Source organism: Budorcas taxicolor, chromosome 4, assembly GCF_023091745.1.
Source record: "Budorcas taxicolor isolate Tak-1 chromosome 4, Takin1.1, whole genome shotgun sequence".
Lineage (NCBI taxonomy): Eukaryota > Metazoa > Chordata > Mammalia > Artiodactyla > Bovidae > Budorcas > Budorcas taxicolor.
In genome coordinates this window covers 2,898,377-2,970,465 of record NC_068913.1, presented here as the reverse complement: position 1 = coordinate 2,970,465, position 72,089 = coordinate 2,898,377, and positions in this window count along the sequence as shown.

Here is a 72,089-nt window from a genome sequence, read left to right as displayed (position 1 = left end):
CCATTGTATATTCTTGCCTCCTTTGTCAAAAATAAGGTACCCTTAGGTGCATGGGTTTATTTCTGGACTTTCAATCTTGTTCCATTAATCTATATTTCTGTTTCTGTGCCAGAACTATACTGTTTTGATGACTGCAGCTTTGTAGTATAATATGAAGTCAGGAAGGTTGATTCCTCCACCTCCATTCTTCTTTCTCAAAACTACTTTCCTATTCGGGGTTTTCTGTGTTTCTACATGAATCATGAAAAATTTTTGTTCTAGTTCTGTGAAAAATGCCATTGGTAATTTGATAGGGATCACTTGGAATCTGTAGATTGCATTTGGTAGTACAGTCATTTTCACAATATTAATTTTTCCTATCCAAGTACATGAAATGTCTCTCCATCTGTTTATGTCATCTTTGATTTTTTCATCAGTGTCTTATAAGTTTCTGTGTACAGTTCTTTTGTCTCCCTAGGTAACTAAATTCCTAGATATTTTATTCTTTTTGTTTTTTGAAATGGTGAATGGGATTGATTCTATCATTTCTCTTTCTGATTTTTCATTGTTAGTATATAGAAATATGAGTGATTTCTGTTTATTGATTTTGTATCCTGTGACTCTTCTAAATTCACTGATTAGCTCTAGTAATTTTCTGATACTATCTTTAGGGTTTTCTATGTATGGTATTATGTTATCTATAACGAGTGAAAGATTCACTTCTTCTTTTCCTATCTGTATTCCTTTTATTTATTTTTCTTCTCTGATTGCTGTAGGTAGGGCTTCCAAAACTATGTTGAATAATAGTGGTGAAAGTGGACATCCTTGTCTTGTTTCTCATTTTCAGTTCAGAACAGATCAGTCACTCAGTCATGTCCGAATCTTTGCGACCCCATGAATCAAAGAACGCCAGGCCTCCCAGTCCATCACCAACACCTGGAGTTTACCCAAATTCATGTCCATCAAGTCAGTGATGCCATCCAGCCATCTGATCTTCTGTTGCCCCATTCTCCTCCTACCCCCAATCCCTCCCAGCATCAGGGTCTTTCCCAATGAGTCAGCTCTTTGCATGAGGTGGACAAAGTGTTGGAGTTTCAGCTTCAGCATCAGTCCTTCTAATGAACACCAGGACTGATCTCCTTTAGGATGGACTGGTTGGGTCTCCTTGCAGTTCAAGGGACTCTCAGAGTCTTCTCCAACATCACAGTTCAAAAGTACCAATTCTTCAGCACTTTCTTCACAATCCAACTCTAACATTCATACATGACAACTAGAAAGACCATAGCCTTGACTAGATGGACGTTTGTTGGCAAAGTAATGTCTCTGCTTTTGAATATGCTATCCAGGTTGGTCATAACTTTCCTTCCCAGGAGTAAGCATCTTTTAATTTCACGGCTGCAGTCACCATCTGCAGTGATTTTGGAGCCCCAAATAATAAGTCTGACACTGTTTTCACTGTTTCCCCATCTATTTCCCATGAAGTGATGGGATTAAATGCCATAATCTTAGTTTTCTGAATGTTGAGCTTTAAGCCAACTTTTTCACTCTCCTCTTTCATTGTTGTCAAGAGGCTTGCTATTCTTTAGTTCCTCTTCACTTTCTGCCATAAGGGTAGTATCATTTGCATATCTGAGGTTATTGATATTTCTCCCAGCAATCTTGATTCCAGCTTGTGCTTCTTCCAGCCCAGCATTTCTCATGATGTACTCTGCATGTAAGTTAAATAAGCAGGTTGACATATACAGCCTTGGCATACTCCTTTTCCTATTTGGAACCAGTCTGTTGTTCCATGTCCTGTTCTAACTGTTGCTTCCTGACCTGCATATAGGTTTCTCAAGAGAAAGGTCAGGTGGTCTGGTATTCCCATGTCTTTCAGAATTTTCCAGTTTATTGTGATCCACACAAAGGCTTTGGCTTTAGTCAATAAAGCAGAAATAGATGTTTTTCTGGAACTCTCTTGCTTTTTTGATGATCCAACAGATGTTGGCAATTGGATCGTTGGTTCCTCTGCCTTTTCTAAAACCAGTGAATATTTGGAAGTTCCCAACATATGTCTTCAACATATTGTTGAAGTCTGTCTTGGAGAATTTTAAGCATTACTTTACTACTAGCGTGTGAGAAAAGTGCAATTGTGCCGTAGTTTGAAAATTTTTGGCTTTGCCTTTCTTTGGAATTGGAATGAAAACTGACTTTTCCAGTCCTGTGGCGACTGCTCACTTTCCCAAATTTGCTGGCATATTGAGTGCAGCACTTTCACAGCATCATCTTCCAGGATTTGAAAGAGCTCAACTGGAATTCCATCACCTCCACTAGCTTTGTTCGTAGCAATACTTTCTAAGGCCCACTTGACTTCAGATTCCAGGATGTGTGGCTCTAGGTAACTGATCACACCATCGTGATCATCTTGGTCGTGAAGATCTTTTGTGTACAGTTCTTCTGTATATTATTGCCACCTCTTCTTTATATTTTCTGCTTCTGATAGGTCCAAAGCATTTCTGTCCTTTATCAAGCCCATTTTGAATGAAATGTTCCCTTGGTATCTCTTATTTTCTTGCAGAGATCTCTAGTCTTTCCCATTCTGTTGTTTTCCTCTATTTCTTTGCATTGATCACTGAGGAAGGCTTTTTTTTTTTTTTTTTAATCTCTCCTTGCTATTCTTTGGAACTCTGCATTCAAATGGGAATATTATTCCTTTTCTCCTTTGCTTTTTGCTTCTCTTCTTTTCAAAGCTATTTATAAGTCTTCCTCAGACAGCCATTTTGCTTTTTTGGATTTCTTTTCCATGGGGATGGTCTCGATCCCTGTCTCCTGTACAATGTCATGAACATTTCTGATCTTAGGGGAGATGATTTCAGTTTTTTACCATTGTGAATAATGTTTGCTGTAGGCTTATCATATATGTTTTTTACTATATGGTGGCAGGTTCCTTCTTCCATTTCTTTGAAGAGTTTTAATCATAAATGGGTGCTGAATTTGTCAAAGGCTTTCTGCATCTATTGATATTATCATATGGTTTTTATATTTCAATTTGTTAATATGGTGTACCACATTGATTGAAGAATCCTTGCGTCCCTGGAATAAACCCAACTAGATCATGGTATATGAGCTTTTTGATATGTTTCTGAATTTTGTTTGCTAAATTTTTGTTGAGGATTTTTGTGTATATTTTCATCGGTGATATTGGCCTGCAGCTTTCTTTTTCTGTGTTTTCTTTGTCTAGTTTTGGTATCAGGGTGATGGTGGACTCATAGAATGTGTTTGGAAGTGTCCTTCCTCCGTGATTTTTTTTGAAAAGTTTTTGAAGGATAGGCATTAGCTCTTTTCTAAACATTTGAAACAATTCTCCTATGAAGCCATCTGGTCCTAGGCTTTTGCTTTGGGGGAGATTTTTTTTTTTTTTTTTTTTTTTTTTTGAATCACAGCTTCAGTTTCAGTGCTTGTATTTGGGTTGTTCAAAATTTCTATTTCTTCCTGGTTCAGTCTTGGAAGATTGATTTTTAGAATCTGTCCATTTCTTCCAAGTTATCCATTTCATTGCAATATCACTGTTCATAATACTCTCGTATAATGCTTTGTATTTCTGCATTGTCTGTTGTAAGCTCTCCTTTTTCATTTGTAACTTTATCGGTTTGATTCTTCTCTCTTTTTCTTGATGAGTCTGGATAAAGGTTTTTCAACTTTGTTGACCTTCTGAAATAACTAACCTTTACCTTTATTAATCTTTAGTATTGTTTCTGTAGTTTCATTTACTTTTATTTCTCCTCGGATCCTTGTGATTTTTTTTTACTTCTGCTAAATTTGGTTCTGTTGTTGTTGTTTGTTATTATTGTTCTTTTTTTCTTCCACTTGCATTAGGTGTAAAGTTAGGTTATCTATTTGATCATTTTCTTGTTTCTTAAGGTAGAGTTGTATTGCTATAAACTTCCCTCTTAGAACTGCTTATGCTGCATCCCATAGGTTTTGAGTTGTCATGTTGCATTGTCATTTGTTTCTATAAATATTTTATTCCCCTTTTAATTTCTTCAGTAACCTGTTGATTATTTAGAAATGTGTTTCTTAATATCCATATGTGGTTTTTTTTTACAATTTTTTTCTTGTAATTAATGTTTACTCTCATAGCATTGTGGTTGGAACTGATGCTTGATATGATTTCAATTTTATTAAATTCACTGAGTTTTGATTTGTGACCCAAGATGTGGTCTATCCTGGAGAATGTTCCATGTGCAATTGAGAAAGTGTATTCCTCTGTATTTGGATAGCATATATACCCTGAAGATATCAATGAGTGCCATCTCATCATATGTATCATGTAAGACTTATGTTTCTTTATTAATTTTATGTTTTGATGACCTGTCCTTTGGTGTAAGTGGGGTGTTAAAGTCTCCTACTATTGTGTTACTCTCTATTTCCCCTTTGATGTCTGTTAGTGTTTATCTTATGTATTGAAGTCCCCCTATGTTGGATGCGTAGATATTTACAATTGTTATGACTTCCTCTTGGATTGATCCCTTGATCATCATGTAGTGTGTTTCCTTATCTCTTGTAATATTCTTTAAGATCCATTTTGTCTGATATGAAGATTGCTACTCCAGCTTTCTTTTGATTTTCATTTGCATGGAATATATTTTTCCATCCTCTAACTTTCAGTCTATATGTGTCTTGAGGTCTGAAGTAGGTTCCTTGTAGACAGCATATATATGGGTCTTGTCTTTGTATCCATTCAGCCAATCTGTGTCTTTTGGTTGGAGCATTTAATATGTTTACATTTAAAGTAATTATTGATATATGTTTTCCTATTGTGATTTTCTTAGTTGTTCAGACTTTGATTTTGTAGATCTTTTTTCTTCTCTTGTATTTCTTGACTATGTCTCTTCAACATTTGTTGTAGAGCTGATTTTGTGGTCCTGAATTCTCTTAAATTTTGCTTGTCTGAAAAGCTTTTGATTTCTCCATCAATTTTGAATGAGCTCCTTGCAGGGTAGAATCATCTTGTTTGTAGATTTTCCCCCTTCAGTCCTTTAGAAATATCCTGCCATTCAATTCTGGCCTGCAGAGCTTCTGGTGAAAGATCAGCTGTTAAACATATGGGGTTTCCCTTGTATGCTACTTGTTGCTTTTTCCTTGCTGCTTTTAATATTCTTTCTTTGTGTTTAATCTTTGCTAGTTTGATTAGTATGTGTCTTGGCATGTTTCTCCTTGGGTTTATCCTGTATGGGACTCTTGGTGCCTCTTGGACTTGATTGACTATTTCCTTTTTCATGTTGGGGAACTTTTCAACTATAATCACTCCAATAATTTTCTCATATGATTGCCTTTTCTTTTCTTCTTCTGGGACTCATATAATTCAAATATTGCTGCATTTGGTATTGTCTCAGAAGTATCTCCAGAGAAAGCAATGGCAAACCACTCCAGTACTCTTGCCTGGAAAATCCCATGGGCAGAGAAGTCTGGTAGGCTGCAGTCCATGGGGTCAAAAAGTCGGGCACAACTGAGTGACTTCACTTTCACTTTTCAATTTCATGCATTGGAGAAGGAAATGACAACCCACTCCAGTGTTCTTGCCTGGAGAATCCCAGGAATGGGGGAGCCTGGTGGGCTGCCATCTATGGGGGTCACATAGAGTCAGACATGACTGAAGAGACTTAGCAGGAGCAGCAACGGAGGTATCTCAGACTATCTTCAGTTCTTTTCATTCTTTTTACTTTATTCTGCTCTAGAGTATATTTCTACCATTTTATCTTACCGTTCACTGATTTGTTCTTCTGCTTCAGATATTCTGCTATTGATTCCTTCTAGAGTATTCTTAATTTCAGTAATTGTGTTGTTTGACTCTGTATGTTTATTCTTTAGTTCTTCTAGGTCTTTGATAATTGATTCTAGCATTTTCTCCATTTTGTTTTCAAGGTTTTTGGTCATCTTTGCTGTCATTATTCTGAATTATTTTTCAGGTATTTTGCCTGTTTCTTCCTCATTTATTTGGACTTCTGTGTTTTTAGATTGTTTCTTCATTTGTGCAGTATTTCTCTGCCTGTTTTTTTTTTCTTTTCTCTTTTTCTTTTTTTTATTTTTTATTTTTTTTTAATTTTAAAATCTTTAATTCTTACATGTGTTCCCAAACATGAACCCCCCTCCCACCTCCCTCCCCATAACATCTCTGTGGGTCATCCCCATGCACCAGCCCCAAGCATGCTGTATCCTGCATCAGACATAGACTGGCGATTCAATTCTTACATGATAGTATACATGATAGAATGCCATTCTCCCAAATCATCCCACCCTCTCCCTCTCCCTCACAGTCCAAAAGTCCGTTATACACAGCTGTCTCTTTTTTCCTGTCTTGCATACAGGGTTGTTATTGCCATCTTTCTAAATTCCATATATATGTGTTAGTATACTGTATTGGTGTTTTTCTTTCTGGCTTACTTCACTCTGTATAATCGGCTCCAGTTTCATCCATCTCATCAGAACTGAATCAAATGAATTCTTTTTAACGGCTGAGTAATACTCCATTGTGTATATGTACCACAGCTTTCTTATCCATTCATCTGCTGATGGACATCTAGGTTGTTTCCATGTCCTGGCTATTATAAACAGTGCTGCGATTAACATTGGGGTACACGTGTCTCTTTCATTTCTGGTTTCCTCGGTGTGTATGCCCAGCAGTGGGATTGCTGGATCATAAGGTAGTTCTATTTGCAATTGTTTAAGGAATCTCCACACTGTTCTCCATAGTGGCTGTACTAGTTTGCATTCCAACCAACAGTGTAGGAGGGTTCCCTTTTCTCCACACCCTCTCCAGCATTTATTGCTTGCAGATTTTTGGATCGCAGCCATTCTGACTGGTGTGAAGTGATACCTCATTGTGGTTTTGATTTGCATTTCTCTAATAATGAGCGATGTTGAGCATCTTTTCAGGTGTTTGTTAGCCATCCGTATGTCTTCTTTGGAGAAATGTCTATTTAGTTATTTGGCCCATTTTTTGATTGGGTGGTTTATTTTTCTGGAATTGAGCTGCATAAGTTGCTTGTATATTTTTGAGATTAGTTGTTTGTCAGTTGCTTCATTTGCTATTATTTTCTCCCATTCAGAAGGCTGTCTTTTCACCTTGCTTATATTTTCCTTTGTTGTGCAGAAGCTTTTAATTTTAATTAGATCCCATTTGTTTATTTTTGCTTTTATTTCCAGAAATCTGGGAGGTGGATCATAGAGGATCCTGCTGTGATTTATGTCTGAGAGTGTTTTGCCTATGTTCTCCTCTAGGAGTTTTATAGTTTCTGGTCTTACATTTAGATCTTTAATCCATTTTGAGTTTATTTTTGTGTGCGGTGTTAGAAAGTGATCTAGTTTCATTCTTTTACAAGTGGTTGACCAGTTTTCCCAGCACCACTTGTTAAAGAGATTGTCTTTACTCCATTGTATATTCTTGCCTCCTTTGTCAAAGATAAGGTGTCCATATGTGTGTGGATTTATCTCTGGGCTTTCTATTTTGTTCCATTGATCTATATGTCTGTCTTTGTGCCAGTACCATACTGTTTTGATGACTGTGGCTTTGTAGTAGAGCCTGAAGTCAGGCAAGTTGATTCCTCCAGTTCCATTCTTCTTTCCCAAGATTGCTTTGGCAAGTCGAGGTTTTTTGTATTTCCATACAAATCTTGAAATTATTTGTTATAGTTCTGTGAAAAATATGGCTGGTAGCTTGATAGGGATTGCATTGAATTTGTAAATTGCTTTGGGTGATATACTCATTTTCACTATATTGATTCTTCCGATCCATGAACATGGTATATTTCTCCATCTATTAGTGTCCTCTTTGATTTCTTTCATCAGTGTTTTATAGTTTTCCATATATAGGTCTTTAGTTTCTTTGGGTAGATATATTCCGAAGTATTTTTTTCTTTTCGTTGCAATGGTGAATGGAATTGTTTCCTTAATTTCTTTTTCTACTTTCTCATTATTTGTGTATAGGAATGCAAGGGATTTGTGTGTGTTGATTTTATATCCTGCAACTTTACTATATTCATTGATGAGCTCTAGTAATTTTCTGGTGGAGTCTTTAGGGTTTTCCATGTAGAGGATCATGTCATCTGCAAACAGTGAGAGTTTTACTTCTTCTTTTCCAATTTGGATTCCTTTTATTTCTTTTTCTGCTCTGATTGCTGTAGCCAAAACTTCCAGAACTATGTTGAATAGTAGCGGTGAAAGTGGACACCCTTGTCTTGTTCCTGACTTTAGGGGAAATGCTTTCAATTTTTCACCATTGAGGATAATGTTTGCTGTGGGTTTGTCATATATAGCTTTTATTATGTTGAGGTATGTTCCTTCTATTCCTGCTTTCTGGAGAGTTTTTATCATAAATGGATGTTGAATTTTGTCAAAGGCCTTCTCTGCATCTATTGAGATAATCATATGGTTTTTATTTTTCAATTTGTTAATGTGGTGAATTACATTGATTGATTTGCAGATACTGAAGAATCCTTGCATCCCTGGGATAAAGCCCACTTGGTCATGGTGTATGATGTTTTTAATGTGTTGTTGGATTCTGATTGCTAAAATTTTGTTGAGGATTTTTGCATCTATGTTCATCAGTGATATTGGCCTGTAGTTTTCTTTTTTTGTGACATCTTTGTCAGGTTTTGGTATTAGGATGATGGTGGCCTCATAGAATGAGTTTGGAAGTTTACCTTCCTCTGCAATTTTCTCGAAGAGTTTGAGTAGGATAGGTGTTAGCTCTTCTCGAAATTTTTGGTAGAATTCAGCTGTGAAGCCGTCTGGACCTGGGCTTTTGTTTGCTGGAAGATTTCTGATTACAGTTTCAATTTCTGTGCTTGTGATGGGTCTGTTAAGATTTTCTATTTCTTCCTGGTTCAGTTTTGGAAAATTGTACTTTTCTAAGAATATGTCCATTTCTTCCATGTTGTCCATTTTATTGGCATACAACTGCTGATAGTAGTCTCTTATGAGCCTTTGTATTTCTGTGTTGTCTGTTGTGATCTCTCCATTTTCATTTCTAATTTAATTGATTTGATTTTTCTCACTTTGCTTCTTGATGAGTCTGGCTAGTGGTTTGTCAATTTTATTTATCCTTTCAAAGAACCAGCTTTTGGCCTTGTTGATTTTTGCTATGGTCTCTTTTGTTTCTTTTGCATTTATTTCTGCCCTAATTTTTAAGATTTCTTTCCTTCTACTAACTCTGGGGTTCTCCAATTCTTCCTTTTCTAGTTGCTTTAGTTGTAGAGTTAGGTTATTTATTTGACTTTTTTCTTGTTTCTTGAGGTATGCCTGTATTGCTATGAACTTTCCTCTTAGCACTGCTTTTATAGTGTCCCACAGGTTTGGGGTTGTTGTGTTTTCATTTTCATTAGTTTCTATGCATATTTTGGTTTCTTTTTTGATTTCTTCTGTGATTTGTTGGTTATTCAGAAGTGTGTTGTTCAACCTCCATATGTTGGAATTTTTAGTAGTTTTTCTCCTGTAATTGAGATCTAATCTTAATGCATTATGGTCAGAAAAGATGCTTGGAATGATTTCCATTTTTTTGAATTTATCAAGTTTAGATTTATGGCCCAGGATGTGATCTATCCTGGAGAAGGTTCCATGAGCACTTGAAAAAAAGGTGAAATTCATTGTTTTGGGGTGAAATGTCCTATAGATATCAATTAGGTCTAATTGATCTAATGTATCATTTAAAGTTTGCATTTCTTTGTTAATTTTCTGTTTAGTTGATCTGTCCATAGGTGTGAGTGGGGTATTAAAGTCTCCCACTATTATTGTGTTATTGCTGATTTCCCCTTTCATACTTGTTAGCATTTGTCGTACATATTGTGGTGCTCCTATATTGGGTGCATATATATTTATAATTGTTATATCTTCTTCTTTGATTGATCCTTTGATCATTATGTAGTGGCCTTCTTTGTCTCTTTTCATAGTCTTTGTTTTAAAGTCTATTTTATCAGATATGAGTATTGCCACTCCTGCCTTCTTTTGGTCTCTATTTGCGTGGTATATCTTTTTCCAGCCCTTCACTTTCAGTCTGTATGTGTCTCTTGTTTTGAGGTGGGTCTCTTGTAAGCAGCATATAGAGGGGTCTTGTTTTTGTATCCATTCGGCCAGTCTTTGTCTTTTGGTTGGGGCGTTCAACCCATTTATGTTTAAGGTAATTATTGATACGTATGATCCAGTTACCATTTACTTTATTGTTTTGGGTTTGGGTTTATACACCCTTTTCGTGTTTCCTGTCTAGAGAATATCCTTTAGAATTTGTTGGAGAGCTGGTTTGGTGGTGCTGAATTCTCTCAGCTTTTGCTTCTCTGTAAAGCTTTTGATTTCTCCTTCGTATTTGAATGAGATCCTTGCTGGGTACAGTAATCTGGGCTGTAGGTTATTGTCTTTCATCACTTTAAGTATGTCTTGCCATTCCCTCCTGGCCTGAAGAGTTTCTATTGAAAGATCAGCTGTTATCCGTACGGGAATCCCCTTGTGTGTTATTTGTTGTTTTTCCCTTGCTGCTTTTAATATTTTTTCTTTTTGTTTGATCTGTGTTAATTTGATTAATATGTGTCTTGGGGTTGTTTCGCCTTGGGTTTATCCTATTAGGAACTCTCTGTGTTTCTTGGACTTGGGTGATTATTTCCTTCCCCATTTTAGGGAAGTTTTCAACTATTATCTCCTCAAGGATTTTCTCATGATCTTTCTTTCTGTCTTCTTCTTCTGGGACTCCTATAATTCGAATGTTGGAGCGTTTCATGTTGTCCTGGAGGTCTCTGAGATTGTCCTCGTTTCTTTTAATTCGTTTTTCTTGTTTCCTCTCTGATTCATTTATTTCTACCATTCTATCTTCTATTTCACTAATCCTATCTTCTGCCTCCGTTATTCTACTATTTGTTGCCTCCAGAGTGTTTCTGATCTCATTTATTGCGTTATTCATTATATTTTGACTCTTTTTTATTTCTTCTAGGTCCTTGTTAAACCTTTCTTGCATCTTCTCAATCCTTGTCTCCAGGCTATTAATCTGTGATTCCATTTTGATTTCAAGATTTTGGATCATTTTCACTATCAATATTCGGAATTCTTTCTCAGGTAGATTCCCTACCTCTTCCTCTTTTGTTTGGTTTGGTGGGCAACTCTCCTGTTCCTTTACCTGCTGAGTATTCCTCTGTCTCTTCATCTTGGTTATATTGCTGCGTTTGGTGTGGTCTTTTTATATTCTGGTAATTTGTGGAGTTCTCTTTATTATGGAGCTTCCTCACTGTGGGTGGGGTTCTATCAGTGGCTTGTCAAGGTTTCCTGATTAGGGAGGCTTGTGTTGGAGTTCTGGTGGGTGGAGCTGGGTTTCTTCTCTCTGGAATGCAGTGGAGTGACCAGTAATGGGTTATGAGACATCAAAAGTTTTGGAATAATTTTGAGCTGCCTGTATATGGAAGCTCAGGGGAGTGTTCCTGTGTTGCTGGAGAATTTAAGTGGTATGTCTTGTTTTGGAACTTGTTGGCCCTTGGGTGGAGCTTGGTTACAGTGTAGGTATGAAGGCATTTGATGAGCTCCTATTGCTTAATGTTCCCTGAATTCAAGAGTTCTCTAATGTTTTCGGACTTTGGATTTAAGCCTCCTGCTTCTGGTCTTCAGTTTTATTTTTACAGTATCCTCTAGACTTCTCCATCTATACAGCACCGATGATAAAACATCTAGGTTAAAGATGAAAAGTTTCTCCACATTGAGGGACACTCAGAGAGGTTCACTGAGTTACATGGAGAAGAGAAGATGGAGGGGGTAGTTAGAGGTAACTGGAATGAGATGTGGTGAGATCAAAAGAGGAGACAGCAAGCTAGCCAGTAGTCACTTCCTTATGTGTGCTCTATAGTCTGGACCGCTCAGAGGTATTTATGGAGTTATACGGGGAAGAGGAGAGGGAGGAAGTAGACAGAGGTGGCCAGGAGGATAAGACAGAGGAATGAGAAGGAGAGAGACAAATCCTGCCAGTAACCAGTTCCTTAGGTGTTCTGCACCGTCTGGAACACACAGAGATTCACAGAGTTGGATAGAGAAGAGATGGGGGAGAAAAGAGACAGAGGCCACCTGGTGGAGAAAAAGGAGAGTCCAAAGGAGGAGAGAGTGGTCACGCCAGTAATCTCGCTCTCAGGTAAACTTGGGTAGTGAAGTTTGGGTTTTTAAATGTACAAAATTGACAACAAAAACCTAAGAGCAAAGATTAAAAATCTAGAGTAGAGTTTGGATTTTAAAAAATACAATATTAAAGAAAAGAAGCAGAAGGAAAAAGGAGGAAAGAAAGAAAGAAAAAACAAGAATTATTAAAACAAACAAACAAACAAACAAAAACAAACAAACAAACAAAAAAAACCACCAACAACCATCCAAAGGCTATATATGGTGTTTGCCTTAAAAAAAAAAAAAAATCTTTTTTTTTAATAGTAATAATAGGTTATAGTAATAAAAATTAGAGGAGAAATAGAAGACTTAACAATTAAAAAAAAAGTTAGAAAAACAAAAAGAAAAGAAAAAAGAAAAAAAAAAAGGAATGATTTTAAAAATAGTAAAAATATATCTGGCCCTTCTCTGATGTTTTGGGCAGTGTGGGATCACTTCCAAGGTGGTTCCCTCTGTTTAAATTCTTCCATTTGCTGGTTTTTTAGGCTCACTAGTTCAGTCGCGCTGTGGGGAGCGGGGATGCTGCAAACAAATAGCACTGTCGTGTGCTCACAGTGTCTCAGCCCCACTTGACCTGTCCCTTCTCACGGCGCACAAACCGCTCCAGCTCTACGATGCTCAGCCGGAAACCGTCTGGGGCCGGCCCTAGGCTGCGTGCACTTCCCTGGTCCAAGCCGCTCAGGTTCGGCGCTCAGGCAGCCCTCAGAGGCACAGATTCGGCTGGGACTGAGCTTTGTGCCCTTCCCAGGTCCGAACAGCTCAGGAGTTTGGCGAGCGCGATCGCCGCGGCTTGTCACCTTTTCTGCCGCTGCTGCTCAGCTTTCTGGGTGGACCGCTGGTGTCCCCCGTGAGGCAGATTGTGACTGTCCAGCACCCCCAGAAGTCTTAGCAAAGAAGCCTGCTTGCAGTTAGGTAAGTAAAGTCTCTCCAGGTCTGCAATTGCCCCTTTCCAGTCCCTACGGCTCTGGCTGCCTGTCCCCGGCGGGGGATGGTCTGCAGCCGGCTTTTTCCGTTCCGTCCTTTGTTCTGTGGTCGGTCCTGTCGCTGTCTTATGTTCAAACTTTTCGTGCGGTAGCTATCCCACAGTCTGGCTTGCTAGCCCAAGTTAGATCGTTCTGGTTGCGCATGGGGTGTTCCTGCCCGATTCTTACAAAGCACTGCAGCCCACGCCTCCCGTGCGTCCCTGCCCTGCTCCCACTTCCCAATGGTGGATGCAGGCGTCTGTGCTGCTTTTCCGCTGGGGGAGTTACTGTTGGGCTTGTAATCTCTTGGTTTTAATTATTTCTTTATTTTTCCTTGCTGTTATGTTGCCCTCTGTGTTTCCAAGACTCGCCACAGACTCGCCAAGGAGAGTGTTTCCTGGTGTTTGGAAACCTCTCTTCTTAAAATTCCCTTCCTGGGACGGGCTTCCCTTCCCAGGACAGAGCTCCCTCCCCACCTCCTTTGTCTCCTTTTTCATCTTTTATATTTTTTCCTACCTGTTTTTGAAGACAATGGACTGCTTTTCTGGTTGCCTGATGTCCTCTGCCAGCCTACAGAAGTTGTTTTGTGGAGTTTGCTCAGCGTTGAAATGTTCTTTTGAGGAATTTGTGAGGGAGAAAGTGGTCTTCCCGTCCTATTCCTCCGCCATCTTTATGCTCTCCTTCCTCCTCTTTTCTTTTTCTTTTTTTTTTTAAATCTTACTGTGTTTGAAGACTCCTTTTCCCAGGCTTCAAGGTTGAATTCTTTCTTCCTTTTTTTTTTTTTCCCCCTGCCTTTCTAAAATTGATGCAGTGGTTTGCGTAAGCTTCCTATAGGCTGAGATTTATTCTAATTTTTGTTTGTTCTTTTTTCTCTAACAGGAAAGGCTGAGTGATGTGGTAATCCTATTGGTTGATGATTGGGTTTGTATTTTTTGTTTGTTTGTTGTTTGTATGAGGCGTCCTATACAGGGTGCTACTGGTGGTTGGATGATGCTGGGTTTTGTATTCAAGAGGTTTCCTTTGTGTGAGTTCTCACTATTTGATACTCCCCAGGATTAGTTTTCTGGTAGTCTAGGGTCTGGGGGTCAGTGCTCCCACTCCAAAGGCTCAGAGCTTAATCTCTGGTCAGGAATGAAGATTCTATGAATGGTTTGTTATGGCATTAAGTGAAATTAAAACACAAACCCCAAAATGAGAAAACAAAAATGAACTTCAGGCTAATGACAGTAATAAAATCAGGTAAATAATAATCAAAATAATGGAATATACACATAAACTTTGTATATCAATAAGCAAAATCAAAACAATCAAACAAAAATAAACTACAATAGATTGATCTGATGAACAAAGGAAACCAAAAATTATATCAGTTAAGAACAAAACTAACTAAAGCACAAACTGGAAAACAAAACTAAAGCAAACTGCCAACTAGGGAATAAGGTAATGAAAGCAAAACTAACATATATGTTGAGAGGAAAGGAGAGAAAGAATAGATATGCAAAGCTAAATAGAGGTAGATAAAGAATATTTATATACACTAAAGATTAACTGCAAGGGGAAAAGAACAGAAGGAAAAGCAAACAGAGGAATACATGTGGGAAAAAATAATATTAGGCTTTAAAAAAATGAAAAAGGAATAGAAAATGAAAAAAAGAAAAAGAAAACTCAAAAAAACTGCAAAACCCAACATAGAGGCAAAGGTTTATAACAATAATAAGTGTGATTTTTAAAAAGAAAAGAAAAACTCAAAAGCTTAATTTATATCTCATAGCACCAATAAAATTAACTACTAAAAGGGAGGAGGGGAAATGGTGTGGGGAAAAGAAAAGAAAAGAAAAGAAAAATTCAAAAGAAACTCCAGAACAAGTCAAAATATAAGAATAATAAATGTTTTTCTTGAGTCACTGCTGTCAGGATCCTTTCCCTTACTGGGAGCCACAGTCCATTTCACCTTCCTTGGGTGCCCTCCAACTATGCTGGTCTCTGGACCTGCTGTGGGGGCAACTCAGATTCTAATCTGGCCCTACTCCTGTGAGTCCTTGCCTCCAATGTCCACAGGCATTGGAACTAGTGTGTTTTCTTTTGTGGGAGCTCTCAATGTCCTTTTCCATATTCTGTAGACACAGAGACTGCCTAGTTTATCAAGTGGATTTAATCTGGAGCTTTCACAGCTGGTGGAAAGGTTTTGGGTCTTCTTCCTTAATTTCACTGCCTTTGGGTTTCAATTGTGATTTTATTTCTACCCCTGCAGGTGGGCTGTCCACTGAGGTTTGTTCCTAAGGCTATCCTGGAGGACCTTGGTCTGCCCAAGTGAAGGCCAGGTGCAGGGGTGGCGCAGCTGCTTGGGGCACAGGGGTTCTGGCAGCATCAGGTACTCAGGGGAGTTACCAGCTAGAAAAGCAGGAAATATGGTGCTCTAGAAGGATATGACAACCAGTATTGGCCAATACACTCCAGTATTCTTTCCTGAAGAACCTCACTGACAGAGAAGCCTGGAAAGCCGCAGTCTACATGGTCATAAAGAGTTGGACACAACCTAGGCAACCTTGCATGCATAGATGTAAGCTTTTTTTTTTTTTTTTTTTTTTGCCTGTGGTAGCTCTGCCCCAGTGAAAGTTGAGCATGAAGGTGGCACAGCTGCTTAGGTGATGGGGTCCCTGGAAGTGCCAAGTGTGCAGGGACACAGACTACCTCAGCTGCTGCAGTTATGGTCCTTTCAGAGTCTTTCTTCAAGCCTCTGGTAGCTGGCAATGAGAGGCTTCTTTGAGTAGTCTTTCTCCATAGTTCCACCCATTCAGGCACATAGAGGGCTCCCTTGCCTGGGGTCCTTCTCTGTTGTTCAGCAAGTCAGGCAGATGGAAGGCCTCCCCCTGGCTGGAGTGCTGCTCTGTAGATGGGTGCTCAGGCACTTAAAGGGGCACTGGGTGGGGTCTTACTCTGTAGTTCCATGCATCAGGTACTTGATGGGCCAGCTTCTCTATTGGTAAGCTGTTGATGCTGACATGTGGGGAGTGAGAGGCTATGGTGATGACTTCACCCCCTATGGGTGACTCAGAAGTATTGCCTTGCTTCCATGGCTGCCTGGCTTTCCTCCACATGTATTTCCCACCACAATCTCCTCCCTCATGCCCTCTCAGTTTGTCTCTCCACAGACAACAGCAGCCCTCACCCTGGAATTGTTCCACAACTCCTAAGCTCCAGCTACCAGCTGCTGTGCATTCTAGGGAACCTATGTCCCTGTCTGACGTAAGTATGGATGCAGCAAGAACTGTCTGATTCTGATTCCATTTAGGCTGCCATCGATTGGCTGTCTCACTCTCAGCCTTAAATATTTCTCCTCTGACTCAGACAATTGTGCCAATATAGGAATTGTACCCCTGCTTCAGTTTCCCCACCAACCGAGGGCAGGTCCAGTTCTAGTAACACCCCTGATTTCCCCCCGTTCCTTCATCCTTCATCTGAGTTTTTTTTGGTTCTATGTATTTCCCCCTGCACCCCCCCCCCCCCACTGGTCAGGTACTCCTATCCACTCTCAGCTGGTGTTCTACATGCACTTTGCTGTCTGAAGGTGTATTACTGATGTATCCATGGAGAGAGATGTACTCCACATCCACCCAATCCTCTGCCATCTTGTTGTCTCCCTATCTCCATATTTTTTAATTAAAATTATTAAATTTTAAATTAAAATTGTTAGTTTTACCTTAAATTTAACGATAGTATTTTTTTAAATAATTAGTTAATTAAAGAAAACAAGAGACTGGGTGAATCTATTAAAAGGTGATAATTTAAATTATGATCTCAGATGGTAAGCTTAACAACATATTATGTTAGTCACTCAGTCACGTCCAACTTTTTTCAACCCCATGGACTTTAGCCCACCAGGAGCCTCTGTCCATGGAGATTTCTAGCTGAGAATAGTGGTGTAGGCTGTCATTTCCTACTCCAAGGAATCTTCCTAGCCTGGGAAATGAACCTGGGTCTCTTGTATCACAGGCAAATTCTTTACCAACCACATATTAGAAGATGTAACCTAAAATATGTAGATATAACCTAAAATTTTGAACTGTGGTGTTGGAGAAGACTCTTAAGAGTCCCTTAGACTACAAGGAGATCCAACCAGTCCATTCTGAAGGAGGTCAGCCCTGGGATTTCTTTGGAGAGAATGATGCTGAAGCTGAAACTCCAGTAGTTTGGCCACCTCATGCAAAGAGTTGACTCATTGGAAAAGACTTCTGATGCTGGGAGGGATTGGGGGCAGGAGGAGAAGGGGACGACAGAGGATGAGATGGCTGGATGGCATCACTGACTCAGTGGATGTGAGTCTGAGTGAACTCCGGGAGTTGGTGATGGACAGGGAGGTCTGGCGTGCTGCCATTCATGGGGTCGCAAAGAGTCGGACACGATTGAGCAAATGAACTGAACTGACTAATAACGTAAAATATGTCAAAGAAATTAGAATAATAGGCTGATTTGGAAAAAATAAACGTAGATGATAGAAGTTAAAAGGACAAGCAAAGAGAATATGAGGAGAAAAACTGACAAATCTTTAATCGCTTTTAGTAGGAGTTCACAAAGGGAGAAGACAGAGAGTAGAGAATAAGTCCTATGCGTGCTGATCAAGAGGCACCAGTCTATACAGTCAAGAAGCTATAAGCTTAAGGGTAATTGAAAATGCATAAAAACATATCTAAGAACATTTGTAACATACTTATTAAAAAAAATTATAGAAGCCAAAGGCAAAACACAGATTATCTTAGAAGGGACAAACTAAATAATCTGACTCTTGATGAAACTAATACAGCACAAACAGTTTAAAGTGGTGAGAAAATAATCTCCAGATGAGAAAAAAATATTTAAGAATGAAAGATACAAACATTTTCAAGGGAGGAAAAAGAAAAAAAACTGAGGGAAATTATAAACACCCCATCTACAATAAAGGATATACTGTAAGATATTTTTCTTAAGGCAGAGAAATATAATTCCAGATAAAAAGCAATAAATTCAGGAAGAAGTGAAAATAATCAAAGTCATAAAACATATTATTGGGATTGGAGATAAACACATTAATACCTAAATTTTAGCTGGTTAATATATTAAAATAATATAATACAAATATCTTGCTAGTAAATAACTGTATCTATATATAAACATTTATGTATGCCTATATATGTGTGTTTATCTGTAACTATATATATCTAGCCAATGTACCTGTAGTGTTCTTTCCTTCTCCTTTTTATATAAAACTAATTTGCATATATATTTTCCAAAATGAAAATAGACTTAGCAAAAAATCTCCCTCACTTGGGTGAGGATGATGAGGCAGCAATTTCCCCAAGCCCATTATTGTGAAGCAGAGAAGAACAAGAAAACTGCTAGGCCCCCTCCCTGCATCCCAAAGAAGGGGCTTTCCACAGGTTAATCTATCCTTGAGGCCTGGTTCCAATCTTCCAGCATAAGGCTTTCATCTGGCAGAAGAAGTATGTGGAATGGATTAGGTTTATATACTACAGAAACAGGCAGAGAAAGAGAGAACAACACAGGGACAAAAAATGGAGAGTAAGATGTTAGTTTATAATGAAGTATCTAGATATCTGTAGTGGACACAAAGTACACTCAGAATTCCAATGAAAAAGCGTTTGTCAGACTGAATAAAAAAGCCAAACTAATTACTCTATGCTAGTTTAAAGAAAAATACCTAAATCATAACAATGCAGAATGCGTGAATATCAAAGAGAGAAGATGTAATCACTTAAACGTCACTTCAGTTCAGTTCACATGCTCAGTCGTATCCCACTGTTTGCAACCTCATGAATCGCAGCATGCCAGGCCTCACTGTCCATCACCAACTCCCGGAGTTCACTCAGACTCATGTCCATCGAGTCAGTGATGACATACAGCCATCTCATCCTATGTCATCCCCTTCTCCTCCTGCCTCCAATCCCTCCCAGCATCAGAGTCTTTTCCAATGAGTCAACTCTTCGCATGAGGTGGCCAAACTACTGGAATTTCAGCTTCAGCATTATTCCTTGCAAAGAAATTCCAGGGTTGATCTCCTTCAGAATGGACTGGTTGGATCTCCTTGCAGTCCAAGGGACTCTCAAGAGTCTTCTCCAACACCACAGTTCAAAAGCATCAATTCTTCGGCGCTCAACCTTCTTAACAGTCTAAATCTCACATCCATACGTGACCGCAGGAAAAACCATAGCCTTGACTTGACAGACCTTAGTCGGCAAAGTAATGTCTCTGCTTTTGAATATGCTATCTAGGTTGGTCAAAACTTTTCTTCCAAGAAGTAAGTGTCTTTTAATTTCATGGCAGCAGTCACCATCAACAGTGATTTTGGAGCCCCCAAAAATAAAGTCTGACACTGTTTCCACTTTTTCCCCATCTATTTCCCATGAAGTGATGGGACCGGAGGCCATGATCTTCGTTTTCTGAATGTTGAGCTTTAAGCCAACCTTTTCTCTCTCTTCTTACACTTTCATCAAGAGACTTTTTAGTTCCTCTTCACTTTCTGCCATGAGGGTGGTATCATCTGCGTTTCTGACGTTATTGATATTTCTCCTGGCAATCTTGATTTCAACTTGTGTTTCTTCCAGTCCAGCGTTTCTCATGATGTACTCTGCATAGAAGTTAAATAAGCAGGGTGACAATATACAGCCTTGATGTACTCTTTTTCCTATTTGAAACCAGTCTGTTGTTCCATGTCCGGTTCTAACTGTTGCTTCCTGACATGCATACAGATTTCTCAAGAGGCAGATCAGGTGGTCTGGTATTCCCATCTCTTCAGAATTTTCCACAGTTTATTGTGATCCACACAGTCAAAGGCTTTGGCATAGTCAATAGAGCAGAAATAGATGTTTTTTCTGGAACTCTCTTGCTTTTTCCATGATCCAGCAGATGTTGGCAATTTGATCTCTGGTTCCTCTGCCTTTTCTAAAACCAGGTTGAACATCAGGAAGTTCATGGTTCATGTATTGCTGAAGCCTGGCTTGGATAATTTTGAGCATTACTTTACTAGCATGTGAGATGAGTACAACTGTGCTGCAGTTTGAGCTTTCTTTGGCATTGTCTTACTTTGAGATTGGAATGAAAACTAAATTTTCCAGTCCTGTGGCCACTGCTGAGTTTTCCAAATTTGCTGGCACATTGAGTGCAGCACTTTCACAACATTGTCTTTCAGGATTTAAAAGAGCTCAACTGGAATTCCATCACCTCCACTAGCTTTGTTCATAGTTATGCTTTCTAAGGCTCACTTGACTTCACATTCCAGGATGTCTGGCTCTAGGTGAGTGATCACACCATCGTTAATATCCGGGTCGAGAAGATCTTTTTTTTTTGTACAATTCTTCTGTGTATTCTTGCCTCCTCTTCTTAATAACATATTCTTCTGTTAGTTCCATACCATTTCTGTCCTTTATCAAGCCCATCTTTGCATGAAATGTTCCCTTGGTATCTCTAATTTTCTTGAAGAGATCTCTATTCTTTCCCATTCTGTTCTTTTCCTGTATTTCTTTGCATTGATCGCTGAAGAAGGCTTTCTTATCTCTTGTTGCTATTCTCTGGAACTCTGCATTCAGATGCTTATATCTTTCCTTTTCTCCTTTGTTTTTCACCTCTCTTCTTTTCACAGCTATTTGTAAGGCCTCCCCAGACAGCCATTTTGCTTTTGTGCATTTCTTTTCCATGGGGATGGTCTTGATCCCTGTCTCCTGTACAATGTCATGAACCTCATTCCATAGTTCATCAGTCACTCTATGTATCAGATCTAGGCCTTTAAATCTATTTCTCACTTCCACTGTATAATCATAAGGGATTTGATTTAGGTCCTACCTGAATGGTCTAGCAGTTTTCCTTACTTTCTTCAATTTGAGTCTGAATTTGGCAATAAGGTGTTCTTGATCTGAGCTGCGGTCAGCTCCTGATATTGTTTTGTTGACTGTATAGAGCTTCTCCATCTTTGGCTGCAAAGAATATAATCAATCTGATTTCGGTGTTGATCATCTGGTGATGTCCATGTGTAGAGTCTTCTCTTGTGTTGTTGGAAGAGGGTATTTGCTACGACCAGTGCATTTTCTTGGCAAAACTCTATTAGTCTTTTCCCTGCTTCATTCCATATTCCAAGGCCAAGTTTGCCTGTTACTCCAGTTGTTCTTGACTTCCTACTTTTGCATTCCAGTCCCCTCTAATGAAAAGGACATCTTTTGGGGGTGTTAGTTCTAAAAGGTCTTGTAAATCTTCATAGAACCGTTCAACTTCAGCTTCTTCAGTGTTGCTGACTGGGGCATAAACTTAGATAACCATGATATTGAATGGTTTTCCTTGAAAATGAACAGAGATCACTCTGTCGTTTATTGAGATTGCATCCAAGTACTGCATTTTGGATAACCGTGATATTGAATGGTTTTCCTTGAAAACGGACAGAGATCACTCTGTCGTTTATTGAGATTGCATCCAAGTACTTCATTTTAGACTCCTTTGTTGACCATGATGGCTACTCCATTTCTTCTGAAGGATTCCTGCCTGCAGTAGTAGACATAATGGTCATCTGAGTTAAATTCACCCATTCGAGTCCATTTTAGTTTGCTGATTCCTAGAATGTGGACGTTCACTCTTGCCATCTCCTGTTTGACCACTTCCAATTTGCCTTGATTCATGGACCTGACATTCCAGGTCCCTATGCAATATTGCTCTTAACAGCATCGGACCTTCCTTCTATCACCAGTCACATTCACAGCTGGGTATTGTTTTTGCTTTGGCTCCATCCCTTCATTCTTTCTGGAGTTATTTCTCCACTGATCTCCAGTAGCATATTGGGCACCTACTGATCTGGGGAGTACCTCTTTCAGTATTCTATCATTTTGCCTTTTCATACTGTTCATGGGGTTCTCAAGGCATGAATACTGAAGTGGTTTGCCATTCCCTTCTCCAGTGGACTACTTTCTGTCAGATCACTCCACCATGACCCGTCAGTCTTGGGTTGCCCTGCGGGCATGGCTTAGTTTCATTGAGTTACACAAGGCTGTGGTCCTAGTGTGACTAGATTAAGTAGTTTTCTGTGAGTATGGTTTCAGTGTGTCTGCCCTCTGATGCCCTCTTGCCACACCTACCATCTTACTTGGGTTTCTCTTACCTTGGGCATGGGGTATGTCTTCACAGCTGCTCCAGCCAAGTGCAGCCACTGCTCCTTACCTTAGACTAGGGGTATCCCCTCACTGCTGCCCTTCCTGATCTTCAACGTGCGATAGGTCCTCTAGGCCCTCCTTCACCCGTGCAGCCACTGCTCCTTGGACATGGGGTTGCTCCTCCCAGCCACTGCCCCTGGCATGGGGCATTGGATGCTCCTCCCGGCTGCCACCCCTGGCCTTGGGCGAGGTGTGGCTCCTCCCAGCCACCTCTGATCTTGGACGAGGGGTAGCTCCTCCCAGCCACCACCGCTGACCTCTGTTGTGGGGTAGCTACTCTCAGCCATTCCTGCGCTGTAGCACTCTGGCACTCTCGGCTGCTGCCCCTGACCTCAGTTGTGGGGTAACTACTCTTGGCCGCCACCCTTCGGGCATGGGGTCCTCCCGGCTTCTGTCCCTGACCTCTGACGTGGGGTAGTTCCTCTTGGCCACGCTTAGTGCACCGGTCGCAGCCACCAGCATGTTGAATTCAAATCAAAATGAATGAATAGAGAGAGTGATAAAGTAGCATTGACGCTTTTACTTTGCAATATGTAAAATAGAAAGTGGAAATTTGCTGTATGATGTAGTTCAAACCCTGTGTTCTGGGACAACTAGAGGAGTGGAGTGGATTGGAAGGTGGGAGTGTGGTTTAAGAGGGAGGAGACATATGTTTGCCTATGCCTAATTCTTGTTGTTGTATAGCAGAAACCAACACAAAATTGTCAAGCAATTATCCTCCAATTAAAAATCAATTTTAAAAATATGAAAAATTAAAAAATAGTATTTTTTTTTAAAGCCTGATAACAAATCTGGGTACAGATTATATAATAGATGGAGCTCAGCTGACGCTTACAGCTTTACTTCCTTATGGACTGTGTCCATTCTAATTCATCGGTGCCTCTGTTTAGCTAGTTGTTTATTATTTTCATTATTACCTCTAGAGGAAATGATCCAGTAAAGAGAAGATCCACCTAAAAGGAGAAATAAATCATATAGTAGTAATCAATAGTCTCTACATAAGCAAACTGAAAGAACAATTTCATGATCACAGAATAGATGAAGGAAATTTATTTGATAAAAATATATTTCCATTCATGACACAACTTTTTAGCAAATTGAAAAGAGGTAAAAACGTTCTTAATCTGATAAAGTGCATATAGAAAAACCTGAAATGTTGAAAGCTTTAAATTTCAGACACAGAACAAAATGAGGGTGACTGTAACACTTCAAATCCACATTTTGTTTGAGGGTTTTGTCAGTGCAATTAAAAAACAGAGAATAAATAAATAAATACATACATGGGTGAGAGACTGAATGTTGAAAGGAATGAAATTAAGCAATCATGTATCTCTAAGAGATGCATGAAAAATATGTGAAATTCCTGAGGATGCATATTGGGTACACTGACAATTTCATTTACAGATGAGTTAATAGAATTATTGAGTTTAATAGTTGCATATGGGACAATTTATAAATAACAGATATATACATGAAAAAAATTAAAAATGAGAAGGTAAGAAACATAATTTTCAATGGTTTCTAAACGTCAAAAGCATTTTAATAATTTTTTTTTCTTTTTTTAATATAAATTCATTTATTTTAATTGGAGGTTAATCACATTACAATATTGTATTGGTTTTGCCATACATCAACATGAATCCACCACAGGTATACACGTGTTCCCCATCCTGAACCCCCCTCCCTCCTCTCTCCCCATACCATCCCTCTGGGTCATCTCAGTGTACCAGTCCCAAGCATCCAGTATCATGCATCAAACCTGGACTGGCGATTCGTTTCATATATGATATTATGCATGTTTCAATGCCATTCTCCCAAATCATCCCACCCTCTCTCTCTCCCACTGAGTCCAAAGGACTGTTCTATACATCTGTGTCTCTTTTGCTGTCTCACATACAGGGTTATTGTTACCATCTTTCTAAATGCCATATATATGCGTTAGTATACTGTATTGGTGTTTTTCTTTCTGGCTTACTTCACTCTGTATAATCGGCTCCAGTTTCATCCACCTCATTAGAACGGATTCAAATGTATTATTTTTAATGGCTGAGTAATACTCCGTTGTGTATATGTACCACAGCTTTCTTATCCATTCATATGCTGACAGACATCTAGGTTGTTTTCATGTCCTGGCTATTATAAACTGTGCTGCGATGAACATTGGGGTACACGTGTCTCTTTCAATTCTGGTTTCCTTGGTGTGTATGCCCAGCAGTGGGATTGCTGGGTCATAAAGGAGTTCTATTTCCAGTTTTTTTTTTTTTTTTTTTCAGTTTTTTAAGGAATCTCCACACTGTTCTCCATAGTGGCTGTACTAGTTTGCATTCCCACCAACAGTGCAAGAGGGTTCCCTTTTCTCCACACCCTCTCCAGCATTTATTGGTTGTAGACTTTTGTATCTCAGCCATTCTGACTGGCGTGAAATGGTACCTCATTGTGGTTTTGATTTGCATTTCTCTGATAACGAGTGATGTTGAGCATCTTTTCATGTGTTTGTTAGCCATCCGTATGTCTTCTTTGAAGAAATGTCTGTTTAGTTTTTTGGCCCATTCTTTGAGTGGGTTGTTTGTTTTTCTGGAGTTGAGCTGCAGGAATTGCTTGTACATTTTTGAGATTAGTTGTTTGTCAGTTGCTTAATTTGCTATTATTGTCTCCCATTCAGAAGGCTGTCTTTTCACCTTGTTTATATTTTCCTTTGTTGTGCAGAAGCTTTTAAGTTTAATTAGATCCAATTTGTTTATTATTGCTTTTATTTCCAATATTCTGGGAGGTGGGTCATAGAGGATCCTGCTGTCATCTATGTCAGAGAGTGTTTTGCCTATGTTCTCCTCTAAGAGTTTTACAGTTTCTGGTCGTACATTTAAATTTCAATGTTGGATGCAAAGTGTGAAAAAACTATGAAATAACATTGAAAGAATTAAAGACACAAAATGAAAAGTAGACCACATTCTTGCATTGGTAGTTTCAGTGTTATAAGACAATTTTCTTCATATTAGCCTATAGATTTGATGCATTTTCATCCAGTAGCTCTAATGAGCTGACTCAAAAGTGTACATGAAAATTCTGAGGACCAAGAAAACTTAAGGTAATTTTGATGGAAAACGAAAGTGAGAGGATGAAATCTTCTTGATATAAAATCTTATTATAAACCTACAAAATTGAAAGATATGATTTAAAAAAAAATAAAACAAGGAGAACCAATAAAGCAGAACTGAGACTCTCCAAATAGATTCACATGTAGATGAATATAGATTAATTAAGAAATCAGCAACACAAATTATTGGAAAAAATATTTTTTTCTTCTCCTGTAACATTGTATAAGTTGAAACTTTTCAAAGTAATGATTTGATATATGTATATAAAATTACCACAATAGTAAGTTTAGCTAAGATTCATTACCTTATGTTCATTGTTATTCAATTAGTTGCTCAGTTGTGTCTGACTATCTGTGACCCTGTGAATTGCATCACGTCACATTGTCCTTCACCATCTCCAAGAGCTTGCTCAAACTCATGTCCAACAAGTCGGTGATGCCATCCAACCAGCTTATCCTCTGTAATCCCCATCTCCTCCTGCCTTCAATCTTTCCCAGCATCAGGATCTTTTCAAATGAGTTAGGTCTTCACATCAGGTGGCCAAAGTATTGTAATTTCAGTTTCAGCATCAGCTCTTCCAATGAATATGCAGGGTTGATTTCCTTTAGGATTGACTGATTTGATCTCCTTGCAGTCCAAGGGAATCTCAAGGGTCTTCTCCAACACCACAGTTGAAAAGCATCAACTCTTTCACATTCAGCCTTCTTTATGGTCCAACTCTCACATCCATACATGACTACAAGAAAAACCATCACTTTGACTACATGGACGTTTGTCAGCAAATTAATGTTTCTGCTTTTGAATATGTTGTATAGGTTGGTCATAGTTTTTCTTCCAAGGAGCAAGTGTCTTAATTTCAGTCTTCCCTGATAGCTCAGTTGGTAAAGAATCTGCCTGCAGTGCAGGAGACCCCAGTTCAATTCCTGGGTTGGGAAGATGATAGCTTAAGGTGAATAATGTCGGATTTGAGATCTCAGAAGAAAATTTAGCCTCGGGACCAGGGACCAGGCTTGATCACTCAGGAACTTTTGTGTAGCAGAGTTTTATTAAAGAAAGAAGAGGGACAAAGAAAGCTTCTTACACAGACAGCAGAAGGGGATGGAGATTGCCCCCTTCACTAGTGTTAGCAAGGGAGCTATATAACTGTTTTATTTAGCTATTACAATAAATCAAAAGAATGTCTCAAGATTGTAAAGATCTTACTAGACCAACTTCCATAATTTAAATTTTAAGATAATAGGATTAGCCAGAAGGTTTTCAGGAAAGAGAAACTGTCCTCCAGCAGGATATATTGTTATCTAATCCTTAGTACAGAGTTTAAACTGAGTTGTTTGTTGTGTAACCATCAGTTCCCTGCTTAAAGAAAAAAAAAAAAAACGTTTTATGTGACTAAGACTAAGGAATGTAAAGAAAGAAAAAAAAAAAAAAGTTTGTCCTTTCTTCCTCCTTGAGAACCTCAGACCCCTATCTCTGCTCCAAGAGCCCCAGACCTCTTTCTCCTCCTCGGGGACCCCAGACTTCTTATCAACCTGCCTAGGAACTGACTGCCAAAGATCATTGTTGAAGGAATGGCTGCCCTCTCCAGAATTCTTGGGCTTCCCTGGTTCAGCTGGTAAAGAATCTGGCTGCAATGTGGGAGACCTGAGTTTAACCCTGGGTTGGAAAAATCCCCTGGAGAAGGAAAGGCTACCCACTCCAGTATTCTGGCCTAAAGAATTCCATGACAGTATAGTCCATGGAGTTGCAAAGAGTTGGACACAACTGAGTGACTTTCACTTTCACTTTTTACATTTATTTTCTTGTGACAAAAACTTTTAAAATGTACACTTTTGGAAACTTCCAAATATTCAATACATTATTGTTAACTACAGTCACCACACTGTGCATGTCAGAACTTGTTTATCTTGTAACTAAAATTTTCTACTCTTTGACTACTTTCAGCCATTTCCTATTCACCTCACCTCTAACCCAATCTTTAGTAACCACCCATCTGTTCTCTATTCCTATGAGCTATTTTCTTAAGTGAGTTCATACAGTATTTTGTCTTTCTCTGTCTGAATTTTGCTTAGAATAATGCTCAATACTTTCCGGAATCATCCATATTGTTGAAAATGACATAATGTCCTTTTTATGGCTGAATTTCACACACACACAAATATATTTACATGTTATTTGCTCATTCATCCATCAGTGAACATTTAAGTCATACCATCCTTGTCCTGGTTATTGTAAATAATGCTGGAATGAACCTAAATAACTATTTTGTTTTAAAAGATATCCAAATGTCCAATAAGTAAGTGAAGAGGTTCTCAACACCACTGATCGTCAGGGAAATGCAAATTAGAAACACAATAAGATATTACTCACACCTGTTAGAATCATTATAACAAAATGACAAGAGATAAAGTGTTGGCGAGAATGTGGTGAAAAGGAAACACTTGTACACGGTTGCTGGGAATGTAAGTTAATGCAACCACTATAGAAACTAGTACGAGGGTTCCTCAGAAAATGAAAAAGAGAACTCTGATATGATCTAGTAATTTCACACTTGAGTATATTTTCAAAGTAAATGAGATCACTATTTTGTAGAGATATCTGTATCCACATGTTTATTTAGCTGACACATAAAGGACTGTTTTCATTAAATGGGACTGCAACATTGGATATAATTCCAAACTGGTTATAGCTACATATATCAAAAATAATAAAGCTTAACAAATAAATGAATATTTTTTCATCTATCAGTGGGTAAACTATTTTATATAACACACAAAAAAGCAAATATAAATTTAAAATTTAATATGGTTAACTGCATCATTAAAAACTCTTTGCCAAAATACATTATTAGGCTATAAAAATTAAATCACAGTGCAGGATAAGATATTTACAGTTAAAAAAATGAATGTCAAGAAGGTCATAACATAATGTGTAACAAATTCTAAATACATAAGAATAAAACAACTCAACTGAAAAATGTATAAGAGACTTCAACCATCAATTAACAAAAGAATATACAAAAAGATCAATAAATTTCACTTATAACAAAGGACATGAAAAGTAAAGCTGCAGTGAGATATCACTGGTGAATACTTATTCAGTTAAGTTCAGTTCAGTCACTCAGTCATATCCGACTCTTTGCGACCTCATGAATCACAGCACGTCAGGCCTCCCTGTCCATCACCAACTCCTAGAGTTCACTCAGACTCACGTCCATTGAGTCAGCGATGCCATTCAGCCATATCATCCTCTGTTGTCCCCTTCTCCTCCTGCCCCCAATCCCTCCCAGCATTAAAATCTTTTCCAATGAGTCAACTCTTCTCATGAGGTGGCCAAAGAACTGGAATTTCAGCTTTAGCATCATTCCTTCCAAAGAAATCCCAGGGTTGATCTCCATCAGAATGGACTGGTTGGATCTCCTTGCAATCCAAGGGACTCTCTAGAGTCTTTTCCAACACCACGGTTCAAAACCATCAATTCTTCAGCGCTCAGCCTTCACAGTCCAACTCTCTTATCAATACATGACTACTGGAAAAACCATATCCATGACTAGACAGAACTTTGTAGGCAATATAATGTCTATGTTTTTGAATATGCTATCCAGGTTGGTCATAATGTTTCTTCCAAGAAGTATGCGTCTTTTAATTCCATGGCTGCAATCACCATCTGCAGTGATTTTGGAGCCCCCAAAAATAAAGTCTGACACTGTTTCCACTGTTTCCCCATCTATTTCCCATGAAGTGATGGGACCGGATGCCATGATCTTCATTTTCTGAATGTTGAGCTTTAAGCCAACTTTTTGACTCTTTTACTTTCATCAAGAGGCTTTTTAGCTCCTCTTCACTTTCTGCCATATGGATGGTGTTATCTGCATATCTGAGGTTATTGATATTTCTCCCAGAAATCTTGCTTCCATCTTGTGTTTCTTCCATGAGCGTTGCTCATGATGTACTCTGCATAGAAGTTAAATAAGCAGGGCGACAATACACAGTCTTTATGTACTCCTTTTCCTATTTGGAACCAGTCTGTTGTTCCATGTCCAGTTCTAACTATTGCTTCCTGACCTGCATACAGATTTCTCAGAGGCAGGTCAGGTGCTCTGGTATTCCCATCTCTTCAGAATTTTCCACAGTTTATTGTGATCCACACAGTCAAAGGTTTTGGCATAGTCAATAAAGCAGAAATAGATGTTTTTCTGGAACTCTCTTGCTTTTTCCATGATCCAGCAGATGTTGGCAATTTGATCTCTGGTTCCTCTGTGTTTTCTAAAACCAGCTTGAACATTAGGAAGTTCATGGTTCATGAATTGCTAAAGCCTGGCTTGGAGAATTTTGAGCATTACTTTTCTAGCGTGTGAGATGAGTGCAATTGTGCGGTAGTTTGAACATTCTTTGGCATTGCCTTTCTTTGGGACTGGAATGAAAACTAACCTTTGCCAGTCCTGTGGCCACTGCTGAGTTTTCCAAATTTGCTGGCATTTTGAGTGCAGCACTTTCACAGCATCATCTTTCAGGATTTGAAAGAGCTCAAATGGAATACCATCATCTCCACTAACTTTGTTCATAGTGATGTTTTCTAAGGCTCACTTGACTTCACATTCCAGGATGTCTGGCTGTAGATGAATAATCACACCACTGTGATTATCCAGGTCGTGAAGATCTTTCTTGTACAGTTCTTCTGTGTATCCTTGCCATCTCTTCTTAATATCTTCTGCTTCTGTTAGGTCCAGACCATTTCTGTCCTTTATCAGCCCATCTTTGCATGAAATTGTCCCTTGGTATCTCTAACTTTCTTGAAGAGATCTCTAGTCTTTCCCATTCTGTTGTTTTCCTCTATTCCTTTGCATTGATCACTGAAGAAGGCTTTCTTATCTCTTCTTGCTATTCTTTGGATCTCTGCATTCAGATGCTTATATCTTTGCTTTTATCCTTTGTTTTTTGCTTCTCTTCTTTTCACAGCTATTTGTAAGGCTTCCCCAGACAATCATTTTGCTTTTTTGCATTTCTTTACTATGGGGATCATCTTGATACCTGTCTCCTGTACAATGTCACGAACCTCATTCCATAGTTCATCAGGCACTGTATCTATCAGATCTTGGTTCTTAAATCTATTTCACACTTCCACTGTATAATCATAAGGGATTTGATTTAGGTTACACCTGAATGGTCTAGCAGTTTTCCCTACTTTCTTCAATTTGAGTCTGAATTTGGTAATAAGGAGTTCATGATCTGAGCGACAGTCAGCTCCTGGTCTTGTTTTTGTTGACTGTATAGAGCGTCTCCATCTTTTGCTGCAGATAATATAATCAATCTGATTTCAGTGTTGATCATCCAGTGATGTCCATGTGTAGAGTCTTCTCTTGTGTTTTTGGAAGAGAGTGTTTGCTATAACCAGTGAATTTTCTTGGCAAAACTCTATTAGTCTTTGCCCTGCTTCATTCCACATTCGAAGACCAAATTTGTCTGTTACTCCAGGTGTTTCTTGACTTCCTACTTTTGCATTCCACACCCCTATAATGAAAAGGACATCTTTTTGGGGTGTTAGTTCTAGAAGGTCTTGTAGGTCTTCATAGAACCTTTCAACTTCAGCTTCTTCAGTGTTACTTGTTGGGGCATAGACTTGGATTATGGTGATATTGAATGGTTTGCTTTGGAAATGAACAGAGATCATTCTGTCGTTTTTTGAGATTGCATCCAAGTACTACATTTTGGACTCTTTCACTGACCATGATGTCTACTCCATTTCTTCTGAGGGATTCCTGCCTGCACTAGTAGATATAATGGTCATCTGAGTTAAATTCACCCATTCGAGTCCATTTTAGTTCGCTGATTCCTAGAACGTCGACATTCACTCTTGCCATCTCTTGTTTGACCACTTCCAATTTGCCTTGATTAGTGGACCTGGCATTCCAGTTTCCCATGCAATATTGCTCTTTACAGCATCGGACCTTTCTTCTATCACCAGTCACATCCACAGCTGGGTATTGTTTTTGCTTTGGCTCCATCCCTTCATTCTTTCTGGAGTTATTTCTCCTCTGATCTCCAGTAGAATATTGGATACCTACTGATATGGGGAGTACCTCTCTCAGTATCCTATCATTTTGCCTTTTCATACTGTTCATGTGGTTCTTGAGGCAAGAATACTGAAGTGTTTGCCCTTCCCTTCTCCAGTGGACCACATTCTGTCAAATCACTCCACCATGACCCGCCCGTCTTGGGTTGCCCCACGGGCATGGCTTAGTTTCATTGAGTTAGACAAGGCTGTGGTCCTAGTGTGATTATTCTGTTAGTTTTCTGTATGTTTTCAATGTGTCTGCCCTCTGATGCCTTCTTACAACACCTACAGTCTTACTTGGGTTTCTCTTACCTTGGGCGTGTGGTATCTTTTCACAGCTGCTACAGCAAAGCACAGCTGCTCCTTACCTTAGATGAGGGGTATCTCCCCCTGCCACCCTTCCTGGCAATGGCCTATAGGAGCCACCCTGCGTGCTAAGCCAGGGGCAGCGCCCAAGGCCAGGGGCAGCAGCTGGGAGGAGCAACCCCATGCTCATGGCCAGGGTGGCAACCGGGAGGAGCAACCCCATGCCTAAGGCCAGGGGCGGCGGCCGGACGGAGCAACCCCACATCCAAGGATTGGTGGCTGTGCGGGCACAGGAAGGCTTAGTGAATACTTACCAGAGTGGCTGAAATTGGCATGTAATGGTGTGAAATGGAGAAGGCAATGGCACCCCACTCCAGTACGCTTGCCTGGAAAATCCCATGGACGGAGGAGCCTGGTGGGCTGCATTCATGGGGTCGCTAAGAGTCGGACACAACTGAGTGACCTCCCTTTCACTTTTCACTTTCATGCATTGAAGAAGGAAATGGCAACCCACTCCAGTGTTCTTGCCTGGAGAATCCCAGGGACGGGGGAGCCTGGTGGGCTGCCATCTATGGGGTTGCACAGAGTCGGACACGACTGAAGGGACTTAGCAGCAGCAGCAGCAGTGTGAAATTAACTAGCAATGTCATGACTTAGCAAGAGTGTGGAAGAAGAGAAACTTAACCACTGCTTGGACTATGCTGCTGCTGCTGCTAAGTCGCTTTAGTCGTGTCTGACTCTGTGCGACCACAGAGATGGCAGCCCACCAGGCTTCCCCTTCCCTGGGTTTCTCCAGGCAAGAACATTGGTGTGGGTTGTCATTTCCTTCTCCAATGCATGAAAGTGAAAACTGAAAATGAAGTCGCTCAGTTGTGTCCAACTCTTAGCGACCCCATGGACTGAACACTACCAGGCTCCTCCGTCCATGGGATTGTCCAGGCAAGAGTACTGGAGTGGGGTGCCATTTACTATAAGTTAGTGCAATTATCTTGGAAAAACATTTGGCTGTACTTAATGTATGAACAGATACATTTTCAATGACCCAACAAATGTAAAGGTATAAATCTGGCAGAAATAAAGGCAGGGATTTCTCTGGGGGTCCAGTGATTAAGAATATGCTTCATAACACAGGGGACTCGGGTTAGGTCGCTGGCTGGAGAAACAGAATCTCACATGTCTCTAGGCAATTAGGCCCAAGAGTTGAAACTGCTCAACTGACGTGTTCCAAAAATAGAGAATCCTTGCACTAGGAAGATCTTGTGTGATTCTACTAAGACCTGAGGCAGTCAAATAAACAGACAGTATTTTTAAAAAAGAAATGAAGGTAAGTATATGCCAAGGATATATTTGAGAATGTTCATGAGAGTTTACACAAATATCCATGCAGTTCAGTTTAGTTCAGTCACTCAGTCATGTCTGACTCTTTGTGACGTCAAGGACCGCAGCACACCAGGGTTCCCTGTCCATCACCAACTCATGGAGCTTACAACTTATGTCTGTCGAGTAGGTGATACCATCCAACCACCTCACCCTCTGTTTCCCCCTTTTCCTCCTGCCTTCGATCTTCCCACATCAGTGTGTTTTCCAAAAAGTCAATTCTTCATATCAGGTAGTCAAAATATTGGAGCTTCAGCTTCAGCATCTGTCCCTCCAATGAATATTCAGGACTAATTTCCTTTAGGATAGACTGGTTGGATCTCCTTGAAGTTCAAGAGACTCTCAGGAGTCTTCTCCAACACCACAATTCAAAGGATCAATTCTTCAATGCTCAGCTTTCTTTAGAGTCCAACTCTCACATCCATACATAACCACTGGAAAAACCATAGCCTTGACTAGAAGGACCTTTGTTGAACAAGTAATATCTCTGCTTTTTAATATCCTGTCTAGATTGGTCATAGCTTTTCTTCCAAGGAGCAAGTGTCTTTTAATTTCATGGCTGCAGTCACCATCTGCAGTGATTTTGGAGCCAAGGAAATAAAGTCTGTCACTGTTTCCATTGTTTCCCCATCTATTTGCCATGAAGTGATGGTACCAGAGGCCATGATCTTATGAGTTTTAAGTCAACTTTTTCACTCTCCTTTTTCATTTTCATCAAGAGGCCCTTTAATTCTTCTTCACTTTCTGCCATAAGGGTGAGGGTGGTGTCATCTGCATATCTGAGGTTATTGATATTTCTCCCAGCAATCTTGATTTCAGCTTGTGATTCATCCAGCCTGGCATTTCTCATGATGTACTCTGCATATAAATTAAATAAGAAGGGTGACAATATCCAGCCTTGATGTACTCCCTTCACAATTTGGAACCTGTCTGTTGTTCCATGTCCAGTTCTAACTATTGCTTCTTGACATGTATATAGGTTTCTCAAGAGGCAGGTTGGGTGGTCTGATATTCCCATCTCTTGAAGAATTGTCTAGTTTGTTTTCATCCGCACAGTAAAAGGCTTTGGTGTAGTCAATAAAACAAAAGTAGATGTTTTTCTGGAGGTCTCTTGCTATTTTGATGGTCCAGCAGATGTTGGAAATTTGATCTCTGATTTCTCTGCTTTTTCTAAATCCAGCTTGAACATTTGGAAGTTCTTGGTTCATGTATTGTTGATGTCTGGCTTGCAGAATTTTGAGCATTACTTTGCTAGAATGTGAGATGAATGCAATTGTGCAGTAGCTTGAACATTCTTTGGCATAGCCTTTCTTAGGGAATGGAATGAAAACTGACCTTTTCCAGTCCTGTGGCCACTGCTGAGTTTTCCAAATTTGCTGGCATATTGAGTTCAGCACTTTCACAGCATCATCTTTTAGGATTTGAAAGAGCTCAACTGGAATTCCGTCACCTACACTAGCTTTGTTTGTGGTGCTGCTTCCAAAGGCCCACTTGACTTCACATTCTAGGATATCTGGCTCTAAGTGAGTGATTACACCATCATGGTTATCTGGGTCATGAAGATCTTTTTTGTACAGTTTTTTTTGTGTATTTTTGCCACCTCTTCTTAATATCTTCTGCTTCTGTTAAGTCCATAGCATTACTGCCCTTTATTGTGGCCATCTTTGCATGAAACTGTCCCTTGGTATCTCTAATTTTCTTGAAGATATCTCTAGTCCTTCCCATTCTATCGCTTTCCTCTACTTCTTTGCACTGATCACTGAGGGAGGTTTTCTTATCTCACCTTACTATTCTTCGTAACTCTGGATTGAAATGGGTATATCTTTCCTTTTCTCCTTTGCCCGTAGCTTCTCTTCCTTTTCAGCTATTGTAAGTCTTCCTCAGACAACCATTTTGCCTTTCTGCATTTCTTTTTCTTAGGGATGGTCTTGATCACTGCCTCCTGTAAAGTGTCATGAACCTCCATCCATAGTACTTCAGGCAATCTGTCAATCAGATCTAATCCCTTGAATCTATATTCCCTTTCCACTGTATAATCATCATGGATTTGATTCAAGAAAATATCTCAATATCTTGATATATTCTCCCCCCCTCCCCCATGGAAAAGAAATGCAAAAAAGCAAAATGGCTGTCTGGGGAGGCCTTACAAATAGCTGTGAAAAGAAGAGAAGTAAAAAGAAAAGGAGAAAAGGAAATATATTAGCATCTGAATGCAGAGTTCCAGAGAATAGAAACAAGAGATAAGAAAGCCTTCTTCACAGATCAGTGCAAAGAAATAGAAGAAAAGAACAGAATGGGAAAGAATAGAGATCTCTTCTAGAGAATTAGAGATACCAAGGGAACATTTCATGGAAAGATGGGCTCGAAAAAGCACAGAAATGGTCTGGACCTAACAGAAGCAGAAGTTACTAAGAAGAGATGGCAAGAATACACAGAAGAACTGTACAAGAAAGATCTTCACGACCTGGATAATCACAATGGTGTGATCACTAATCTAGAGCCAGACATCTTGGAAAGTGATGTCGAGTGGGCCTTAGAAAGCATCACTACACACAAAGCTAGTGGCGGTGATGGAATTCCAGTTGAGCTCTTTCAAATCCTGAAAGATGATGCTGTGAAAGTGCTGCACTCAAAATGCTAGCAAATTTGGAAAACTCAGCAGTGGCCACAGGACTGGAAAAGGTCAGTTTTCATTCCAATTCCAAAGAAAGGAAATGCAAAGAATGTTCAAACTACCGCACAATTGCACTCATCTCACATGCTAGTAAAGTAATGCTCAAAATTCTCCAAGCCAGGCTTCAGCAATACGTGAACCGTGAACTCCCTGATGTTCAAGCTGATTTTAGAAAAGGCAGAGGAACCAGAGATCAAATTGCCAACATCCTCTGGATCATGGAAAAAGCAAGAGAGTTCCAGAAAAACATCTACTTCTGCTTTATAGACTCTGCCAAAGCCTTTGACTGTATGGATCACAATAAACTGTGGAAAATTCTGAAAGAGATGGGAATACTAGATCACCTAACCTGCCTCTTGAGAAATCTGTATGCAGATCAAGAAGCAACAGTTAGAACTGGACATGGAACAACAGACTGGTTCCAAATAGGAAAAGGAGTACGTCAAGGTTGTATATTATCATCCTGCTTATTTAACTTCTATGCAGAGTACATCATGAGAAACACTGGACTGGAAGAAACACAAGCTGGAATCAAGATTGCTGGGATAAATATCAATAACCTCAGATATGCAGATGACACCAACATTATGGCAGAAATTAAAGACAAGCTACAAAGCCTCTTGATGAAAGTGAAAGAGGAAAAAAAAAAAAGAAAGTGAAAGAGGAGAGCAAAAAAGTTGGCTTAAGCTCAACATTCAGAAAACGAAGATCATGGCATCCGGTCCCATCACTTCGTGGGAAATAGATAGGGAAACAGTGGAAACAGTGTCAGACTTTATTTTTGGGGGCTCCAAAATCACTGCAGATTGTGACTGCAGCCATGAAATTAAAAGACGCTTACTCCTCGGAAGAAAAGTTATGACCAACCTAGATAGCATATTCAAAAACACAGACATTACTTTGCCAACAAAGGTCCGTCTAGTCATGGGTATGGTTTTCCAGTGGTCATGTATGGATGTGAGAGTTGGACTGTGAAGAAGGCTGAGCGCCGAAGAATTGATGCTTTTGAACTGTGGTGTTGGAGAAGACTCTTGAGAGTCCCTTGGATGGCAAGGAGATCAACCAGTCCATTCTGAAGGAGATCTACCCTGGGATTTCTTTGGAAGGAATGATGCTAAAGCTGAAACCCCAGTACTTTGTCCACCTCATGAGAAGAATTGACTCATTGGAAAAGACTCTGATGCTGGGAGGGATTGGGGGCAGGAGGAGAAGGGGAAGACCGAGGATGGGATGGATGGATGGCATCACGGACTCGATGGACGTGAGTCTGAGTGAATTCCGGGAGTTAGTGTTGAAGAGGGAGGCCTGGTGTGCTGTGATTCATGGGGTCACAAAGAGTTGGACACGACTGAGTGACTGAACTGAACTGAACTAAACTGCAAATATGAATTAACAGTAGCATATATAAATATATTGTGGTATTTTCATTAAATGGAATACAAACAACACACAAACTTTATAAATTTTTAGAGCTAGCACCTTCATTGTACAATTTAGATGTCATCAAGTCCCAAAGATGATAAAATGTAAGTAACAGTGCTTAGGAATTCAAAATGAATGCCATAACATATATCACAATCTATTTTCCCTTTAGGAAAGTTGGAAGGGTTAGTGATCATGAAGGTGCATGTGAATAGTTTCACTGTTTCAAGGTGCTTTCATTTAACTGAGCAACAGATTATACCAAGGTTCTGATCATGATTAATGACATCATATACTTATGTTTTTACACTTTTAAGTGTATAAACTACATTTCATAACTAAAATTTTAAAACATAAGAACATAATTATAATGATCCCTCAGGTATATGAGGGCATATCCTTGGTTAAGGGATTACCAACACATGAGTTCTTGGCCATCGGTTTGCTGGTATTCTGTGTCTAAACAACAATCTTACTGCTCCTCTCCTGTTACATAGTAATCTTCTTCTCTTGTTTGTTGGGTGAGGTTGGAGAATGGTATTGACCCAGTTACATGGTTGAATACTCATTGCTTTCAATCCAATCAAATAATACTCTTAGTATCTAAGTTAACATAATCAAGAGTAAGCCATTCAAAACACAGAATTTTAGGGCTAAAATAATTGGATAAGACATTGAAATCTGATCCAATTAAACTGAACAGTGAGGGAGATTTGTTGAGACTATCTTGAAATGGCATTCCCTGATCATATGAAAAAAGCTACCAGAACTTGAAGTCTGAAACTGTCATCACATATCTTCCTTCCAGATGTGAGAATCCACTATTGGGAGAAAAAAATTTCTGGGACTCTTGAAGAGGGAAAGAAACTCAGTCCTTGGAGTTCTGTAGGTACAAAATCAAAGCAAACCCAAATCCTACCCTTCCTATGAACTTTACAGTTTTGTGAGTGATTCAGTTCAATTAATTTTTGTTAAAATTTGTTTGCATTTTTATCCTTTTGATTACTTGTAATATTAAAATCCCTAACTGACAAATAAGAGTAATAAAATTGCATGTAATTAAGACATTATCATGTGATGTGATTGAAAGAATAAATAGAAGAATAATTTGGATTAAATATATATTTATAAGAAAGAACATGGCTCTGACATTTAAATATATTTCAGGCCCATCTGGGAATAGAATTGGAGCAGAGTGGAAAATGTGACGTGGGTAAGGGCATAGCCTCTTTTGATTTTACTTTTTTAACCTAGGAAATGAGGTTAAGATTAGAACCTATCTCATTGGGTTTTCAGATAGTAGCATTATAGTTCAGCAGTTAGGATCATGAACAAAGAAGCTGAATAAATTTGGATTTTAGTTCCAGCCATAAAATGTAGGCAATGATAATCCTGAGGTCATAAGGGTTTTGCAAACATTAAAGGAGATAATATTTTATGCAAAGCATTTTGTAAGGTATATGCTGTAATGTTTTGTGCTTAGTCACTCAGTCTTGTCTGACTCTTTGTGACCCCATGGAGGCTCCTCTGACCCCATAAGGTTCCTCTATCCTTGGGAATTCTCCAGGAGGGAATACTGGAGTGGGTTGCCATGCCCTCTTCCATGGGATCTTCCCAATCCCAGGGATCAAGCCTATGTCTAACAAAAATTCACTACTATTAGTCACAGTACTATTTTATGTACAGAATGAAAGAAAAAATTAGCTTATACATATTCCAAAACACTTTCTACTTCAAATTGCATAATCAGCAACTTATGAAACTGAGCATTTGGAAAAATAAGGAAATTCAAGGTAAAGTTCAATATTTTGTGTGAACTTGTCAAATGGCTGTATTTACGAGGATAGCAAAATTAAAAAAGAAATCCCTCTGTTGTCTGCATCCTCATAATCATGTTGATTTCTATGAAATGACCATTTCTATCCATCAAAGTGGTAACATAGATGTTGACCTACCCATTTAGTTTTAGAAGGCAGCTTGCTAACTTAAGACTGTCTGGGAAGAGATCACTGTCAACAGATGGTACTAAAATAAAGCTGCCCAATCCAATATAACCCCTGGAGGAGGAAATGGCAATCCACTCCAGTATTCTTGCCTGAAGAATCCCATAGACCACGGGAGCTTGGTGGACCACAGTCCATGGGATTGCAAAGACTGAAGCAAGTGAGAATGCATGCATTCCAATGTAACCTGTGTTGGTCCAACCAAAACCCCACTGTCCTGAAACCCTCTGCCAAGGGCTTAATTTTGCATTAAACTGAGTTTGAACTTATCTTAATCCTATATCTGCTCACATTTAATGAAGAGGAATAAGTTTTCTCATCATCCTAATAATGTAATTATTTCATATTCAAATCAACATGTTTGCTTATATACTACAAGATACCAGACTGTCAATGTTTAAATTGCATAAAAATGCTTAAAAGAATGACTGGGGTTTTTACTTTCCAACCAATCAGTACAGTCATTTATACAGCAGAAAGCCTACTTTAACACCATGCCCTAAATCAGACAATCATAGGAACCATTTCCACCTATTTACTGTTATTTCTATGGTAACTAGAATGTAGTTTGTATTGCTGTTTTATTGTTACATGAAGTCATAAAATTTTGGGTGAGAAAGGAATTCTTAATCATTACGGTTTTAATTTAAATGGAAGGAAAGAATAGATAAGAGAAGCCTATACTGAACTATTGAATCAGCTTCTTTCCTTTGCTTCATGAATTTGTGCATAATTTGTGTGTTGCAAAATGTATATAATTAATTTACCTCTTCTGAACAACTTTATTCAATTCCTCAGTTTTCATATTGTCAGTTACATCAGGTATTGACTTCTATAAGTTTCCTAAGGTTCACTTGATGGATTTAATTCAGAAACATCTATGCTTTTACAAATAATCACAGTTGGGAAAAGGTCGAAATACAGGTCTCCAAAGTCCCAATAGCATCTTAAATTTTGGCAACAGAAATCCATGAAATTTGTTTTAATGCTCATAGACATCCCTATGATATTTGCCATTATGTTCATTTTTGCTTTAAAATTTATATGAAAATAAAATGTTAAAAATGTATAACTATAATAAAATTTAAACACTGATCATTAACAAATAAATAAATACAGTCCATATAATTTCCTTTTAAAAGTGTGACTGTTGGATAATGATAGACTAGTCTCAAAAACTTATCTTAATCCTAAATCTGCTCATATATATGGAAGAGGAGTACGGATTTTCATCACCCTCATAATACAATTATTTCATGTTCAAATCAACATTTTTGCTTATATACTTATACCAAACTGTCAATGTTTAAATTACATAAAAAGTGCTGAAAAGAATGACTGAACCTTTCACTTTTTAACCAATTAATAGAGTCATTTACACACAAGAGAGGGGAAGAAAAGATATTCTTTAGTGAATTTAAGATACAGAAAATGTAATGATCCAAAGCCTAAGAGATGAGATCATTTCTTTGTAGTTAAAGAATAGCCTCTTAGGAAATAGATCATGCAATTCCCATCAGGTGCATTTCTTGAGCATCCCATTCATGTAAGAAGTTTCAGCAGAATATTGCACATCAAGCAGACTAAATTTTTCTGTTTCTATCTGCAGTCTGTGCTTTCCCTCAGAGGTAATAATACATTCCAGTTGGAGCTGAGCAAAGATTCTTAAATTCCTCTTTACTGATGATAAAGACTTTATCGATTCAGTCTTTATTGATTCTTCATGATTAATTGATGAGCTGAATTTAAATTGATATTCAAATGAATGCTAAATAGGCATGAAGCTACACAGAAAAACACAGCAATCTATATTTACTAGGATTTCACATGAAACACATGTAACAAGCAATGGCAAAGTAACACTCTGTCTTATGGTATATTTTCTAATTTTTATTTTTAACATCAGTAACAGTCTTTTCCAAGAAAAAGTTAAAACTGTGAATGTGTGTGTGTGTTTCAATGTTAATGCACTCAAATTCCTTTATTATTTCCTTTTTATGTCAGCCTTTGGGATCATGCTTAGAAATCCACCCATAAATACAATGTTTCCTAGTATTTTACCTCACGTGAAATATTTCATCTTCCTGGATTTATTTTAATTAAAAATGAGGTAAATAACTAATTTTCTTTTAAAAATTAGTAGTCCATTTTACATAATCATTTAATGAATGAAATATCATCTTTCACTGACTTTAATGTAATAAAGCTTATCAGAGGCTCAGTCCACCCATCAATGACATATTTATTCTCTCTGGGATAATTATCAGACTCAGTACTAAGTTCTGCATATACAAAGTAAGCAGTGGGTAGATCTCCTTTCAAGAATGTCACCATGTGGAGGGGATTCACCTCAGCCCAGTGTCACACAGAGAGACATTGAAGGATAGCATATTAAAATGGAACCTGAGAGGGCAGTCCTAAGATGGTGGAGGAATAGGACGGGAAGACCACTTTCTCCCTCACAAATTCCTCAAAAGAACATTTCAGTGCTGAGCAAACTCCACAAAACAACTTCAAAATCCTGGCAGAGGACATCAGGCAACGAGAAAAGCAGACCATTGTCTTCAAAAACAGGTAGGGAAAAATATAAAAGACAAAAAGAGAGACAAAGGAGGTGGGGAGGGAGCTCCGTCGCAGGAAGGGAAGCCTGTCCCGGGAAGGGAATTTTAAGAAGACAGGTTTCCAAACACCAGGAAACACTCTCCCTGCGGAGTCTGTGGCGAGCCTTGGAAACACAGAGGGCAACATAACAGGAAGGAAAAATAAATAAATAATTAAAACCAGGAGATACAAGCCCAACAGTAACTCCCCCAGCGGAAAAGCAGCACAGACACCTGCATCCACCACTAGCAAGTGGGGGCAGGGCAGGGAAGCGCGGGAGGCGCAGGCTGCAGAGATTTGTAAGACTCGGGCAGGAACGCCCCACGCATAACCAGAAAGATCTAACTTGGGCTAGCAAGCCAGACTGTGGGATAGCTACCATGCGAAAAGCTCGAACATAAGACACCACCAGGACCACACACAGAACAAAGGATGGAACAGAAATAGCCGGCTGCAGAGCATCCCCTGCCGGGGACAGGCAGCCAGAGCTGTAAGGGCTGGAAAGGGGCAATTGCAGGCCTGGAGAGACTCTACCTACCAAACTGCAAGCAGGCTTCTTTGCTAAGACTTCTGTGGGTGCTGGATAGTCACTATCTGCCTCACAAGGGGCGCCAGTGGTCCACCCAGAAAACTGAGCAGCAGAGACAGAAAAGGCAACAAGTCGCAGTGACCGCGCTCGCCAAACTCCTGAGCTACTCGGACCTGGGAAGGGCACAAAACGCACTCCCAGCCGGATCTGAGCCTCTGAGGGCTACCTGAGCGCCGAACCTGAGTGGCTTAGACCGGGGAGGTGCACGCAGCCTAGGGCCGGCCTCAGACGGTTCCCGGCTGAGCATCGTAGAACCAGAGCAGTTTGTGCGCTGCGAGAAGGGACAGGTCCAGCGGGGCTGAGACACTGTGTGCACACGACAGTGCTTTTTGTTTGCAGCATCCCCCCCTCCCCACAGCGCGACTGAACTAGTAAGCCTAAAAAACCAGCAAACAGAAGAAGTTAAACAGAGGGGACCACCTTGGAAGTGACCCCACACTGCCCACAACATCAGAGAAGGGCCAGATATATCTTTACTATTTTTTAAATCATTCCTTCCCCCCCCCCCTTTTTTTTCTTTTTTTTTTCTTGTTTTTTTTTCTAACTTTTTTAAAAATTGTTATGTCTTCTATTTCTCCTCTAATTTTTATTTCTATAACCTACTATTACTTTTCCAAAAAAAAAAGACTATTTTTTTAAGGCAAACACCATATATAGTCTTTATGTGGTTGGCGTTGGAGTTTTTCAATAATTCTTGTGGCTTTTATTTCTTTTTCTTTTTTCCTTCTCCTTCTTTTCTTTAATATTGTATTTTTGAAAATCCAACCTCTACTCTAGATTTTTAATCTTTGCTTTTTGGTTTTTGTTGTCAATTTTGTACATTTAAAAACCCAAACTTCACTACCCAATTTTACCTGAAAGCGAGATTACTGGCTTGACCACTCTCTCCTCCTTTGGACTCTCCTATTTCTCCACCGGGTGGCCCCTGTCTCTTTCCTCCCCCATCTCTTCTCTATCGAACTCTGTGAATCTGTGCGTGTTCGAGACGGTGGAGAACACCTAAGGAACTGGTTACTGGCAGGATTTGTCTCTCCTTTTCATTCCTTTCTCTTATCCTCCTGGCCATCTCTGTCTACTTCCTCCCACTCCACTTCCCTGTATAACTCCATAAATACCTCTGAACGGTCCAGACTATGGAGCACACATAAGGAAGTGACTACTGGCTAGCTTGCTCTCTCCTCTTTTGATCTCACCACATCTCATTCCAGTCACCTCTAACTACCCCCTCCCTCTTCTCTTCTCCATGTAACTCAGTGAACCTCTCTGGGTGTCCCACAATGTGGAGAAACTTTTCATCTTTAACCTAGATGTTTTATCATTGGTGCTGTATAGATAGAGAAATCTAGGGCTACTGTAAAAATAAAATTGAAAACCAGAAGCAGGAGGCTTAAGTCCAAAGACTGAGAACATCAGAGAACTCCTGAATTCAGGGAACATTAAGCAATAGGAGCTCATCAAATGCCTCCAGACCTACACTGAAACCAAGCTCCACCCAAGGGCCAACAGGTTTCAGAGCAAGACATACCATGCAAATTCTCCAGCAACACAGGAACACACCACTGAGCTTCAATATACAGGCAGCTCAAAGCTACTTCAAAACCTTTGACATCTCATAACCCATTACTGGTCACTCCACTGCATTTCAGAGAGAAGAAACCCAGCTCCACCCACCAGAACTCCAACACAAGCCTCCCTAATCAGGAAACCTTGACAAGCCATTGATACAACCCCACCCATAGTGAGGAAGCTTCGTAATAAAGAGAACTCCACAAATTCCCAGAATATAGAAAGGCCAACCCAAACGCAGCAATACAACCAAGATAAAGAGACAGAAGAATACACAGCAGGTTAAGGAACAGGAGAAATGCCCACCAAACCAAACAAAAGAGGAAGAGGTAGGGAATCTACCTGAGAAAGAATTCCGAATATTGATAGTGAAAATGATCCAAAATCTTGAAATCAAAATGGAATCACAGATAAATAGCCTAGAGACAAGGATTGAAAAGATACAAGAAAGGTTTAACAACGATCAAGAAGAAATAAAAAAGTGTCAATATATAATGAATACCGCAATAAATGAGATCAGAAACACTCTGGAGGCAACAAATAGTAGAATAACGGAGGCAGAAGATAGGATTAGTGAAATAGAAGATAGAATGGTAGAAATAAATGAATCAGAGAGGAAACAAGAAAAACGAATTAAAAGAAACGAGGACAATCTCAGAGACCTCCAGGACAACATGAAACGCTCCAACATTCGAATTATAGGAGTCCCAGAAGAAGACAAAAAGAAAGAAAGATCATGAGAAAATCCTTGAGGAGATAATAGTTGAAAACTTCCCTAAAATGGGGTAGGAAATAATCACCCAAGTCCAAGAAACACAGAGAGTTCCAAATAGGATAAACCCAAGGTGAAACACCCCAAGACACATATTAATCAAATTTACACAGATCAAACAAAAAGAACAAATATTAAAAGCAGCAAGGGAAAAACAACAAATAACACACAAGGGGATTCCCGTACGGATAACAGCTGATCTTTCAATAGAAACTCTTCAGGCCAGGAGGGAATGGCAAGACATACTTAAAGTGATGAAAGAAAATAACCTACAACCCAGATAACTGTACCCAGCAAGGATCTCATTCAAATACGAAGGAGAAATCAAAAGCTTTACAGAGAAGCAAAAGCTGAGAGAATTCAGCACCACCAAACCAGCTCTCCAACAACGTCTAAAATATATTCTCTAGACAGGAAATACAAAAAGGGTGTATAAACCCAAACCCAAAATAATAAAGTAAATGGTAACAGGATCATACGTATCAATAATTACCTTAAACATAAATGGGTTGAATGCCCCAACCAAAAGACAAAGACTGGCTGAATGGATACAAAAACAAGACCCCTCTATATGCTGCTTACAAGAGACCCACCTCTAAAGAAGGGACGCATACAGACTGAAAGTGAATGGCTGGAAAAAGATATTCCACGCAAACAGAGACCAAAAGAAAGCAGGAGTGGCAATACTCATATCCGATAAAATAGACTTTAAAACAAAGGCTGTGAAAAGAGATAAAGAAGGCCACTACATAATGATCAAAGGATCAATCAAAGAAGAAGATGTAACAATTATAAATATGTATGCACCCAATATAGGAGCACCACAATATGTAAGACAAATGCTGACAAGTATGAAAGGGGAAATTAACAATAACACAATAATAGCGAGAGACTTTAATACCCCACTCACACCTATGGACAGATCAACTAAACAGAAAATTAACAAAGAAACGCAAACTTTAAATGATATATTACCAGTTAGACCTAATTGATATCTATAGGACATTTCACCCCAAAACAATGAATTTCACCTTTTTCTCAAGTGCTCATGGAACCTTCTCCAGGATAGATCACATCCTGGGCCATAAATCTAAACTTGATAAATTCAAAAAAATCGAAATCATTCCAACCATCTTTTCTGGCCATAATGCATTAAGATTAGATCTCAATTACAGAAGAAAAACTATTAAAAATTCCAAAATATGCAGGTTGAACAACACACTTCTGAATAACCAACAAATCACGGAAGAAATAAAAAAAGAAATCAAATATGCATAGAAACTAATGAAAATGAAAACACAACAACCCAAAACCTGTGGGACACTATAAAAGCAGTGCTAAGAGGAAAGTTCATAGCAATACAGGCATACCTCAAGAAACAAGAAAAAAGTCAAATAAATAACCTAACTCTACACCTAAAGCAACTAGAAAAGGAAGAATTGGAGAACCCCAGAGTTAGTAGGAGGAAAGAAATCTTAAAAATTGGGGCAGAAATAAATGCAAAAGAAACAAAAGAGACCATAGCAAAAATCAACAAAGCCAAAAGCTGGTTCTTTGAAAATAAAATAAAATTGACAAACCATTAGCCAGACTCATCAAGAAGCAAAGTGAGAAAAATCAAATCAATAAAATTAGAAACGAAAATGGAGAGATCACAACACACAACAAAAAATACAAAGGATCATGAGAGACTACTATCAGCAATTATGTGCCAATAAAATGGACAACGTGGAAGAAATGGACAAATTCTTAGAAAAGTACTATATTCCAAAACTCAACCAGGAAGAAATAAAAAATCTTAACAGACCCATCACAAGCACGGAAATTGAAACTGTAATCAGAAATCTTCCAGCAAACAAACGCCCATGTCCAGACAGCTTCACAGCTGAATTCTACCAAAAATTTAGAGAAGAGCTAACACCTATCCTACTCAAACTCTTCCGGAAAATTGAAGAGGAAGGTAAACTTCCAAACTCATTCGATAAGGCCACCATCATCCTAATATCAAAACCTGACAAAGATACTACAAAAAAAGAAAACTACAGGCCAATATCACTGATGAACATAGATGCAAAAATCCTCAATAAAATTTTAGCAATCAGAATCCAACAACACATTAAAAAGATCATACACCATGACCAAGTGGGCTTTATCCCAGGGATGCAAGGATTCTTCAATATCTGCAAATCAATCAATGTAATTCACCACATTAACAAATTAAAAAATAAAAGCCATATGATTATCTCAACAGACACAGAGAAGGCCTTAGACAAAATTCAACACCCATTTATGATAAAAACTCTCCAGAAAGCAGGAATAGAAGGAACATACCTCAACATGATAAAAGCTATATATGAGAAACACACAGCAAACATTATCCTCAATGGTGAAAAATTGAAAGCATTTCCCCTAAAGTCAGGAACAAGACAAGGGTGCCCACTTTCACCGCTACTATTCAACATAGTTCTGGAAGTTTTGGCTACAGCAATCAGAGCAGAAAAAGAAATAAAAGGAATCCAAATTGGAAAAGAAGAAGTAAAACTTTCACTGTTTGCAGATGACATGATCCTCTACATAGAAAATCCTAAAGACTCCACCAGAAAATTACTAGAGCTAATCAATGAATATAGTAAAGTTGCAGGATATAAAATCAACACTCAGAAATCCCTTGCATTCCTATACACTAATAATGAGAAAGTAGAAAAAGAAATTAAGGAAACAATTCCATTCACCATTGCAACGAAAAGAAAAAAATACTTAGGAATATATCTACCCAAAGAAACTAAAGTCCTATATATAGAAAACTATAAAACACTGATGAAAGAAATCAAAGAGGACACTAATAGATGGAGAAATATACCATGCTCATGGATCGGAAGAATCAATATAGTGAAAATGCGTATACTACCCAAAGCAATTTACAAATTCAATGCAATCCCTATCAAGCTACCAGTGATATTTTTCACAGAACTAGAACAAATAATTTCAAGATTTGTATAGAAATACAAAAAACCTTGAATAGCCAAAGCAATCTTGAGAAAGAAGAATGGAACTGGAGGAATCAACTTGCCTGACTTCAGGCTCTACTACAAAGCCACAGTCATCAAGACAGCATGGTACTGGCACAAAGACAGACATATAGATCAATGGAACAAAACAGAAAGCCCAGAGATAAATCCACACACATATGGACACCTTATCTTTGACCAATTAGGCAAGAATATACAATGGAGTAAAGACAATCTCTTTAACAAGTGATGCTGGGAAAACTGGTCAACTAGTTATAAAAGAATGAAACTAGATCACTTTCTAACACCGCACACGAAAATAAACTCAAAATGGATTAAAGATTTAAATGTAAGACCGAAACTATAAAACTCCTAGAGGAGAACATAGGCAAAACACTCTCCAACATAAATCACAGCAGGATCCTCTATGTTCCACCTCCCAGAATTCTGGGAAAAAAAGCAAAAATAAACAAATGGGATCTAACTAAAATTAAAAGCTTCTGCACAACAAAGGAAAATATAAGCAAGGTGAAAAGACAGCCTTCTGAATGGGAGAAAATAGTAGCAAATGAAACAACTGACAAACAACTAATCTCAAAAATATATAAGCAATTTATGCAGGTCAATTCCAGAAAAATAAACGACCCAATCAGAAAAATAGGCCAAAGAACTAAATAGACATTCCTCCAAAGAAGACATACGGATGGCTAACAAACACATGAAAAGATGCTCAACATCACTCATTATTAGAGAAATGCAAATCAAAGCCACAATGAGGAACCACTTCACACCAGTCAGAATGTCTGTGATCCAAAAGTCTACAAGCAATTAATGCTGGAGAGGGTGTGGAGAAAAGGGAACCCTCTTACACTGTTTGTGGGAATGCAAACTAGTACAACCACTGTGGAAAACAGTGAGGAGATTCCTTAAAAAATTGCAAATAGAACTGCCATATGACCCAGCAATCCCACTGCTGGGCATACACACCAAGGAAACCAGAATTGAAAGAGACACATGTACCCCAATGTTCATCGCAGCACTGTTTATAATAGCCAGGACATGGAAACAACCTAGATGTTGATGAGCAGATGAATGGATAAGAAAGCTGTTGTACATATACACAATGGAGCATTACTCAGCCATTAAAAAGAATACATTTGAATCATTTCTGATGAGATGGATAAAACTGGAGCCGATTATACCAAGTGAAGTAAACCAGAAAGCTAAACACCAATACCATATACTAATACATATATATGGAATTTAGAAAGATGGCAATGATGACCCTGTATGCAAGACAGCAAAAAAGACACAGATGTGTATAGTGGACTTTTGGACTCAGAGGGAGAGGGAGAGGGTGGGATGATTTGGGAGAATGGCATTGAATGATGTATACTATCATGTAAGAATCAAGTCACCGGTCTATGTCCGATGCAGGATACTGCATGCTTGGGGGTGGTGCATGGGGATGACCCAGAGTGATGTTGTGGGGAGGGAGGTGGGGGGGGGGGTGGTTCATGTTTGGGATCGCATGTACGCCCGTGGTGGATTCATGTCAATGTATGGCAAAACCAATACAGTATTTTAAAGTAAAATAAAGTAAAAATAAAAATAAATAATAAATAAATTAATTAATAAAAATAAAAATAAAATAAAATGGAACCTGACCTAGAGAGGACATGAGGTGCAATCTGATGGATTAAGCTCAATAATCAAAGAGGGATGTTGTTGTGGGAAGGTCTCAGGCACAGGAACTCACCCACAGAGATGCCCTGTGCTGGGAGGGAGATGGTCTAATAACAAAGCTGTAGGAGAAAAGCTAGCATGTCTGGAGTGAGAGAAGGAGGGCCAGGTGGTTTGGGGCAGGATGGAATGTGTACAAGTGTTGGGTCACCACAGCATGTGGGACAACCATGTGAGTCTCTTCAAAACCCTACACTAAACTGAAGGCCATGGAAGGGTATTAATCATGGTTAAATGGCTAAGATTTCCTGAGGAATGGTGATTCTAGAACCCATGTCAAGGGCAGGAGAGGGCAAGGTGGACAGAGGCTACAGTGACATGGTGACATAATGGACGAGGAGGATGACAACAAAATACATAAACACTAATAGATGGATTTCAGAATGCATAAGAATTGATAAGAGAATGACAGACTGGACACCAGAAGTAAAGTTGTGCAGGCAGGAGCACTACAGTTTAGATTTACATACATATGTGAATAATGTCATTCACTGAGGGAACATGGTTTAGGAAGAAAGAAGAAAGAAGATATATAGTCTTTGCTCATATCTAGGAGACTTTGAGTCATCTGAAAGAGAGGTTGTCATATTTTGTCTATAAAAAGCTGAATAGTAAACACTTGAGACTTTGTGAGTGACCACATAGGGTCACTATTATACACTCTTCTAATCATTTATTTTTAAATAGTTACAATCCTTTAAAAACCCAAAAACATTAAAAAACTGAGAAATAGAAAAATGGGTGCAGGATTTGAGCTGTGGTCTTCAGCAATCACTGTAAGTGCAATGAAGAGAAGCCCATATGATCTAGAAATGCAGCTGTTCAGCTCAAAGTATAACAAACCAGCATTTGTGCAGCAAGTGAAGCCAGGGATACAGATGACTCAATTTAGAAAAAAAAAAAAAAATATATATATATATATATATATATATATATATATATATATGTATAAAATGAAGAGAGAAGAGTGACCAACTGAGCATTGGAAAACTCTGTCACATCTAGTCAAGAAAAAGAAGCTAACAAAGACACTAAAAAGACTATCAGAAAAGTGGTAAGAAAAATTTAAGAATGTATATTGTGGACAATAATGAAATTCCAGGGAGATAGTTTTTATATGTTAACTCAACAGCAATGCTGATGCAACTGGAAAATGTGTACTAAATCCTAGAGCAATACTTGATAATAAATGGCTTCTGATATAGTAGGAGAGGAACCCCTCCCCCATTACATTAAAAACATATCCACGTAGGTTTAGATATAGGACAAGAAGGTTCCTATCTAGGGAAAGGATTTCATAGCTTACTAAGGGAGAAGACTTGTAAGGAGTGGTATAATAGGTTTCAAGAGAAAAAAAGACAACATTGACTGCTTTGCTGGAGAGTTTTGAGTGTCTATATGAAGTTCCATAAATTTATGCAAGTAACTGTTTTTATTTTTATATTTTATAGTTCAGTTCAATTCAGTCACTCAGTCGTGTCCAACTCTTTGCGACCCCATGAATCGCAGCATGCCAGGCCTCCCTGTTCATCACCATCTCCTGGAGTTCACTCAGACTCACTACCATCGAGTCCGTGATGCCATCGAGACATTTCATTCTCTGTTGTCCTCTTCTCCTCCTGCCCCCAATCCCTCCCAGCATCAGAGTCTTTTCCAATGAGTCAACTCTTCGCATGAGGTGTCCAAAGTACTGGAATTTCAGCTTTAGCATCATTCCTTCCAAAGAAATCCCAGGGCTGATCTCCTTCAGAATGGACTAGTTGGATGTCCTTGCAGTCCAAGGGACTCTCAAGAGTCTTGTCCAACACCACAGTTCAAAAGCATCAATTCTTCGGTGCTCAGCCTTCTTCACAGTCCAACTCTCACATCCATACATGACCACTGGAAAAACTATAGCCATGACTAGTCGGACCTTAGTCAGCAAAGTAATGTCTTTGCTTTTGAATATACTATCTAGGTTGGTCATAACTTTTCTTTTAAGGAGTAAGCGTCTTTCAATTTCATGGCTGCAGTCACCATCTGCAGTGATTTTGGAGCCCAAAAAATAAAGTCTGACATTGTTTCCACTGTTTCCCCATCTATTTCCCATGAAGTGATGGGACCGGATGCCATGATATTCGTTTTCTGAATGTTGAGCTTTAAGCCAACTTTTTGCTCTCCTCTTTCGCTTTCATCAAGAGGCGTTTTAGTTCTTCTTTACTTTCTGCCATAAGAGTGGTGTCATCTGCTTATCTGAGGTTATTGACATTTCTCCCAGCAATCTTGATTCCAGCTTATGTTTCTTTCAGTCCAGCTTTTCTCATGATGTATTCTGCACATAAATTAAATAAGCAGGGTGACAATATACAGCCTTGACGTACTCCTTTTCCTATTTGGAACCAGTCTGTTGTTCCATGTCCAGTTCTAACTGTTGCTTCCTGACCTGTATACAGATTTCTCAAGAGGCAGGTCAGGTGGTCTGATATTCCCATCTCTTTCAGAATTTTCCACAGTTTATTGTGATCCACACAGTCAAAGGCTTTGGCGTAGTCAATAAAGCAGAAATGGATGTTTTTCTGGAACTCTCTTGCTTTTTCCATGATCCGGGAGATGTTGGCAATTTGATCTCTGGTTCCTCTGCCTTTTCTAAAACCAGCTTGAACATCAGGGAGTTCATGGTTCATGTATTTCTGAAGCCTGGCTTGGATAATTTTGAGCATTACTTTACTAGCATGTGAGATGAGTGAAATTGTGTGGTAGTTTGAGCTTTCTTTTGCATTTCCTTTCTTTTGAATTGGAATGAAAACACGTTTTCCAGTCCTGTGGCCACTGCTGAATTTTCCAAATTTGCTGGCATATTGAGTGCAGCACTTTCACAGCATCATCTTTCAGGACTGAAAGAGCTCAACTGGAATTCCATCACCTCCACTAGCTTTGTTCATACTGATGCTTTCTAAGGCCCACTTGACTTCACATTCCAAGATGTCTGGTTCTAGATTAGTGATCACATCATCATGATTATCTGGGTCATGAAGATCTTTTTTGTACAATTCTTCTGTTTATTCTTGCCATCTCTTCTTAATATCTTCTGCTTCTGTTAGGTCCAGACCATTTCTGTCCTTTTTCGAGCCCATCTTTGCATGAGATTGTCCCTTGGTATCTCTAACTTTCTTGAAGAGATCTCTAGTCTTTCCCATTCTGTTCTTTTCCTCTATTTCTTTGCACTGATCTGTGAAGATGGCTTTCTTATCTCTTGTTGCTATTCTCTGGAACTCTGCATTCAGATGCTTATATCTTTCCTTTTCTCCTTTTCTTTTTGCTTCTCTTCTTTTCACAGCTATTTGCAAGGCCTCCCCAGACAGCCATTTTGCTTTTTTGCATTTCTTTTCCATGGCTGTGGTCTTGATCCTTGTCTCCTGTACAATGTCACGAACTTTGTTCCATAGTTCATCAGGCACTGTATCTATCAGATCTAGGCCCTTAAATCTATGTCTCACTTCCACTGTATAATCATAAGGGATTTAATTTAGGTCATACATGAATGGTCTAGCGGTTTTCCCTATTTTCTTCAATTTGAGTCTGAAACTAAGCACAGGCGGTGGCGGCGGCCAGCTCACTAAGCGCAGCTGAGCTACCCCACGTCCGAAGTCAGGGACAGCAGCCTAAAGTGCCAGGCTGCAACGGCGCAGGAGCGGCCGGGAGGAGCCACCCTGCGTCCGAGGTCAGTGGCAGCCAGTAGGAGCACCCAGCCTCCAAGGCCAGTTGCAGCTGGAAGGACCCACCCCACGTCCGAGGTCAGGGGCTGCTGGGAGAAGCCACCTCGTGCCCGAGGCCAGGGGCAGTGACCCTGAGGAGCCACCCTGAGCCCGAGGCCAGGGACAGCAGCTGGGAGGAGCCACCCATGCCTGAGATCAAGGCCGGTGGCCGAGAGGAGCAACCCAAGGAGCAGTGGCTGAGCAGACACAGGAGGGCCTAGAGGAACTATCCCACGTTGAAGGTCAGGAATGGCGGGGATAAGGAGATATCCCTTGTCCAAGGTAAGGAGCAGTGGCTGTGCTTTGCTGGAGCAGCCGTGAAGAGATACCACATGCCCAAGGTAAGAGAAACCCAAGTAAGATGGTAGGTGTGGCAAGAGGGCATCACAGGGCAGACACACTGAAACCATATTCACAGAAATCTACTCAATCTAATCACACTAGGGCCACAGCCTTTTCTAACTCAATGAAACCAAGCCATGCCCGTGGGGCAACCCAAGATGGGTGGGTCATGGTGGAGAGGTCTGACAGAATGTGGTCCACTGGAGAAGCGAATGGCAAGCCACTTCAGTATTCTTGCCTTGAGAACCCCATGAACAGTATGAAAAGGCAAAATGATAGCATACCGAAAGAGGAACTCCCCAGGTCAGTAGGTGCCCAATATGCTACTGGAGATCAGTGGAGAAATAACACCAGAATGAATGAAGGGATGGAGCCAAAGCAAAAACAATACCCAGTTGTGGTTGTGACTGCTGGTAGAAGCAAGGTCTGATGCTGTAAAGAGCAATATTGCATAGGAACGTGGAATGTCAGGTCCATGAAACAAGGCAAATTGGAAGTGGTCAAACAAGAGATGGCAAGGGTGAACATCGACATTCTAGGAATCAGCGAACTAAAATGGACTGGAATGGGTGAATTTAACTCAGATGACCATTGTATATACTGCTGTAGCCAGGAATTCCTCAGAAGAAATGGAGTAGCCATCATGGTCAACAAAGGAGTCTGAAATGCAGTACTTGGATGCAGTCTCAAAAATGACAGAATGATCTCTGTTCGTCTCCAAGGCAAACCATTCAATATCACAGTTATCCAAGTCTATGCCCCAACCAGTAACGCTGAAGAAAATAAATTTGAATGGTTTTATGAAGACCTACAAGACCTTTTAGAACTAACACCCACCCCCCCCCAAGATGTCCTTTTCATTTTGGGGGAGTGGAATGCAAAAGTAGGAAGTCAAGAAACACCTGGAGTAACAGGCAAATTTGGCCTTGGAATGCGGAATGAAGCAGGGCAAAGACTGATAGAGTTTTGCCAAGAAAATGCACTGGTCATAACAAACCCTCTTCCAACAACACAAGAGAAGACTCTACACATGGACATCATCAGATGGTCAACACTGAAATCAGATTGATTATATTCTCTGCAGCCAAAGATGGAGAAGCTGTATACAGTCAACAAAAACAAGACCAGGAGCTGACTGTGGCTCAGATAATGAACTCCTTATTACCAAATTCAGACTCAAATTGAAGAAAATAGGGAAAACCGCTGGACCATTCAGGTATGACCTAAATAAAATCCCTTCTGATTATACAGTGGAAGTGAGAAATAGATTTAAGGGCCTAGATCTGATACATAGAGTGCCTGATGATATTTTATAGGACTACATTTAATGCTCTGATGTAGTTCAAATATTAAGGAAAAACAAATGAGCAAGAGGATATATTCATTTATCTTTTAGCCAGAAAACTCCTAAATAAATACTGGTAAAAATGTAAAGTGAAATATGTTCAAAACTACAAGATGTGGCATTAGTTTTGACAGAAAAGTCCTGAAAACTGTTCTCTTTGATACTGTGGAATAGATTTGGGTACATCCATTCAGGGGAGTGTTATGCAGTTTAAAAGAATGTGATTAGGAAGAACTGTATATGTGGATGCATTTTTAAACTAAAAGAAAGCAAGCAAATCAGTATCTGGAGAGAGGCATGCATTCTAGTTGGCCAGTATCACATTAACTTCCTGACGAAAAGCTCAAATCACTATTCCCCCAGTCTCCAAGCTGTCAAAACTGTAACAATTTCACACTCTTACTTCCAACTGGGATTCTACTTTTATTTCACTTAGATTAAGAAAATCTGAAGAGAGACCTTCAAGATTGCAGAGGAATAAGATGGAGAGATCATACCCTATCCCTGAAAACCCATCAAAAACTCATCTGCATGTGGAACAACTCCAACAGAACACCTTCTGAATACTAGCAGAGGACCTCAGACTTCCAAAAGGGCAAGGCAATCTCCTCAGAATGAGGTATGGCAAAAGATAAAGATAAAAAGGGAGACAAGGGACCTTGTGATAGGGATGCATCTCCCAAGGGCTGCACCCAGGGGAGGGACTCACAAAGGAAGAAATGTTTCCACACACTGGGAAACCCCCTCAGAGGCAGGGCTGGGGAAATCTTCCCACACCTCAGAGAGGAGCACATTGACAAGTGCAGCAACAGGTACTCTAAATGCAAGGCAGAAAATTCACAGCAGAGATTTTTATCAAAGAGCACTTCCCAGCCAAGAAGTGGCTCACACTCCCATGCCCACTCACAGTGAGTGGGTCTGGGTACTCAGTCTCAGGGTTCAGAGATTGGACCTCAGGGAGAGAACTGAGGTTGACCACAGTAAAGACATCCTGAGAAGGCTAGTGTGACACAGATAAGGGAGTTCAGGGAGAAGCCTGGGACAGGAGAAGCACAAGATCATTCCTGTGGGAATACTTTAACATCACACACTAGTGGAACAAAGGGCCCTGTCTTAGTGAATGTCATAGGGGGACGAGCTGGCTGTAGTCTGCAGCTCCAGAGGTAGAAAAGCCTGTGTAAGTGCCAGACGGGAAAGGCAGGGACCCCTGGGATCACAGCTACTGCCAATCTGTGAGTGGGTGTGGGTCACTGCTCATATTTTCTTGGGAGCCTCAGCAGCTTGGCTCTGCCAAGGATCCCACAGCTTGGCAGCCAGCTCCCATGGGGAAACTCATGTTCCGCCTGAGACTGTGGCAACCTCCCACAGGTCCTGGCCACGGTGAGCTTTCCACACATACCCAAACTATGTCTGCCTTCTCCTTCCTTGCCCCAGCACAACTAAGCCAGCGAGCTCTAATCAGCCTCTACGTTCAGGTGCTTGTGTTTGGATGGAGAACAGACACCGGAGAGCAACCTGCAAGCAGAGGTAGACCAAAAATTGAAGCAGAACACCAGGGGCTGAGTGAGCAAAAGAGAGAAGGAGAAGTCGCCCCTGGAGTATAGGTATAGTGGATTAAATCCCCACAATTAGCCAGATATTGTGGACTTTAGGGGAAACTGTAGACTTTGAAAGAAAGTTCACACTAGAGCAAGGCACGACCTGAGTCTGAGCTGACCCCATACTGCTTACAACAGGGCCAGAGACCTTTACCGAAATATTGGAAGACTTTCTGGGTAGGGAAACTGATTAGACCAGGAAAATGAAGGAGTCGCATGGACATTCTTCTCATTACCATTCTCTAGATAATTTTTCCACCCCCCATTGTTTTCCTTTTTCATATTGTTCTAATGGTGTTGTTTTTTTGTCATTCCCTTAATTTTTATGTTTTTTAACCTACTTTTTTCTTTTCCAAAACACCTTATTTTTAAATAAATTCATTTTCCCCCTATTATTACAACACCTCTTAGTTATACTGTATTTTTTTTCATGGTTTTTACTTTGTATTTTTTGCAACTATAATTTTTAGTATTCATTTTCACTTAGTGGTTTGATTATTGGCTTAGTTTCTCTATTTTTTTGACTCCTGTTTTCATCTTTTTTTATCTTTCTTTTCTCTTTGTAATTGTGTAAATCTCTTTGGGTGTCCTTGGCATTTAGTGTGGTCTCACCATTAGTCTTTGGGTTTTTGTCTTCTGTGTTATGTGGCTGGTGAAGTCTTGGTTCTACAGTAAGGGAATGGACCTGAACCCCCAAGGTGGGAGGCCTATATCCAGGACTTTGGGCCATCAGAGAACTCCCAGCCCTATGAAACATTAATAAGTGAGAGCTCTCCCAAAGGCCTCTACCTCAAAACTTAAGACCAACCCTATCCAAAGGCCAGCAAGCTCCAGTGCCAGATGCCTCATACCAAACCTTTAGTAAAACAGAAACACAAAACTACCTATTAGCTGAAAGACTGCACAAAGCCCTACCAAGTCATAGACACTGGACATGGCATTACTTTTCAGAGAGATAAGATCCAGCTTCATACACCAGAACACATGCAAAAGTCCCCTCAATGAGTCCTCTCAGTGCCCTTCACAAGGCATTGGTCCAACCTCACCCATGGTGAGCAGTCTCCACAATTAAGAGGAACAACAACCTTCCAGCCTGCAAATAGAAGACCCTAAACACAGTAAATTAAACAAAATGAAAAGACAGAGAAACATGCAGAAGATGAAGGAATGTTGTAAAAAAACACATAAGACAAAACAAATGAAGAGAAAATATGTAGTCTACCAGAAAAAGAATTCAGAGTAATGTAGTAAAGATGATTCAAAATCTTGGAAATAAAATAGAGGCACAGATAAACAGACTGGAGGCACGGATTGAGAAGATACGAGAAAGGTTTAACAAAGACCTAGAAGACTTGAAGAATAGACAATCAGCAATGAACAACACAATAACTGATATTAAAAATACATTAGAGGGAATTAGTAGCAGAATAACTGAAGTAAGAAGAATGGATAAGTAAGCTGGAAGATAGAATGGTGGAAATAGCCAAAGCAGAGCAGAATAAAGAAAAAAGAATAACAAGAAAGGACAGCCTCAGAGATCTCTGGAACATTAAGTGCACTAACATTCAAATTATACAATTCCCAGAAAAAGAAGACAAAAAGAAATGTATGAGAAACAATTTGAGAAGATTATAGTAGAAAATGTCCTTAACATGGGAAAATAAATTGTATTCAAGTCTTGGAAGCACAGAGTCCCATACAGGATAAACCCGAGGAGAAACACATAAAAATGCATATTAGTCAAACTAACAAAAATTTAACATAAAGAGCAAATATTGAAAGCAGCAAGGGAAAAGCAACAAATGACATACAAGGGGGTCCCCAAAAGGCTAAGAGCTGATTTTTCAACAGAAACTCTGCAGGCTAAAAGAGAATGGCAGGATATGCTTAAAGTGATGAAAGGGGAAAAAACAAATAAACAAAAAACCCCACTACAACTGGGATTACTCTATCCATCAAGGATCTCACTCAGATTCAAAGGAAAAATCAAAAACTGTACAGACAAGCAAAAATTAACAGAATTCAGCACCACCATATAAGCTTTACAATATCAAAGGGACTTCTCTAGACAGGAGACACAAGAGAAAGAAAAGGCCTACAAATCCAAAACCCAAAACAATAAAATAAATGGCAATAGAATCATACATATCAATAATTATCTTAAATGTAAATGGACTAAATGCTCCAACCAAAAGATACAGATTGCCTGAATGAATACAAAAACAAGACCCCTATATATGCTGTCTACAAGAGACTCACCTAAGACCTAGGGACATATACAGACTAAAAGTGATGGTCCAGAAAAAAATATTCCACGCAAAAGGAAATCAAAAGAAAGTGGAAGTAGGAATAGTCATATAAGATCAAATAGACTTTAAAGACTGTAGAGGCAATGAAGGACACTACATAATGATCAAGGGATCAATCCAATAAGAAGATATAACAATTATAAATATATATGTACCCAACATAGGAGCCCTACAAGTCAAATAAACATCTTATGAGAATTTTATTGATCCCTACTTTGATTGTTCCAGTAGCTGAATCATTTTCATCTTGCTAGAATCAAGAAGGGCAGCACTTACCAAACCTAATTCTTCTCCCTTTTCAAACCACATTCTTCTCCTAACTTCCAAAACATAACTCTCCCTTGATTTTCTCTAATTTCACCTCACTTCCCTTTATTGGATTCCCTATCTTCCCTATTTTTAAACCAGTGGTCCTTTCTTGAGTGCAAATTATAATCACCTGAGGAATTTCCTTTTAAATTTCCAGTTGCCAGGTCACCCAAGACCCATCTGAGGCAACCATGATTTCGCAAAGTCCTCAGAAGATTCCAACATGTAACCAAATTTGGGAATCTCTGCTGGATGAAGGAATGCCTAAGAGGCACCACCAGTGGTCTACACTGACCACAACCCCTCTGACTCATCTCTCTACCTCTCCTCTCTACTATTCTCCAACTACTTCTCCTTAGACACACTGGGCTCTTAACTGTGCCCAAAACACTTCGAGTGCCCACTCATCCCAGGATCTCAGCATTTCCCTTGAATGCTGTCAGCATGACCATAACTTCCTTCAGATTTTGAACCAAACGATGCCTTAGCAGAATATGTCTCTTCCTGTCCTGTATAAAATTGCTATGTCCTCCACACACAGTTCTCCCTACCAGGTCTCATCATAAGACATGTGTGTTGTGTGTGTGCTGATTGGGTATCTCCTTCACCAGAGTGCAAGTTCCATGTGGAAGCCATTTGGTCAGTTGTCTGTTTTGCTCACTGATTAACTCTTAATCAGTAGCAGGATCCATAAGAAAGCTGGAGAGACTCTAAAATATATGTAAAATCTATAAACAAATGGCTTAATTTCTCTTTCTTTATGTAATTTTTACATTTTCTTTGGTTTATATTATCATAAACGGTGTCAAGTTCTTATAGTTCTCTTCCTTCCTCTTTAATAATGATATCAGAGAATTAATTTTTCAACAGTAAAGTCCTGTTCTTTTTCCACAAACTTTGTTTCTTAATGTTCTTGTTACTGAATTTTCCATGCTCAGTCTCTATATTTAGTCCTATAATCTAAGACTTGCTTTAAGAAATACCTGGTGAAAAAGGTCTTTCTATTCTATCTCCCACTCTCAGTCATGTGTGTTTTGTATGCTTTAGTTGTATATTAGTAATTTCACATTGCAACCAAATGTAATAACTATATTATTTTTTATAACTTACTGAATTTTTCCTTTTTCTGAATAGATTCAACCAAAACTAGTCTAAATTTAAAATATATAATTAAGCCAATATTTCTCATTGTACAGAAAGTAGACTCATTGGGAAAGACCCTGATGCTGGGAAAGACTGAGGGCAGGGGGAGGAGGAAGCAACAGAGGATGAGATGGTTGGATGGCATCACTGACTCAATGGCCTTGAGTTTGAGCAAACTCTGGGAGATAGTGAAGGACAGGGAAGCTTGGTCACAAGGAGACAGACATGACTTAGTGACTAAACAACAGAAAGTAGAGTAATTGTAGTCATAGTAGTTAAAACTAGCCTTATGTCTTTTAGGTGAACATAGGTTGAAGTGAATCTTCCAGATAACAGGCTAATCATTTTTACTGTTACTAAATGCATTCAATTGTTCCTGTTTATACTCAATTATTACCCTTTCTTATAGCTCATGTGAATGTGTGAGTGTTTTCCACTTCAGTAAGGGTATGGTTTTTCCAGTAGTCATGTATGGATGTGAAAGTTGGACTGTGAAGAAGGCTGAGCGCCAAAGAATTGATGTGTTTGAACTGTGGTGTTGGAGAAGACTCTTGAGAGTCCCTTGGACTGCAAGGAGATCCAACCAGTCCATTCTGAATATCAACCCTAGGATTTCTTTGGAAGGAATGATGCTAAAGCTGAAACTCCAGTACTTTGGCCACCTCATGCAAAGAGTTGACTCATTGGAAAAGACTCTGATGCTGGGAGGGATTGGGGGCAGGAGGAGAAGGGGACGACCGAGGATGAGATGGCTGAATGGCATCACTGACTCGATGTACGTGAGTCAGAGTGAACTCCGGAAGTTGGTTATGGACAGGGAGGCCTGGCGTGCTGCAATTCATGGGGTTGTAAAGAGTCGGACACGACTGAGCAACTGAACTGAACTGAACTGAACTGAACTATGTGGATAGTAAGTCTCAGATTCTGCCTCCACATCACCACTCAGGCCATTGTGAAGTGACCAACTAACCTACTACTCTTGTTTGTGTTCTTTCTGAACCTGGGTGGTTTCTGTGTCATTGTGTGTGTGTGTGTGTGTGTGTGTGTGTGTGTGTGTGTGTGTGTGTAGAGACAGATAGACAGAGTCAGAGAGATACAGAGAAAAAACAAAAGAAATAAAAATATAAATATATTTTCTAGGAGCCAAAGTTCAAAATGAGATGATATGACTATTTGAATTTTGAGCTTAAAAAATGAACATTATGTATCCATACACAGGCGTTTTCCAGGTGGTGCAGTGGTCAAGAATCCACCTGCCAATGTACAAGACATAGGAGATGTGGGTCTAATCCCTGGGTTGGAAAGATCCCTTAGAGTAGAAAATGACAATCCACTTCATTATTCTTGCCTGGAAAATTGCATGGACAGGCTGCAGTCCATTGGGTCACAAAGATTCCAACACAACTGAGTGACTGAGCACACAGCACATCCACACAAATGAAAACTACATGGTAATTAAATGCTGATGTAAGTTTATGTTTTGTTTGTATGGCTATGTGACCACAATATATAGTTATATTAAACAGTAATATACAAAACAACTTAAATACAAAAATCCCACTTTTTGAAAGTCCTATGTACATGGATATCTGATAGAAAAGAGTTAAATTTATACATTATCATGACAATTTGTTTTTAACATGCTTATAAGTAGTATTGCTTTCTCCTAATTACCTTCCTGTATTATTTGCATGATTGTTCAACAAATCTGAATCATTCTCAGAATCGAGATAAAATAAAAGCATTTTTATTAAGAATAGGATACAAACAGATATTTAAATTACCAATGCATAAGTTAAATTACAAATCAGTTTCTGAGGAAAGCATGATTAGTGTCCAATAATTTAAAATTTTTCCTTTAATTAAAACATTAATTCAAACTTTCAATTGGACTTAATCTTCAAAATCTCCAAAGATTATTTTCGCATTAAAATGTAGGAAATAAAGAAAAGGAGAATACATGGATTCATTTACATTTTTTGTTTTTATTTTTTGGGAGGGTTGGCAAAGCACTATGACTAAAAGTAAGAGGCATATCTATCAAAAACAAGAGAACACCTTTTTTCATTGTACATGATATGATATAGCCAAACACTAAAAACTAAATATAATAGAACAGGTCAGAGTCTACCAAGGTGATAAATTATAGAATAGACATGCAAAATTAAGCATTTTCCTGTATATCAACCCACTTTAAAAAAATCATTTATTTATTTTAATTGGAGGCTAATTACTTTACAATATAGATGTGGAGCCTGGTAGGCTGCAGTCCATGTGGTCTCGAAGAGTCAGACACGACTGAGCAACTTCTCTTTCACTTTTCACTTTCATGCACTGGAGTAGGAAATGGCAACCCACTCCAGTATTGTTGCCTGGAGAACCCCAGGGACGGGGGAGCCTGGTGGGCAGCCATCTATGGAGTCACACAGAGTCAGACACGACTGAAGCGACTTAGCAGCAGCAGCATTGTAGTATCAGCAAACACTCTTAAAATTAATAATGTTCATTTGCAGTTTATTTTCCATTTTTAAAATAGGGTATTTTTCCCCACTTGGCTAATTATCTCATTAAAAATAATCTCGAAAATCCACTTTTTCCATTAAAAATATTCAGCTATTGAACATATGAAAATGTCTTTAAAAACAGAAATTAGATATTTGACTGACTCAAAGAAATACAATGCTCATTCCTTTAAATGGCAGACCATCACTTCCTAACTGTGGGAAAGTTGTTAGGAGTCAGCACCTCCTCTATTATCCTCCTTTAAACCAGTTCAATTGCACGGAACTCATGATTTACCTGCAAACTTTCAGGAAACCACAATTTTTATATCAGCAGTTTTAACCAGTGCTTTTGCTGCTGCTCTACTAACATATTTTAATGTATATATGCCAAAAGCAAGATAAGAAGAGTAATATTTAACAATTTTAATGCCAGGATTTTTTATGATAGGAAGACTTACAGATTTACTAATAATTTACTTTAAATAAAAGCACACATAAATGTTAAGAATGTAAAAGAATTGTATAAAGAAGTATTTGTTTCAAAATTCAAATATCTCATTTTGCTTCTTTGCATTGGTTCTAATCACATAAAGATTGTGAAAAATTACATTATTCACTTCAAATGTTTTTGAAAGACTATACCTTCTAGGGATTTCCTTGGTGGTCCATTGTCCAGTGGTTAGGACTCCCGGATCTCACTGCTGAGGACTGGGTTCAATCTTTGGCCGGGGAACTAAGATCCCTCAAATCATGAGGCAAAAAAATACAGAAAAGAAATAACAAATCTTATAAACCCTAAATTAGTAAATAAATTATCCACATAGGCTGAAATAAAGTGAAGAAAGCCTGAAGTTTTGCCCATATGATATGTTGGGGTACCTTTTACCCCTATATATGCATACATATATATATATGTATGTATGTATTCACTAAGAAAAAAATAATGCAGAAAAAAATCACTATCCTTCAAGAAATAATCACAAAGAAAATATGTATGTTCAGTGTATTCTTTACCCTCATATTACTGTCACTGTATTTCAGAATGTCAGGAAAAAAAAAAAAAAAAAACAACAACTTTTTATCTTTAGACTATCCAAAGTTGTCAAGACTAATTCTCGGGTATCTAATGAATACTGTAAGTGTTCTAAAAAGGCCAATTTAATTTGTCCGATGACACAAGAATACTGTTATACACCAAAAAACTTGTAATTAAGTTGAGGACTATTTTAGTCCATTAGCACAAAATGCATCACAGAAAACTAAAGCAGACCAGCCCTGTGTGTTGCTGTGGCTAATGAGACTTCTTTTGGTTTGAAATTTATGTGCTTTATTCATTATTTAAATAATCTTGTTGGATATAACATGCTGTTTGGTTTCTGTCACTTTGTATTTTCAGTGACTTCCTGGAACACTGTAAATATGTGATGCAGAGTTCAATACAGTTGTTGATAATTCCAAATGTCAGAAATCCAAATAATGCTCTCATAATAAAAAAAGGAAAATCACCTCAGCAAGATTTCTCATCATGTGATTCTGGAAATCAATGTTTGGTGATGTTTCTATAAAATCACAAAATTTCTTATGTATCTACTTTGAAATAAATGTGATTACAGCGTAATATTTTATGGATTTCAGACAAAATGTAGACTATTTATATAGAGTTGTTATTCTAGTTAACCAACTTTGAGGAAAATTTTTCTTATGAGCTTCATTTTATAACATATTTCAAATTTTAAATTGATAACACTTGAAAAGTTAAAGAATATAAAAGAAATTAATCTTTCATAACTCTGCTGTATGTTTCATCTGTGTATCAGTTCAGTTCAGTTCAGTCGCACAGTCATGTCCGACTCTTGTGACCCCAAGGACTGAAGCACACCAGTCCTTGCTGTCCATCAACAACTCCCAGAGTGCACCCAAACCCATGTCCATTGAGTTGGTGATGCCATCCAACCATCTCATCCTCTGTCGTCCCCTTATCCTCCTGCTGTCAATCTTTCCCAGCATCAGGGTCTTTTCAAATGAGTCAGCTCTTCGCATCAGGTGGCCAAAGTATTGGAGCTTCAGCTTCAGCATCAGTCCTTCCAATGAATATTCAGGGCTAGTTTCCTTTAGGATGGACTGTTTGGAACTCCTTGCAGTCCAAGGGACTCTCAAGAGTCTCCTCCAACATCACAGTTCAACAACATCAATTCTTCGGCACTCAGCTTTCTTTATAGTCCAACTCTCACATCCATACATGACTATTGGAAAAAACATAGCTTTGACTAGACCGACGTTTGTTGGCAAAGTCATATCTCTGCTTTTTAATATGCTGTCTAGTTTGGTTATAACTTTTCTTCCAAGGAGCAAGCATCTTTTAATTTCATGGCTGCAGTCAACATTTTTGGAGCAGTGCTTTTTGAGCCCTAAAAAATAAACTCAGTCACTGTTTCCACTGCCTCCCCATCTATTTGCCATGAAATGATAGTATCAGATGCCATGATCTTAGTTTTCTGAATGTTGAGCTTTAAGCCAACTTTTTCACTCTCCTCTTTCACTTTCATCAAGAGGCTCTTTAGTTCCTCTTCACTTTCTGCCATAAGGGTGGTGTCATCTGCATATCTGAGGTTATTGATATTTCTCCTGGCGATCTTGATTCCAGCCTATGCTTCAACCAGCCCAGTGTTTCTCATGACGTACTCTACATATAAGTTAAATAAGCATGGTGACAATATACAGCCTTGACATAGCCCTTTCCTGATTTGGAACCAGTCTGTTGTCCCGTGTCCGATTCTAACTCTTGCTTCCTGACCTGCATACAAATTTCTCAAGACGCTGGTCAGTTGGCCTGGTATTCCCATCTCTTTAAGAAATTTCCACAGTTCTTTAGAGTTATATATAAATCATATTGTTTAGAAAAAAATTACAGTGTGTTTTTTAAACCTAATGTAATTTCATATCTTTGAAGTGTTAGTCACTCAGTTGTATCCAAGTCTTTGAGACTCCATAGACGGTAGCCTGCCAGGCTCCTCTGTCCATGGAATTCTCCAGGCCAGAATACTGGAGTCAGTTGCCATTTCCTTCTCCAGGGTATCATCTCGACCAGGATAAATCCCAGGTCTCCTGCATTGTAGGCATAGTCTTTATCATCTGAACTACCATAAATATAAAAACAATTAGTTATCCATATTTGGGAGAAGATAGCATTTTTATCTATAAAAATTTGTTGTATAATTTCAGAAAGTACTTAAAAGTAGAAAACTTTTAAAATTAGCCTAACTCATTGCTATTCTCCGTCATTCTTACCTGGAGAATCCCATGAATAGAGGAGCCTGGTGGGCTACAGTCGATGTATCACAAATAATCGTACATGATTGAGCAACTAACCCAATAACAACAACACTGCTACTCAAAAATATCCCCAGCTAAAACTCTGCTGTATGTTTTAGACATCTTTCTTTATATAGTATACATTTGAATGTGACCATGTGTGCATGAATATGTTAATGTATTTGATATTGAGAAGGTAACAGGCAGGAAGGCCAGGGGTCTCCAAACAAAGGAAATAGACTACAACCGTCAGGCATATTTATCTCTCTGTTAAGTGGCAGGAGGAAACAAACAAGTGTTAGATTTTTTTCCCTTTCTCTGTATAAATTTTAAAGGAGGTTTCTCTTAAAATTTTGTGCTGCCATGACGACACCTGGCTCTACCTGAACTTAACTTTTCTCAAACCTTGAGCTAATCAATGCATTTTTCTTATGGAAATGTTTGTCTTAAGCTATGTTAATGTACTATGGACTTATCCTAGACTCTGTCTACGTGTAGGTTCGCCTAAGACTCAGAACCTACTTGACAAACCAGTATGTTTTACTCATACATTATTCTCCTAATCTATGTTAGTGAAACTATATATTTTCTTGGAAGCCTACTTTTCTTCAAGATTCATGTCAATGTTTTTATGGCCCAAGATGACTCACATTGTGCCAATGTTATCTCAAAATGCATCTTGTGGGTCAGGGGCCTGGTGTCATTCTCTGAGTTTTGAGACATTCCTTTTCTCTAATTAGCAGACTGCTAGTAGCTAGTAGCTATATACGGAGAAGGCAATGGCAACCCACTCCAGTACTCTTGCCTGGAAAATCCCATGAACGGAGGAGCCTGGTAGGCTGCAGTCCATGGGGTTGCTAAGAGTTGGACACGACTGAGTGACTTCACTTTCACTTTTCACTTTCATGCATTGGAGAAGGAAATGGCAACCCACTCCAGTGCTCTTGCCTGGAGAGTCCCAGGGATGGCAGACCCTGGTAGGCTGCTGTCTATGGGGTTGCACAGAGTTGGACATGACTGAAGCAACTTAGCAGCAGCAGTAGCTATATAACATCTGGCTAAAGACTATCAGGGGGGCACTCTTTCTGCCCCCTTCTGATGTCTATGTCAGAAGTTTTCTCTATCTCTTTTATTTTTAAATAAAACTTTATTACACAAAAGCTCTGAGCGATCCAGCCTCGTCACTGGCCCTGGATTGAATTCTTTTCCTAAGGAGGCCAAGAATCCTGACATCTTTCGTGGTTCAGCAACAACCTTTCAATATTAATGATATATTATATAAAGTTGAAACATCTGCTCTAGAGACCACATTATATTAATGTGTCATAATATATTCACCAATGTGAGAACTACAGAATGTGAGATCAATAAAAAACTTCAGATTTTATATGTAAGAAAAATGCTGAATTAAATATTTTCATGTGAAATCCTTTGTTCAGAATCAAATAATATTTTTTAAGATTAAATATATAGGAATGGGCATATTTCCAGTAACTCCAGTTATTTGATTATCTGATGTACCAAGAGTCGGACACTACTGAGCAACTAATGTTTTCACCAATATTTAATAAATCACAAGTATCTAACATTTGATGAATTCCTAGAAGTGATTTATGAGAACTTTTATTTTTGTACACCTTATCATATAACCTGTGGAAAACCTGAGAAATTTTCAGGGTCCTTAGCAGTGCATCAAAATCTATTGTCCTCAGACCACACTCAATGCTAGATATCTTTTCTCAAGTATCTTTGCTAACTGAGGTCTTCCCTGGTGGCTCAGATGATAAAGAATCTGCCTACAATGCAGGAGGCCTGGGTTCAATGTCTGGATTGGAAAGATTCCCTAGAGGAGAGCATGGCAAACCACTCCAGTATTCTTGCCCAGAGAATCCCCATGGACAGAGGAAACTGGTGGGCTATATTTAATGACCATTTCATAGAGTTTCATCATTGTGTGTGTTTGTGTGTGTGTGTGTGTTTACTTTTTCAACATGCCATGGAGTATGTGGGATCATATTTCCCTGTCTAGGGATCAGACCCTAGCCCCTACTTTGGAAGCCTGGAGTCTTAACCACTGTACCTCAAGGGAAGTCCCTCATCATTGTCTCAAGATGCTTTCCTTTAGTTGCAAGGTAATTTGATATTTACTTTAAAAATTTTTATGAAACAAGCATTCATTCCTTTTTAATATTTTGCCTGTGTTCTTACTGAAGATGTTTGTCTTTCTCTAAATGATTTAAGAACATGTTTATTAAGGGTGCCATTCTTATGTGTTGCATTCTCTCTTGAGGTTGTCACATGAATTTATACTGTGATGATGGCAATTTTTGATGTAGGATGCTTAGGGCATTGTTTTTTATATTCACCTGGAAGTCTGTTTATGCTTTGAGACCATAAAAGTACTTGACAGTATCTGACTTCATGGTTTACTGTTATTTCCTTTTTACCCATTTTCTATATTTTTAAACAAGGAGTTTAAAACAAGCTTACTTATTTTTGTTTATGTGTTCCTTTCCAAGCAATTTTTCAAAAGATGCTTATTGTCTGCATAATTTATATTGTCCTATTTCTAAATACCATCTATTTTTATGATACAGTAAACAATAATATACATGTTAATCAAATTTTATGTATTTTATAGTACCTTCAACAAGAAAATATTAGGTTCTATATTCTTTAGCTCACCAGTGGTATGATTAAAATGAGGAAGTAAAGAGATTTAGCACCTGTATACATCATGATGCAGTCTCCACTGATCTCAGAAGCTACAGTAATTTATTAACAATTAATTGATAATTTATTAACAATTTAAAAGTAGTTAGTAACTGATTTTTCCCCGTTTGAGAACTAGAACCTTCATTTACTTATCAAAAAGGATCTGTTCTATCTAATATCTATCTGTATATACTGACATGCAGAGGGATCTTTAAATCAGAACTTTATAAAAATAGGGAGAAATTGACTGAATACAGTTTGTGGTGAAAAGAGTCTGTGGTAAAAACTCCAGATGATTTGTTGTAAGGACTTAAAATAAACTTCAGGGGATTCAGTGTGTTGAGATATGTGTATTCAGTTCTCTCTCATTAAAGAACTAATGATATGTGTTCATCACGGTGGCTAGGATCTTGTTCAGTCTGAATTTCTTTATTTTCTAGTACTTCATGGTAAAACCAGAATATAAGTCTCTTCTCTCAGGTCCCTCATTTACAATTTCAGGCAATTCTTAGATTTTCTTGATGACCAGGGACATATCTAAATAATGATGCACCACTCTGTCTTTAAGAGCAGAGTGCAAGAGACTGCCTTCTCTTTGGCTGCTGTATTTTACCCATAGGATCAGCAACTGGCAGTGTGGCTATGAGTATGGTGGGAAGATGATCTGCTTCCTTTGCACAAGTGGTCACTTCTTGTTTACTGTCTGCAACAAAAAAAAGATCCCTGATGGCTTTACACTGACATAGTTTGTATGAATGTGGCATCGGGAAACATCCACCAGTCAGCAACTTTGCCTACCATTTTATGAGTTATAAGACCAGCTTTTATTTTTGCTAGCAAATATGCTGGTTCTATTATTTAAATTGGAGTAGTTGGCTTATAAGAGTATTGCTTTGGCCAGAACTCAGCACTGCCTTAAACTGTCTTGAATGAACAATGAATTCTCAGGAGTCATTATTGCTCTGTGTTCACTGACAGCTCATATTATTAAAGAAAATGGTTTCTATTCCTTTCTGTCAAATCAAAATGGCTCTCTAATATGTCAAGCAATTGCTTGTTTTGAATAACTGTCAGATTTCCCATCGCTACTAGATTAAGGTCAAAGTTGACAACTGAACAGATATTGATAACATTTCCCAATAAGTAGAGGGTACAATCCTGACAACCTACTTTAAGATGGAATCTTAGTTCTATTTGATTCTGCCTAAGGACTTAAACATTGTACTCAATGGGGATATAACTGCTAAAAGTATAAAAAGTCAAGTTTGACATTTAACAGAGATTAATTTCTTTAAAAACATTCTATCTACCATGTTTGTAGTCTTGCATGCCATTACAAATGCAAGCCAAGTGTCTAAGAATATTTAATCCATGTGTATCTAAGGGAAAAGTAGTAATTTCCAGAGAATGTTTGTTGTAAGCACACATCTGTCAGTTACACATGACTAGCTAATCCTATCTTGGGATTGATTATGTAAAAATATTTACACCATATGTCATTATAATAGAATATTTGGGAAAGTTCATTAAAATTTTCAGATGTCCTTTATAAAAAATAAAAATGCTTTTGTTTGTAAAATTAAAAACAATGATATTTTTTAAAATACATGTAAACTGTGCTGAAGATAAATGTTTGTGAATTATACACTGATGTTCATATCCATAGTTGTTCAACTGAAACTTGTTCAAAGTCACCTCTAAGACACAATTGATTTTCATGCAAATGTCATTCAAGATTTAAAAGCAAAAGGGAAATGTTTCACAAATTAAATAAAGAAATTCATTTACAAGTGGTTCAACACATCTGTTGATTGAATTACTCTCAATAGGGTGGCTTCATTTCCAAGGTCACAGGACTTCCAACAGAGTAAATAGAGAACTCTCCCACCCACCCAAAAAGTTAACTGTAAAACGCACACTTTATTGCTAGAAAAACTATAAATTCTTTGAGACCAAAGTATACTGTGTTTTTATTTTCTTATTTATGATCTCAAACACTTATAAACATGTTTCTGAAATAATCCAGAAAATCACTATTTTTCAACAAGTAAAGATATTTTTTTAAGTGTGACTGAGATTCTGCCTCTATTATAACCTGAGTTCATTTGTTTTATTTGTATCTGAGATAAAATATATACTGCTGCTACTGCTAAGTCACTTCAGTCGTGTCCAACTCTGTGCGACCCCATAGATGGCAGCCCACCAAGCTCCCCCATCCCTGGGATTCTTTGGGCAAGAATACTGGGGTGGGTTGCCATTTCCTTCTCCAATGCATGAAAGTGAAAAGTGAAAGTGAAGTCACTCAGTCGTATTCAACTCTTAGCGACCCCATGGACTGCAGCCCACCAGGCTCCTCCGTCCATGGGATTTTCCAGGCAAAAGTATTGAAGTGGGGTGCCATTGCCTTCTCCAATAGCCTGGTTACTATCATTTAAAGCTTATGAAAGTTGTTAAGGCTTCAATATGGTCAATTACATCCTCCAACCTCACTGAAGAGGCACACACATAGCACACAAGCTGCTAAATGGTCATGCCAGTAGAATACAGATATTTGACCCACTGGGATTATACTAATGGTAGATTGTTTGGGTTTACCTCTAATTTGTTAACACGTATGACCTAAATTCATGGGAATCCCAGGCTACACCTTTGCATCCATCCCTGTAGATGTCAGGCCATATATTAGTGCCACAAATCCACTGAATTCCATACCAATCACTCTCTATATACGTAATAATAGGCATAGTTCATAAAGCACCCAGGCTTGTCTCATAATTACCAGGTTGATCATTTTTAGTATGATTTAACCATTCCTAACATAGAGGAGCCTTTAAACCTAGATGACCATAGCCTGGTGTTAACCATGTAGATCCACCCTATAATTGTGAGAGTTTTCCTTTTAATAGATGAGAGGTTATTATTATTTTTTTTAATTGAGACTTAGCTTGTCACTCTGCTTGAGTTTGAATGACCCTAAGAGAAAACTTAAATCTATGGACAGCATCAGAGCAGGTATTATTAACCGGCCATGTGAGAGGATCTCATCTAGAAATATGAATAGATAGAACAGGACTGAACACTCATCTAAGATAAATTTCCTAGGGGGGTATACATTCAAACCTAAATGCAATCACAATTCAGAATCAGTTTACAAAGTTCTCATTCACGGAAGCTTGTCCACCGAAACTTCCTGAAGGTTGTGGATTTCACAGGATCCATAGTGGGTAATAGTTCCTCCATCCGGTTCTCTCTCTTTGATTGAAATGCCAGGAGAATCCCTGGGCTG